Source organism: Eptesicus fuscus, chromosome 10 (genome assembly GCF_027574615.1).
Source record: "Eptesicus fuscus isolate TK198812 chromosome 10, DD_ASM_mEF_20220401, whole genome shotgun sequence".
Taxonomy (NCBI): Eukaryota; Metazoa; Chordata; class Mammalia; order Chiroptera; family Vespertilionidae; genus Eptesicus; species Eptesicus fuscus.
In genome coordinates, this window is record NC_072482.1 from 38932125 (window position 1) to 39004213 (window position 72089).

At 40.1% G+C, this 72089-nt stretch overlaps 1 protein-coding gene across 1 annotated transcript; it reads left to right on the forward strand.

Annotated features, from left to right (window-relative positions):
* Positions 1-4496: 4496 nt before the first annotated feature.
* On the forward strand, positions 4497-59369 carry SH3BGRL2 (SH3 domain binding glutamate rich protein like 2). Its single transcript, XM_008143196.3, has 4 exons — positions 4497-4738; positions 43811-43996; positions 54366-54446; positions 57623-59369. Exons 1-4 carry the CDS (start codon positions 4694-4696, stop codon positions 57632-57634), a joined length of 324 nt encoding a protein of 107 aa, XP_008141418.1. The 5' UTR covers positions 4497-4693; the 3' UTR covers positions 57635-59369.
* Positions 59370-72089: the final 12720 nt, after the last annotated feature.

The following is a 72089-nucleotide window of genomic DNA, read 5'->3' on the forward strand; positions in this document are numbered from 1 at the left end:
TAATCCTCATAACAATCTTGAGCGATAGTCATTATTTTTATTCATTTTATAGAATGAAAACTGAGGCTTAGATAGGTGACAAAATTTGCCCAAGGTAGTCAATGGAAAAGCTGGAATGTGACCTCAGGCTGCCTAAGTAACAAACTCAAAGCCACCATTTTCATTATCATCTTTCTTAACTTCCAGGCTGAGTAACATTTTTGCTATTCTCTACTTCCTGACTCTTGATTTTGTACTTTTCCGATTGCTCCTCCACTCGTTTAAATTCCTTGTTCTCCCAATTCTTAAATGCAGGAGTTTTCCAAGGGAATGCATAAATAACCGGAACAAATCTTCATGGCTCCTTCTTGTCTCTTTCCGTACTTTCTTCTTAGGCAAATTCATGGGCTGTTACAGATTTGGATACAGTCAGACACCACCATTTCTTAACCTGGGGTTCTTTAACACACACAAAGTCCCCATCCCACAAGGAACTTGTGGACAGAATTTAGGGAGTTAATAAACTTAAATAAGACAAAAATAACATCTTAATATTTTCACTAAACTCTAACTGAAATTTACCAATCCTTCAATTATGAATGTAGGCAACAAACCACTGTAATAGCAGCAAATATCTGTGACTTTGTTACCAATAAAAATCACAGTTATTTTAAGATTTTTATGGTGGTTATTTGATCCACTACTAAATCGTGATACTTAAATATTTATACTTAATAAATAGATATGTATATTACCATATCAAAAATTGTTCAATAGTTTGATAACTATTTTGCAATACAAGTAGTTTCCTTTGTAATCTTGTCTCTTTTATTTTCTGTATTTATTTTTATTGATAGATTGATTTTTTTTGGAGAGAGAGTGAAATATCAATTTGTTGTTCCACTTATTTATGCATTCCTTGGTTGCTTCTTGTATGTGCCCTGACCAGGGATGGAACCCACAACCTTGGCGGACCCAGACGATGCTCTAACAAACTGAGTTACCCTGCCAGAGCTATTGTCCATATTTAGAAACTATTTTTATTTTTATTTTTTGAGAAAGGGACCACAGACTTTACCAGACTGCTAAAGGTTGAGAACCCCTGCTTTAAAACACTTTTCTCACTAGCTAACCTTATTATGATGATTATTTCACAATATATATGTATATCAAATCATCATGCTGCACACCTCAAATTGATACAATGTTGTATATCCATTATATCTCAATAAAGCTAAGGGGAAAAGCCACTCTAGCTGGATGGTCTATCATGACTTGTAAAGGAGATTAAGTCTTAGGCAATGAAGGAGCAACTTCCCTAAAACCTAATGACCTACTCAATTTTCTGTATTCTGTCTTTAAGTTTCAGCTGCCTGCTTTATCTGCAGCCTCTACTTGTCAGATGGGCATCTAATCCTCTCTGTACTATGATACCCTGGTGTTAATCTTGGACCTCTAGCTTGTATCCCAGATTGCTTTCTCCTCTTGGTCACTATTCCACTTTACTGAGTCTCAACTCCATACTGGCCTTTGAGGTTTCCTGGACTGGTAACACTCTGTCCTGCACACAAGTTCTAGTCAACCCAGGGTGGAGAAAACATAGCCAATTATTACCAGAGCAATTCTTAAAGGATAGCTCTGATCATATTTTTCTCTTTGTCAAAATGCTTACAAATTAAGTACAGACTTCTCAGTTAGGGCAATTTTGGTTGCAGAAACCAAAAGTTGAAGTGGCTTAAGTACCAGTAAGATGAGGAATTCATGATATAGATACAGGGATATTACACAGGCCTCCATGGCAGGGATAAAGAAATAGGTTGAACCATAAACAGAGAGCGGCAAACTTTTTTGGTAAAGGGCTAGATAGTAAATGTTTCAGGCTTTTCAGGCCATATAGTGTCTATCATTCTGCCACAGACAATACGAAAAAGAATGTGTTCCAATAAAACTTTATTTACAAAACAGACAACCAGCTGGATCTGACACACAGGCTTTAGGACCCCTGGACTAAAGGATTGTCAGGACACTCTGAAACTCATCTCTGCCATGCACCACATGTCTGCTTTGCTGTCCTCTTCCTACTGACTACCTTCTGTAGCTTTTCTGGTTCTAGGTTGGAACATAGCTTCTGAAAGCTCTGATCTTCCATGCTACACATTCAAGGTCAAATTCTCTTTCTGTGTCTGTCTTAATTCCAAATCCTTAGGGTAGGAATGTTGCCTGGCCTTGCTTGGGTTAGGTGCTCACTCCTAGACCAATCTATAGTGGCTAAGGGTCTGGGTCTTGCTGTATGGACAGGGTTTTGGGGCACCATCATTATTATAAACTCTTGGATCAGAATGGAGAAACAGATTCTAGAAAAGGGCAAGGTACTAGGCAGACAACCCAGGCTAGTCCCTTGCTGTATTTATTCAAACCTTTTTTTTTCAGCCCTATTCTCTATAAGTCCCCTCACTTCCTTTTCTGAAGCAAAATTGACTCTTTGCAATTCTCACATACTCTGCAAATTCTCACCCTGCATTCTCCCCTGCCAGCAGAAATTCTACTCATCTTTAATCTATATATAAAATATGTACGATATTTTATATATCTATATCTATATCTATATCTATATCTATATCTATATCTATATCTATATCTATATCTATATCTATATCTATATATATATATATTTATTGATTTCAGAGACGATGGAAGAGGGAGAGAGAGAAACATCAATGATGAGAGAATCACTGATTGGCTGCCTACTGCCTACTCCCCACTGGGGATGGGGCCCACAACTTGGGCATGTGCCCTAACCAGGAATCAAACCATGACCTCCTGGTTCATAGGTTGATGCTCACTGAGCCACACCAGCCAGGCAATTCTACTCACTCTTAAAGTCTCTTCTAAAGTTTCCCTCTCTTTCTTTTATATCCATACAACACTCCATTGGTATGGCATTTCTTGTTCTGTCGCTATTTCTGTACCTTTTTCTTTTGCAGACAATAGGTGCTCTGCTGACTGAGAAAATGACTTTTACATCTTTTCATCCATTCTTGTACCTTTCAAAGAATAGACTCTGAGTTCCTATTGTTGAGTTTAACCATATCTTCAGAGCTATATAACTTTAAACTGAAGAAAATGCTGACTGTTATAAAGTTGCATTTATACAGGAAATTAGTATCTACCTTTAAGATACATTCCCAATGTTGAATGTTTTAAATTTTTATAAACATTTATTTCCACATTTATGGTAGCCAAATTAAAGTATATTTGAACAGAGCTAGTAATTACAGCAAAACTTATATTTAAAATTGTTTAATACTAAGAAGAAATAAAGTCCCATTAAGATTGTATCTATTTATTATACTAAATTAAAAAGGAATCGTACAGAAATGATATAAGATAAGTAATAGGAAAGGTTATAAACTTAAAATGTTCAAAATCGCTCTAAAAAAACAATGGCCCAAACCGATTAGTATTTGTGTAAGAAATTTTCCAAGAGACCTCATTTTCTTTGTTTCTAGAATTATTAATTAACATCGTTCCCAGAACTCTGCCAGGCTCCCTTGTGAAAGGAAGAAAGTAAGCACAGTACTGCAGGGGAAACTGGTTCCTTTCCACTAAACCGAGAGAGGCTTGCGCTTTTGTTAACCAGGAGCACTTGCTAACGAACTATTCCTAAACCATTCGCAACTACATAAAGGCTTTTTATTTAAGGGCATCCTCCAGGGAGCCTGCGCTGGAATGTGCAGGTCTGGAAAAGGCACAGATTTGGCTCAACTGTAAATATTAGGTGAACAGAGGCAAAGCCATTGTGTAGGGTAGGGGGTGGGGCGGGTGGGGTCCAGATTCCCAATGTTGATAGAAGGATTCTAATTTCGCTTGGTATTTATTTTTTTCTACTACAATTACAGTTTTGCTAAGAAAAATAAAATATCGGTTGTGCTCGCCTCTGGGTTTCTCATTTTCAGTGTCTGCATAAAAAGAAAACCTCCCATTTATCCAAAGGAATCATCTTTCCGCAATCTCCAGAGTCACTGGGAAAACAGAGGCGCGCCCACCCCGCGTCCCCCCCCCCCCCCAGCACACACACACACACACACACACACACACACACACACACACACACACACACACACACACCGCCGCTGCCTCCGGACAGCCCGGCCCACCCCACCCCACCCCACCCCGACCGGCGTAGGTCCCTGGGGCTTGCCCCACGCACATGAACCTGGGTGGGTTTGCTCCAAACCAGTAAACCACATACACAGAACCTAAGCTTGGACTTTGAGCCAAGCCCTTTTGCCTAGTTTTATTTTTCCTCGTGTCCCTGGCATCCTCGCCACCCCTTGTCATAGTCTTTTCCCAGCCACGGGCTCTCTTCCAGCCACCGACCGGCACGCCTAAGGGATTGACGCGCAAAAAGGAGGCCACCTGAAGGAACCCAGCCCACCAGTCAGCCAGGGAAAGACCGAAACTACAACTCCCATCATGCCCCGCACCGGCCTCCCTCTCTCCCCTCCTCCCGCTCCCAGCCCGGGCAGGAGGCGGAGAGGCGCTGAGCTTTTTTATCTGCAGACCAGGAGGGAGGGATCCAGATCCCTGCGGTCTTACCCGAAGGAAGCCTTCTGACCGGTGGTAGCCGCGGTTCTCCGCAGAGTTTTGCCTCCGCGTCCGCACCAGCCCAGAGTCCCAGGGGGCAGGCGGTGCGTCCCGGCGCGGCGAGAGGATGGTCATCCGTGTCTTCATCGCCTCCTCCTCTGGCTTCGTGGCGGTGAGCGCGGCGGGGACCCGGAGCGGGCCGGGGTCCGGTTAGCCGGGGTCGGGGCACCGGGTGCGCGTCCTGCGGGAGGAACGCGGCGCTTGCCTTTGCGGGTCTCGGCGCGCAGCACGTCCGGACGCGCCAGGCGCCCCCCCCCCCCGCCAGGTGATCCACTCGCACTTGGACAATGAAAAGGGCGGGAGCAAAGGTAGGGTGGGGGACCCCGGGGTCCTACCTCCTTTGGTGCCAGTTACTCCCGATTTGGGACTTTCAGCCTGGTTAAGTTTTGTACGGGAGCTTTCTGGGCTGTTTAGTTTGCTAACCTAGCTCATGAATGAAACAAGTTGAAGAGGGAATTGCTCTCTACCCACCCTTCCCTACCAAGTACTGTACATTTCTTTAGTTTTATACCTGCGCAGAGAGAATGGTAAACCAGGTTTTTCCTGTTGTGCCAGGGATTTTTGTATTGTAAGTATTTTTACAGCTTTATGTAAATGTGTGTTTGGATTCTTCCCCCTGTAAATGCCGACGTCAGTTTCACCTTGGGGATGTATAAGTGGTGGTCTCTTTAGTTACTGTAAGCTATTTTGTTTGGTCGATATTCTTGAATAAGGAAAAAATTTTTTAGGAAGAGAAGTTAAATAGCCAGATGTCAGATTTTAAGGAAAATTCAGTAGTATACTTGATAGCCCCCTGAGTAAGACATGTGGCGATATGTTTTACATGATTAAGACTTGGTTTTCTTAGCTAAGATTAAACTACAGGTTTAAGAGGCTTTTTGGTGAGATATGTAATACATCTATAAATACATGAAAAAGTGTAGTATTGATTGCTTAAACTTTGATCTGGCCAGTTGACTTCCCAGCAACTCAGCTCAACTGTCCCAAAATTTGTTTCTGAAACAGGTGGGATGGAGGACGGAATAGAATATTGTTTGCAAATCCTTATAAGCAACTGAGGCTTTTTATTAAGAGGAAATCAACACTGTAGTATAAAAAGAACTCCCTTTTGCTGTAGGAACAATAGATGGGAAATGCCAACTTATCTTTATATGCAGGCATGCTCTGGTCCCCAGACTCCTGATAGGTTTGGGGTTTCTAATTATTTGTGGCTGCTTAGTCATACTTGCCTTTTTATAGACTTCTCCACTGAAGCTACACTTCATGTGTTTGGAAACCCATACTGGTTTGTGGATAGATTTTTTTTTCAAATGCACTCCTTCGTAAGAACGCAACAAAGCCTTTGGTTTCGCCACCAACTTGCATGCTTCGATAATTGTTCCAATACCATTTTTTTTTTTATTGCACCAGGGATGCTTTTAGTATTAAGAGGTCTAGGCTATATCGAACAAGTCAAAGGCAAAACTTGAGGCAATTACTTGGCTTATCCTGTCAGTAGACAGTTTGCCAAGATAGTTCTGGAACCCCATATCAATTCCATTAACAAATAATTATTTCCTGCCTGCTATGTGCCTTTTTAATTTTTAAATTTAATGTTCTGTGCTTTGCTCATGACGCTAGACTTGAGAGACCCAAGTGTTTTATTTTTGTTTTTAAATTCTCACTCGAAGACATGCTTATTGATTTTAGAGAGAGGGGATGGGGGGCAGGAGGGAGAGAGAAACATGGATGGGTTGCCTCCCATACAATCACAACCTAGGTATGTGCTCTGATCTGGAATCGAACCCGCAACCTTTTTGGTGTACGGGACAGTGGTCCAACCAACTCAGCTAAACTGGCCACAGCAAGAGACCTACGTTTTAATGCCGTCTCTGACTAGTAGTATAAGCTTGGATAAGGCGTTCCATCTCTGCCTGAGTTGGCCTTCTGTAGAATGAAGAATTGTGTGATGGATAGCTCAGAATTACACTCTAGCTTTAAAATGCTTTGACTTCACAGTTGGGTAAATGTGGATAAACCCTAGTAACAGCTTCTTTTACTTTAGCAATATACATATTAGCCTCAAAGTGAATTTATTTTTCCTTTGGTGTTGTGCTGTGATGTCTCAGGTCCTCTCACCACCCACCTGGTAGTATGTGTCTTGACACGGTTTGATTTGAACTGGAAGACATGCTCTGTTATCACATATGTACAGCCCATAAACATTAATTACCCACTTGATGGACCCCATCTTTTCAAGTCCCAGTTAATCCTCAGTCATCAAGTCTCTCCAATTGTAATATCTCCTATATCAATACACAATTTTTCTGTAATTATATGATATTGATGCTTTTGGCAATGATAACTTTATGTACAAGAATGATGATGTCCAAGAGATAATGGAGTTGTTTAAGTCAACTTAAGCAACTTTATGCAGGAAATATATTAGTAAGAATTTCTAATTTAAAAGTATTGAAATCAGTTAGTTGGGCTGGGGAGGCGAGTGGGGCTTGTAGCATTGAGCTATATTAAGCTTTGAAGGGATCGCTGCAGTGTTTTCCCTCCAGCAGTGGTGTGTTCACCCATGGCGCTGTTTTATTTGATGACCATTGGTGAGCAGCAAGTGCATGGAAGAACAGATAATTTGATTCCCAAGTCAGTTTGAATTTAGCTGAAGTTTATTAAACCTCGAGGGAAGAATGTGACCAGAATTAGACTTAGCTAAGTAAGTCCCAGGAATTTCTAAAAAGATGCTCTGCCCCAATCAACAGTAGATTCAAACTTTCTATTTAGAGTAAATGCTCATCTTATTCTGATTTCCCTGAACTCTCTGGCTTTCAACACTTAACAGTGGTAGTTGGAATAATTAATGCAAAAGAGTGATATAGCCCTTTTAACCCTCCCCAGCTCCTGGTAAGATCTGCTTTTACTAGGAATTAAAAATGATGACACATTATTATGGTATGGATACCTGAAAAACCAGATTTCTTGTGTAGCTGATAAGGTTGCTGTCATTCATATTGTAGTGAAGGACATTTTATTTCAGTCTTAGGAAAATACTCTATTTTCCTAGGCTTATCCTGGTTGTATACTTAAAAGGGGAGGTCTTAGTAACTTCATGCAGGAAATACATTAATATGAATTTCTAATGTAAAAGCATTGAAATCGGTTAATTATTTCTTTCATTAATTCATTAATTCATTTCATTCATTCAGTAAGTATTTTCTAAGTGTTTGCTGCTTTGGTCTTGTGGGGAACTAGAGGAGAATAGAGGGTGTGGTCTCTGTCCTCTAGGAATTCGTGTGGGGCCCAGGTGGGGAGATAAGATAGGAAAGGTAAAACTGTCCATAGTAAAGTACAGCCCAAGGACACATGCCTCTTTCAGGAACATTCTTACCAGAGATAGAAATAATATAGGCAGCAGAGGGATGCATTGCAGGATGTCAGATAAGGAGGAAATGTGCCAGAAATCATGAAATATGCATGTGGGAGCCTTAGGCAGATGGCAGGGAGAGGGATTGAGTTAGATTTGGAGCCTGGGAGACAGCGCATTAGCCCACCTTGTTCAGACTGGAAGGGGAGGTGCTTGGGGTGAGAGACAGCGGTCAGCAGAGGTCCCCTAGGGCCCCTTTTGAGGAGAACAATAGACTCTTAAGTTTTTGAAAGAAGCCCATAATAGCACACAAACTCCATAGACTCAGTGTCTCAGAGATGTCTTCAGTATCTGCAGCTTGCATGCTCTCTGGAGCCTTTGGTCACCAGGGAATGAGGTACTCTCTGACAGGGAGAGACCCCTGGTATGTGATTTCAGAAAAACACCCCTGCCCCCCTTGCACTGACTAACATTTCTCAAAAAAGAAATAAAGTCTTGTAATCCTCGGTAAAGTTCATGGGCTCGCCCTGGTCAGTGTGGCTCAATTGAGTGAGCATCCTGTCCCCCGTACCAAAAGATTGTAGGTTTGATTCCCTATCAGGGTCATGGCACATGCCTGAGTTTCGGGTTCATTCCCGGTAGGGGGCATACAGAAGGCAGCCTCTTATTTTGATGTTTCTCTTCCTCTCCCTCTCCCTTTCTCTCTAAGGAAAAATTAAAAAAAAAAGGGGGAGGGGGTTGGTTCATGGGCTCAGTTAGAGTTGGAAGAAAACATAAAGAGATTTTTAGTGAAGTCCACCCACCTAATTTCACAAGGATGGACATTGGGGCATAGAGATGTAGTGGCTTGCCCTGAGGTCATTTTTGCCAGTTAATGCAGAGCTGAACGGTAAATGGAAGCCAGGTCTCCTGACTCCTGAATATATTCATACGTATGTCCATTCAGCGGTGCATTCATGCATGCATGGATTGAGTCTTGCATTCATCGACCACTGAAAACCTACTAAATACCAGGCTCTGTGCTAGGCGCTAGGTGTGTATGTGATGGTCAGGAGAACAGGTTTAAACTGTGCCCTGGTGGCACAAATCGATGCTGACTTGGGATGCAAACCATTTCATCAAGGAGAAAGAGGGATTCACTGCCTTGGGGGATGTTCCCATGGGCAGGGTGAAATGAGCTAGACTACAGTGTGTCCCTGGATGTTGGAGAGGATGCTTCACTGAGAGCAAACGTTACAGAGAAATTGAAAGCAATGTCAGAGAACATGGAGCTTTTGCCCAGGGCTGCATCTATGTTTTCAAGGAGAGGTGAGAGTGGTGGGAGAACACATAGAAACTATACTCACAGTTGTCTTGCTCGTTGCAACTGTGGAAGGCATACCCAACTGCTTCGCATGACTTGTAACTATTTTAAACATCAGTGATCAGTAAAGCATCTCCACAGAAGATATTCAGTGAAGGCTCCTTCTTGTGAGGAAGCCATTGAAAGGAGTTCCAAGGCAGTGAAAGCCAGGATGTGACTGTGTAGCACAGATTGGGCATGGATTCCTAAGTGATTCTAATGCCAGAAGGAGTTCCTAAGGGTAAGCCTGGGCTCATTCGCATCTTGAACTCATTGATCTTCAGAGTCATACGGCAAGGTAGTGATTTATTCCCATTATACAGCTGAAGAATCTGAAAATTAACTGACCTGATAAGATCGTACACAGTAGAAGGTGGGACCCTGAGTCGAACTCTGGTGGGCAGGTGGCTCCAAAGCTTCTAGAGCAGAAGTTCTCTGCTGTGGACACTGTGGTGCCCAGGGCGAATGATAGTACCAGGGATACTCGATATCCCGCAGTATGACGGACAGTCCCCCATAAGAACTGCCCCATACAAAATGTCAGTGGTACCCGAGGAGAAACAGTGCCGAAGGGCATTGGCAGGGGAAGGTGTGGAGTCAAGTTCAAGACGAGGTGGGCACAAACACGAAATGATCAGAAGCAGACATACGTTGAGACTCAAGGAAAAGGATGGGATTGTAAGAGAAGGTCAGGCTGGGGAAGCATGTGTATTAGTTTCTTAGGGCTACGTTAGTTTCCTGTGGTAAGTTAACAAAATAGATGGGGGGCTTAAACAACAGAAACCTGTCTCACAGTTCTGGAAGCTAGAGGTCAAGGTCACAGTGTCCGCAGGGTTGCCTCTTCCTGAGAGCTGTACGCGAGACTCTTGTTCCTATCTTTTGATGGTTTGCTGGCCATCTTTGGGTTTCCTCAGCATGTAGATATATCACCATGCTATCTGCTTTCATGTTCACATGGGGTACTTGTGTGCCTGCCTGTCTCTGTCCAAATTCCCCTTTTTACTATAGGGACACAGTCATATAAGTAGAGCCCACTCTAATGACCTCATCTTAACTTGGTATCTGCAAAGACCCCGTTTCCAATAAAGCCACATTCATCATGGCTAGGACCTCAACATTGTTTGGGGACACAATCAGACCCATAACAGCATGTAATATGAGGGTTGAAATAGACGAATTGGTGGAATTTCCCCCCTTTAATTGGAAAGGTTTTTGAGCAGATTTCTTGAATCTTAAAGGCAGCGAGCGGTTGGATATATAATTATATGGCATTGTGGTCAATGTATAAGGTCTGTTGCTGGGAAGGGATATTTCTCAATATTCCAAGTGAACACCTCACCTCAGTCATTCTAGTTCATTTTAATATTCCCCCAATTTGATATTTTTCATTCCATAATATTTCAAACTTGTAAATATAAATGTAATCAAGGTCATGGACTCCTTTATGAAATTAGGGGCTTTTTACCCATTTGTTTTAGGATACTTGCAATGAACATTTCTATTTGAGGAAATGAAATTTTGGCAAATATTTATAATATGAAGTATAAGGTGGTTTCCACATTTCAGAAATGTAAGACCACTTGAGTCTTGTGGGGTTTTTTTTTCAAAAATTTTTAATCAAAAATAGAAAAGGAAAACAACTATAGCCAGTTAACTGCCACAGTATTTTTAATTTAATTATAAAAGGTCTGCCACTTGCATCTATAGATGTACAAATGGTGTACAAGTGGGCAGTGGGAGGGGGGGCGGGGGGGGCGCGAACCTCAACAGTGCAGTAGAAAGCAGTGTAAGATACTAACTCCAAAAAATATTTCTTTAGATTTTTTCATGTTTAATTTGTAAAAAATTCAGAAATAAATTGTGTGGTTGTTTTTTTTTTCCCCCCAGCAAAGTTAGAATTGTGTGATGGATTAGAAAAAGTCTAGTCTTAGTGAATATTCAGTTTTAAAAATAAAAAATAGCATGATATACTGTTCATTATATATAAAAGTTTAAAATACTTTATTTTGGAATGCAAGTTTTAAAAATAGAATAAAAAATTATTAGTTAAGCTGTTAAATGCCCATTTATTAAATAGTTACTCTCTGAACTCTAAACTCAAAGACCCTTTCAGATTTCAGCAATTTTTCATCAGGAATCGCTCTAATCTGTGTGATTGTAGATGTAGAGTTAATAGAAGTTAAGTTGTTCTGAATTACATACCATTCCTGTATTCATTATTTTTCTGAATAATTTTTGTTATACTACTTATCCATTATGCAAAAAAGGACCTTAGCTTTCCAAATTAGAAATTTAGTGCATATTTTTCTGTGAAATGGCAAGTGCTTATTAATATTTGAGGGAAATTTTTCACTTCTGATTATGTACAATTATCTTTTGGGGTCCTCTTTATAGATGTGGCTTAGAAACATGTCCTTGAACCTTGCTGTTGAGTGGTTTTTTAGCCCAGTAGTGATAAGTATGTACTATTGCCTAGTTTTGGGGGGTGGTTGGGGTGGCTGGGAGAAGTGGGGTTGGGAAGAAGAGTAGGAGATTGGTAGCCTATACCAGCCACATACACCTTGCCAGTCTAATTTAAGGCAGTGCAGTTTCCCTTCTGTCTTCTTCTTGGGCTTATCTGCGTTTATCTGCTAATTACTGGCTAATTACTCCGGAACTGGACTGTGGTAATTTAAAGTTAGTGTTGTTATTTCTTTTATGTTTGATTGTTTCTTCCCTAAACTCTAGAAAAGAAATCAACCTAGGAAAGGCACTTAATTAGATGTTTCCCTTTTGGACTCATGACAGCTTTGCTGTAAGATCGAAAGCTGAACTAGATGCTGGCCGACTGGGTCCCCCTCTACCTACAAACCCAGGTACTTAGGCTGGGGCAGCCCTTGGCAAACTCCAGAACAATATGGTCGGTCCCCTGGATCTGCCCCTCGGTTGCCGTTGGCAGCTTATTTATTCCCGAGGGGACCTGAGTCCTTTGGGCTGGCTCAATATCTGGCAGAACCCCAAAGGGGGTTTCCTGGAACTGACCCCAGGAAGTGGAAAAGTAGGGTGTTTGCACATCGGGGAGTGTCTCCCTTGCTGTGGGACCTCTGTGGGCTCTCTGCCAACATTGCTTCAGAGCTCCAGAAGCCGGAAATGGAACGCTGGCTGGGACTGAGGGCAGAGGGTTCTAAGTATTTCAGGATGCGTTTTCCATTTCATACCGGTAATGGCCCAGGTCAGGAAATGGCTTTTTGACATCTTCAGTCTAGTGGCTTTGGGAGTGGAGGGTTGAGTGTAAGAGAGACCCAATTAGGTGACTTGCTTGACAAGTCAGTTGAGATATTTCATAAATGCAAATAGAAGTAAAGTAAGCAGGTATTGATGTACACCAATCCACTATTATAATCAAAAGAAAGCAAAGCAAAAACCCCAAAGTAACAACAAACACTAAGTAACTCAATTACTTTTGAGTAATTGGTTTTCCTTCTGTGAGTTGCATAAGGAGTGGGAGTGTAGTGTTCTTCATTCATGACATTCCTGTGTGGATTGAAGTTGACTGGTTTTCTGCTTTGGTAATTATAGTCACTGGGACAGTTCCTTTGAATGGGAATGGGCCATTTCTCTAAGCCTGGATCCCCCATTGATAAGAGTTTTGGGTTGCACTGTCTTTTTATTTTTTTTCTTTTAATCCTCATCTGAGGATATTTTTTCCATTGCTTTTTAGAGAGAGTGGAAGGGAGAGGGAAGGGGGGAGAGAAAAACATCGATGTGTGAGTGACACATCAATTGGTTGCCTCTTGCATGAGCCCTAACCAGGGTGGGGATCTAACCTGCAACCTAAGTACATGCCCTAGACCAGAACCGAACCTGTGACCCTTCCTTGTAGAGTCCGACATTCGAACTGCTAAGCCACATTGGCCAGGGCTGCACTGTCCTTGTATAATAAACTACTTCCTAGCCACAGTAGGTGTTTGGATTGAATATCTGCTGTTATTTAATCTGGAGTCAGTTTATATTCAACCCAAGTGCCTACTTCTGCCCCATCTATGGACGTTTTATCATTGGAGGGCAGGGTTCCCTCATGGGTAAGGCAGGGACTGAACTCACATCTTAGCTCTGCCATTGATGAGGGACACGGCATTAGGCAAGTAATCTCAGCCTCTTCATTTCTAAAAGTGGGATAGGTGTGGTACCTTCTGTGTAGGATAGCCATGAGCTTTGAATGAATGAAGTATTCCACATAAGGTATTTAGCATAGTGCTAAAGTACTTAGTGTATGTTATCTATTATTTCTATTATATCATCAGCAATAGTAGTAATAGCAGGAATAAAAATAAAAATTATAACCTTGGATCATGTAAGATCTTTAATTTATCAAAATATTGTGTACAGTACATAGTACTTACTTACTAAGCTGAGAATGCATGCTGGTGTAATCTTTGGAGAGTTTTTAGTAAATTTAAATATAAAAAGTTTTCAACTGAAATTTGAATAAACAAACATTACAATTTGAGGTCATTCCCCACACAAACCAGTTAATTAGAGTTCTGTAATTTTTGAACATTTTATAGGTATATAGCATGTTGTGCACGAGTCACTAAACCATATGTATTCACTGCCTACAAAGTCCTTACTTGCTTACTACTATGCAAATGGACACCATTCTTTGCTGTACATAGGACATGACTTTAGACTTCTGGCTTGATTTAAAGCTTCCTAAACTTGGCAAGTCGATTTCAATCCAGATGACAGCTCTGACTGATGGATGGTGGCTGCCTGGAGAGCTGGGAGAGGGGTTTTGGAGCCTTGTCTGGGAAACAAGTGATGTGATTGACTATTGCTGTCTTCTCCGGCACCAGGGGAGTGAGGACCGGGGCTTAGGCCAGCCCTGTCTTAGACCGTGTAGTTGAACTCTATCTTTCAGGTTTGTGTAACTGGATGTAGACTGTTCGGAGTCTGAGAAAAATATGAGACACCAAATTGAATTGATGGGTAATATCCTCCCCAAACACCTCACCCCAAATTTTGGGGTAAGGATGGTGGAGAAGGGCCAGGATTTCTGTGTTTAATGAAGATGAGTGAAACTTTGCAGAAAGGACAGTGGTTATCTTGACTGTGAAACTGAATCTTGATGCTTGTGACATGTAGGTGGGGTGCTTTCAAAGCTGGCAGATGCACAGGTGGATGGTGATAAGTGAGGTAAAGGAGGCTTCATGGGAAAAGGTGGTGGAGACAGGAGAGGGAGAAAGACACTGCAATAGGTGGACTCTAGAATGTGACTCTCTACCATGCTGAGCCTTGGGGCACTGAAAGGTGAGGTTCAGGTGAACAATGAGTGTTTACCTGTGCCCAGCAATGGGATAGGACTTTTCCTGCAGGTTAATTAAACTTATAATGAGCCGAAACCGGTTTGGCTCAGTGGATAGAGCGTCGGCCTGCGGACTCAAGGGTCCCAGGTTCGATTCCGGTCAAGGGCATGTACCTTAGTTGCGGGCACATCCCCAGTAGGGGGTGTGCAAGAGGCAGCTGATCGATGTTTCTCTCTCATCGATGTTTCTAACTCTCTATCCCTATCTCTTCCTCTCTGTAAAAAATCAATAAAATATATTAAAAAACAAAAAACAAAAAACTTAAAATGACCCTGTAAACTGTAGTTTATTATACCTGTTTTACAGATGAGAATATTGAGGTACAGAGTGATTAACTAACGTGCCTAGGATCATTCAGCTCAGTGAATCCATATTCGAACCCCTGTCTTCTGTGTTCCTCACCTTGCCCACCAGAAGAGCCTACAATCAGAGACCAATGAGAACCTGGGTTGTGCTGACCCAGAAAGCTGGCTAGGATAACAGTGTGTGAGCTCAAGCTAAAGAAAGGGGAGGGACAGGACCCCTCTGGAATAGTCCCAGGGGTTCCCACTCAGCTGTTGAACAAGTAATTCTAGGCACACTGTCCCCAGGGCATGTGAAAGCAATGGCTCCACTCTGCAGAGACTGGTAAAAGCTATAAAGAATATGGGTTGAAATGGAAAGCAGATGTGTCGTCATCATCATCAGAACAACTACCATTCACACCATGCGCAGGAAATACTCAGGGCTTTTTTGTTTGTTATTTTTATTTCTCAAAAGTAATTTGGCATGGTAGCCATTCATATTCATCATTCATATTCATATCCTCCCTTTCTCTCTCTCTCTCTCTCTCTCTCTCTCTCTCTCTCTCTCATAAGAAATTGCTGAAGTTCAAAAACTTTAAATAGCCGAAACCGGTTTGGCTCAGTGGATAGAGTGTCGGTCTGCGGACTGGAAGGTCCCAGGTTCGATTCCGGTCAAGGGCATGTACATTGGCTGCGGGCACAATCCCCCATGGGGGATGTGCAGGAGGCAGCTGGTCGATGTTTCTCTCTCATCGATGTTTCTAGCTCTCTATCCCTCTCCCTTCCTCTCTGTGAAAAATAAAAAAATAAAAAAAACAAACTTTAAATAAGCTGCCTTGTCATAGATTCCAGAAGGTCCAGACACTCAGACCCATGCCATCCTATTTCCAAATGGCCATGTCCCAGAGGACGGAATAGGAGATTAAAGAGAAATTAGAATAAGCAGTGCTCTGAAGTGACTGTGGAATATTTTGTTGGGTGTCCTGATCCAGATTTGCTTCAAATACGATTCTCTTGCTTTGTGTGATAAAGTTGAGTAGAACTAACTTGATGTGTTGAACTGGAGGGAATAGAGGAAGGAATGGGAGTGTAATAGGGTGATATGGGAAAAGGAAAGGTTAGCCCTGTGGCTGGAACCCGGGGATGGGGTCAAGGGCAGAGATATTTAATCTCTTGGGACAGACTGTAGTGGTGGGAGTGTGTGCCCTCATTCTGTTCATCTTGGATCCTGTGCTCCTGGGTGACATGTTCTCCATGGGCTGATGAGTTCGTTTTCTAGCCTGCAGATAAAGTTTATCAGTATATTGCAGCCTCCTGTGGGAGTTCAGTACAAGAACGGGTAGAAAGTGGGAGGCCAGAGTCAGGGCTATCCGTGGTTGATGGTTGGGGAAGGAGGGCCTGTGGGAGTGCGGGCGGCTGCTGTGTGTAAAAGGAATAATGTAATCAACACCCACAGGAAGGCAGGAGTGGGTATGCAACGCCACTCTTCATACACATCACAAAGATCAGCTTCTTTACATGTAATTTACAGAGAGAGCCTCATAAACTTAGTAAACAGAATAAATTTTTATGATACAAGCAAGGTAGTAAGTGGAAAGAATGCGGATTTTAGGAGCACAGAGACCTGGGTACAAATTGTAACTGGTACCCTAACCAGCAGGGTAGCTTAGTAAGTCTTTTAACTTCCCTGGATCTCAGCATCCTCATTTGTAAAGCTGTTAGAGTTTAATGAAACGCCAGCCATTAGTAATACCATGAGTTTCATTTAAATTTAAGCCAGCAATAATTCTCTTGTCTTTTGTGAATTCTCCATTTTAAATGAGCTATTAAGATTTAATTAGCCCTGCTGGTGTGGCTCACTGGTTGAGTGTGGATTCATGCACCAAGAGGTTGCTGGTTCGATTCCTGGTCATGGCAAATGCCTGGGTTGTGGGCTCGATCCCTGGTGGGGAGTGTGCAGGAGACAGCCAACTGATGTTTCTATCTCTCTCTCTCCCTCTCCCTTTCTAAGAATCAATAAAAACATTTAAAAATATATTTAATTAAAGAGCCCTGGTAGGTGGTGCTTAGTGGTTAGAGCATCGGCTCTCATAACAACTCCTATTCACACCATGTGCAGGAAGTACTCAGGGCTTTTTTGTTTGTTATTTTTATTTCTCAAAGTAATTTGGCACGGTAGCCATTCATATTCATATCCTCCCTTTCTCTCTCTCTCTGTCTGTCTCTCTGTCTCTCTCTCTCTTGCTCTCTCATAGGAAACTGCTGAAGTTCAGAAACTTTAAATAAGCTGCCTTGTCATAGATTCCAGAAGGTCCAGACACTCAGACCCATGCCATCCTGTTTCCGAATGGCCATGTCCCTGAAGGATTACAGGTTCAATCCCCGGCCCTGGGGGCTTGCGGGAGGCAACCAATCCATGTGTCTCTCTCACATTGATGTTTCTCTCTCTCTCTCTCTCTCTCTCTCTCTCTCTCTCTCTCTCTCTCTCTCTCTCTCTCACACACACACACACCACAGTATTTTCTATTCTTTTTAATCATCCAAAGATCTCCTAACCCCACTGCCTCCCTCCATCAGGGAAGGGATCTGTTGGAGCTAATTAGTGGTGACCCCTTCATCCAGGCATGTACCCCCGAGGTGTCCACAGTTCTCCGCCATTCCCACCATCTTCCCTAGTTTGAGCCATTTGTTACAGGGCTTGTGAAATTTTTTCTTATTATAAAAACTATTTCTTGGCATTTATGTCTTATCAAAAGTGAGAAACCCAAGATTATATTGAGAGGGTTATGTATATTTCATGAAAAATGGGAGCTAGAGAAAGTTTTTTGTTGTTGTTGTTGTTGTTTTTGGAAGGAAGGAAGGAAATAATCGTCCTAAATGATAATTAGGTGTTTGTTGGCTTCATTCCTTCAATGTTAACTGCCTGACTGCTTTGGGCATTTGAATATTCCACTCTCTGTGGAAGTTTATTATCATGGGGGGTACAACGTGTCTCTATTTCCTATGTGTGCTTGGTGCTAGCCTCCCAGCCACTCTGTCATCTCAGAATTGCTGTTTGAGGTCCTTATACTCTAGGGCAGAACTTCCTTGAAAAGTTTGGAGGGGAAGTTGATCACACCCTACACCACAGTGTATCACCGCGGTCACTATTGACAATTCTTTGTCGTGGAGTTTGTCCTGTGCATTCTAGTCATAGAGCAGCATGCTGGTCTCTGCCTGCTGGGTGCTAGTAGTACCCCTGCCTCCCAAAACAACCCAGAACTTCTCCAGATATTCTCAAATGTCCCCTGGGGAGCAAAGTCACCCCTGGTTGAGAACCCCTGCTCTGATCTGTAGTAGCAGAGAGAAAGTACGCACAATATGATGAGACTTGGATGGCTTCAAAACTGGAAGAGACTGAAGATATTATTTAATTCTTCTTTTTATGATGAGGTGTGAGCCATTAAATGACCAGTTCAAGTTCACACTCCTTGTCCCGATACGTCTAGAGCAGCACACTGTGAGCCTGAAGTGCTGCAATGGGAGTTGGGAGACTTGGAGTCTGGTTCTGGTGATGCCATTTAATTCGCTTTATGTCTTTGGACAAGAAACGTAGCTTCTCTGGGCTTCAGGTGTTTCTTCATGTTGTTTTTGTTGTTGTCTGCTTGACATATGTCATAAACCATGAAACTCACCCTTTTCAGTTGTATATTTCAGTGGCTTTTAGATTCACTGTGTTGTGCATCCATCACCACAATCTAATTCCAGAATCTTTCGTCACCCCAAAAGGAAACCCCAAGCCCAAGCCCATTAGCTGTCACTCTCCATTCCTTCCTGTCTCTAGCCCCTGGCAACTACTTTCTGTCTCTGTAGATTTGCATATTCTGGACATTTCATTTCAATGGAATCATACAATATGTGCCCTTTGGGTCCAGCTTTTTTCACTTAGCATAATGTGTCTAAGTTCATGCATGTAGAATGCATCAGCACTTTATTTCCTTATATGGCTGAATAGTATTCCGTTGTATGAATATACCATATTCATTCATAAGTTGATGGATATTTGGGTTGTTTCCACTTTGGGGCCATTATAAATAATGCTTCTGTGAATAGCTGTGTACAAGTTTTTGTGTGACCATATGTTTTCAGTTTGCTTGGGTAGAATTGGTGGTTCATATGGTAACTCTATATTTAACTATGTGAGGAACTGCCAAATGGTTTTCCAAAGCAATTTTAATTTATATTTTCACTAGTAATTATGAAGGTTCCAGATTATCTACAGCCTTACCAATACTTGTTATTGTCTGTCTTTTAGATTATAGCCATTTTAGTGGTTTAGTTTTTGTTGTTTTTTTAAGAGCTCTTCTAGCTCTGAGGTTTTTTTTCTCTCTTTTATTCCATACATAAGCCAATGTAAGTAACACAGAATCCAGTCTTTAAGGATATATATTTTGGAAATTAATAGAGTTAATCAGTTCTCATATTTTTATGAGGCCCTTCTATTGTCCAGTGTTCAGTCATGTAGAATGAATAAATAGCTTTACCTCCGCCCCTCTCCCCCCAACTAACTCATAATCTGACTGTGGGGGGTTGGGGGGAGATGAACACGAACACAGAAAGCAGAGGACAACACAGAGTCAGGTGGAATACAGTGCTAAAATATCTCAAGGGCAGGTGTGTTTATCTGGATAAGGGCAAAGAAAGTCGTATTCAGAGCTAGACAGAAAAGAGCATCTCTTGATTTGGGAAGGTGGCTGATTTTAAGATTTTAGAACATGTCCCTTAAGTAATAGGCTCCCCTGGAAAGTTAAAAGACTTATTTTGTGCCAAAATATTTTGTATTAGCTTGTGAACTGGAGCAGATGTCATTCTCCCCCTCCTTTTTTGGCAGACATGGATTTGATTTGTATATCCATGCTGCCCTTTGTTCTAGAGGAGATGACTCCCTGTCCATGGCTGTTTCCTATAGTGTGAGAGGAAGACAAATGGATGCTCTATAGTTCGTTCCACAGTGATATTTTAGTGAGCTGGGTTCAAGAGATACTTAACAGGAACAAGGTGATTAGTAATTCACCTTTTGAATTCCTTTTCCGTTAAAGGAGGGAGGGAATCCTTATCCTTTTAAAAGAGTAAATTTGTGTGTTAGGTTCAGAAAGCTCAGAAAAACCTCCTTGGTCCCTGAGAGCTGATAGCTTCAAGGCCAAATATTTAGTCTAACATTTGGGGCCCTCTGTGATCCGATTCTGACCTCCCTTTGCAGCATTTTCTCTCACTGTTCTTCGGACTGCTCTGCAAACACACCAGGCTTTTTTCTCCCTGCCTTCTGTGCCTCTTCTCATGCCATTTTCTTTGCCTGGACGTTGCTCACCCTCCATTGGGACGAGTCAGAGTCCCCTCTTTTATTAGAAGCTGATGCCAGTAACATTCCCCAATGAAGTGTACCCACACCGCCCCCTTCCTCCCTTGCCCTCCAGACTGGGAGGACCCTGCTTCCTAGATCTTCATAGCTCAGCCTGTGAACTTGTCTATGTGGCCTCAATACAGTCCGCCCTTGGTTATAATCATTTTGTACCCAGATTGTTGGAACTATAAGCCCTAAGCTCTTTGAGGTCAGGGACTACTCCACTCATCTTTTTATTCCTCCAGGTTTCCTATTAGAAAACGTGGCACATATAGTATTTATTGAACTAAAGTGAAAAAAACAAACAAACATTGTTTCTGTAGCTTCTACTATATCAAGAATATAAAGCTATATCAAGAGTACATGACCACAGCAGTAGGGCTGGAGTAGGGCATGCAGATAGACGTGTGCTTTGGCAAATGTAAAGGCTATGAGGGACACGATTTGTTTTACTGCTTTTTAAATAAGTGGCATGAAGAATCTATGTTATCAGAGATCACTTTGTTTGAGTATTACTTCTCTTACCCAGATATTAGAATTCTAGAACCCCCGGGGTGAAAAGAGGCTGGAGACCCAGAAGGAAGCAGACAGGCCACTAAGAGGCGATGGGCTGTTCTGCATTCTGCAGGTTCGCGGGCTGCCCTTCCCAGCCTCACCCAGAAAACGGAAAATAAAAGAGGCCACAGTGGCCGTGGGCCCCACTGAGAGGAAGCTGTGACAACTGCCTTCGGAAGGCAGGAGTGGAGACTTCCAAAAGCACAGTTTGGTGTAAAGTGACAGCAGGCTTTTACACAGGAGTGGACTCGGAGAATGTCGGTGCACCACGTCAAAGTACAAAAATGGATCATAATGTGATTCTTCATCCAGAACAGATGAAATCGGGTCTGGCATAGTTTGGTTTGATGTACTCTGCTGAACAATGCAGGAATAAGGGGTGCATTTTAGAAGGATGCCTAAACTAAAAGTAGTTTAAAATAAAATAATAGGTTTGTGCCTAAAGGGGTGAGCTTCAGTTATGCAGAAAACCTCAATCTCCACTTCCAGGAGAACGTAACTTACTTGCTCCTAATTGTCTCCATGTTGCCACTCCTCTTTTGCCTGCCATTTTCCTTTCTCTCTACCTTCCCTTATAGACTCTTTTTCCTCCTCACCATATGAGCTGTGTATTTATATTCCTTCTTTTATTATTTCTGATGCTGTACTCATGTTCTTTTTTTACACATCGCTGTAGCTTTGCAGCCCTCTCTGTGCGCCTTCCCCACAGAGTACCGCCTTTTGACAGCCCGGGTCCATGTTACTGGTAGTGTCATATGGAAGTTACTTGTTGGCAAGCCCTCTCCCCATCCCCCCTCCACACACACACACCACACACACACACACACACACACACACACACATCCACGCCCCTCCATTACACTATGCCTTGCATCAGTGTAAAGGCCTTGTTTGTCACCTGTGTTACCCTAGTTCTTAGGGCAATGTCTAGCACATGGAAAGGTCTTCACAAGGTCTTGTAAAAACTTGTTGAGTGAACAAAGCCTCCTTGACCTTTAAGAGTCTGATTTTTCTTTCTTCTTTTTTCAAATTCTCACCGGAGGATATTTTTCCATTGATTTTTAGAGAGAGAGGGAAAGACAGAGAGAAATATCGATGTAAGAGAAACACATCGATTGGTTGCCTCCTGCACGCACCCCAACCAGGGCCTGGGCTGGGGAGGAGCCTGCAACCGAGGTACGTGCCCTTGACCGGAATTGAACCCCCGTGTCCCTTTGGTCCATAGGCTGATGCTCTATCCACTGAGCCAAACTGGCTAGGGCTGATTTTTCTTTCTGTTGACCCTCTGTGTATGTTCTCTCTCTCTCTCTCTCTCTCTCTCTCTCTCTCTCTCTCTCATTCTCCTTTCTTAATTTCTCTGCTTACCCTTTTGAGTCAATATGGAATGCAGAATCATATGACTGAAGATATAGAGAAATTTGAGGTGCAGGCACCAGAATTTGGAGGCACTCTTCAACACACGTTATCTTATCAGGAATGCAGGAATTAGGCTCATCTGTGGAAAGGGTGAGTTCCTATGGAGATTTGAGGAAGCTATAAAAGCTCCTAGTGGTGTTTGTGCAGGAGTGAAACAGAATTGTGTCCCCCTGAAGTTAGATGGTTGAATTTCAGCAGACAAGGCCTACTAAGTAGCCCAAGGAGGGCAGAGAAAGCTGATGATCCAACCCGAGAGGGGGCAGACCCATAGAATGCAGATAAGAGCATCCAGCCTTTCTCTTAGAGGTATCATTTGTGCCTGCTATGGAAATATGAACTAATTATACGGTCCCCTGTAAAATGTAATTGTGAAAATGACCTGTCGTCGCCCCAGTTATTTTTCAAAGGTAAGTAGAAGTGTTTCTAGATCATCTTAAAGGATCATTTTCACACATTCGAGGATGGACTGATGTAGAAATGGGAATAACATATTCCCGAACCTGCTGTGTGACAGAGCAGCATCTCTGGCTGTGGATAAAGGCACAGCTTTTGGCTGAAGTCCTGTATTCTTGCCTGTGGAAAATACTATGCTCAGCAGGATTTCCTCTTTACTGTAGAGGATTTGACTATGATAGCAAGTTTTGCCAGAGCAGCTTTTCTGCAGAGAACCCTCTAATTAACAGGAAGCATGTGTGTGAACAGTCGTATATAATTTTTATGGTGGCATTCTAAACATATTTTGCACTTGGCTGACTTTTTTCGTTAAGGAAGTAAACATGTAATCTTGACAGGGAATGTAAAAACTATAAAATCAAACCACCCACATCTTGCTAATGTTTTATTACGGCTTCACATTGCTAAGTAATACAAGTTTGTGTGTGTGTGTGTGTTTGTGTGTGTGTGTGTGTGTGTGTGTGTGTGTGTGTGTGTGTGTGTTTAATGGTGACCAAGAGTAGTTTCATACACGTGTTGATGGAGAAATTGGTTCTAGGCATTTATATTCCACTAAGCACGCAGGAAAGGAGCTAGATCAGCCGACATGGATGTATGTGATGAGCAGCTCCTCTGAAGCTATCCTCCTGGGTCCTTGTGGGATGCAGGTGGGATGCACTCTTGGTCTTCATCCTCCAGAGGAATTTACAGTTGAGTTGGGGAACGAGGTCCAGGTGAGTTTGGTGAAGGAGGTGATCTGGGAGGGAAGTGGTTGGTGTAAGCTGGGGTTTTTCCACATTGGCACTATTAACTTTTGGGGCTAGGTCATTCTTTTTTGTGGGTCATTTTCCTGAATATCATGGGATAGTTAACAGCATCCTTGGCCCCAGCCAACTAGATGCTAGTAGTATCCCCAAGTTGTGACAACCAGAAATGTCTCCAGACATTGACAAATGTCCCCTCATGGTGTGGGGGTTGGGAGGAGACAAAATCACTCCCAATTGAGAACCACTGTACAGACATAATTGAGCACAGTGTGGGCTTGGGTCTGAGCTGTGAAGAATAAATAGAACTTAGATAGGAAGTGTGAGCAATATTGGGGTGGTTTAGTGGAAATAAAGCATTCTGTAAAGACCCAGTCAGTTTCTACATCAGAAACTGGAGCAGAGCTATTCAAAGTGTGATCAGTGCACCAAACTTTGTTACTGATATAAGTGCTGTAATTGAGGGTAAACATTTTTTAAAAATTCTTTATTGTTTAAAGTATTACATATGTCTCTTTTTTCCCTCATTGACCTCTCTCCAGGCACTCACCCCTCCTCCCCCCGCCGCAAACATTTTTATAGCAAGTTTACAGAGCAATTTAATGTGGTTTTTTTTTAATTATAAATGAAAACTTCAGGCTTCTATTTTGTGTATCTTTGGTATATCATTTATATGGGCATTCAGTTTCTGGAAGTATAAGTTTGTGACAAGTTGGAACATTAAAACAACAAGAATTAGAGCAATCTGGTTCATTACCACTGATACTTTGAGAAACATAGAGGCTGTGACCAGATTGGATTTAGGGTGCATAGAAGGGGTCAAGGGATACGATTGACTAGGTCTGGCCCAGATAGACCATGAACTCAGACTGGTTCCTGAGATCTCAGAGTGCCTGACACATCTTAGGCTTGGTGCTCAAATATTTTTAAGATGAATGAATGAATGAATGAATGAATGAATGCTTCGAAAGCCTCCAAGAAGAGTAGGTGCACGTAGAGGGAATCCAGTGGATATTTTAGAGATGGGAGTGACTTTTACAAGGGTATGTTAATGTCATTTGGTCTACAGAGTATCCCCAAAAAATGTTCACACACTTATAAAGGCAGTGTTTATTAAAATTTTTCTTTTAAAAAATATGTTTTTATTTATTTGTTTGTTTATTTTTTTAAGAGAGAGAGGAAGGGAGAGGGAGAGAGAGAGAAATATCGATGAGAGAGAAACATCGATGGGCTGCCTCCTGCACACCCTCTACTGGGGAATTGAGACTGCAAACCAGGCATGTGCCCTGACTGGGAATTGAACTGGTGACCTCTTGGTGCATGGGACGACACTCAATCCAGTGAGCCACACCAGCCAGGCAAAATACATTTCATTTTCAAAATGTAATAGAATCAGTTGTTAAAGTGTGTATTCATTTTTGGGGGGACACGCTGTATTTCTGTGGCTTTAGTCTTTCCATTATCTGCGTATCCCTAGTTACAAACCTTTTCTCATTGCTTGCCCTTGGACTATAATTTTGGACTGAAATTGCCAAGTTAAAACTTTAATTTGTATATTTTAGAACTTGTTCAAATTATGTGTGAGTTCTTTGGGATTTGTAAACATGCCAATGTCTTTGGCATAAAGTAACTTGTTATTTGGTGATGCTTATAGCTGTCCCTTAAGAAATAACGGAGAGTGCATTTTGTTTCATTTGTATTTTCTGTGAGTGGAAAAAGATCTGTGCCCTAGGCACTGTCTATAGTGATGTTGGTAACCTGTGCCTGTCTACTCATAATTGGGATTCCTGTTTGGAGAGCGTTGGTGTGAGGATGTGGAGGTTAACTGCTTAGCCGACAGCCATGGACTTGTGCTCATGTCTTATCTGAAAGCTTTGAAAAACTGTAGTTTGCTGAAATTCCACCTGCTACTTACTTTTTAGTCACCCCTCTTTCCTTTGAACATAGCAAACAAATCTATGTTAAATTTCATAACTTTTTCATTTTTTTTTTAATCCTCACCCGAGGATATTTTCCCATTGATTTTTAGAGAGAGGAAAGGACAGAGAGAAATATTGATGTGAGAGAAACACATTGATTGGTTGCCTCCTGCACGAGCCCCGACCAGGGCCTGGGCTGGGGAGGAGCCTGCCCTTGACTAGAATCGAACCCAGGACCCTTTGGTCCACAGACTGATACTCTATCCACTAAGCCAGACCGGCTAGGGCCATATCTGGGTGTGGCTTTATTTTCCACCTTTCTGTTTTTAGAGCTCCGGGTCATAATGCATTGTGTGTTTCCTGAAATGTTTAATTTTTGAATCTTAACTGCTTCCTTGCTAATACCTTGAAACAAGTTGCTTGAAATAATATATGGAGCTTAAGGCATTGTGTTTTTCATTTGGAATGATATTATGGTACAAGAGTTCCTCATCTCCTAAATGTAAAGTATGTGGATGGTGGGCTGCTTGATAGGAGATGTGAATTCCAGTCCCAACTCCTGCTACTTACATAGTGAATTATTTGCGGTAAGTTACTTAACTAACCTCCATACCTCAGTTTTATCATTTTGTCAAACAAATATGTTGACTCATCTACGACAGGAGGGCACACCAAACCACACAAAGGACACACCTGGACTACCTGGCTCAGGTGACCATGACCAGGAAGCCTGCACTACTGGGTCCCACAGGACACCTACTACGTAATGGCACTCTACCAAGACTGGGAGACATAGAAACTACTTAATGCAGAGAAACAAACCCAGGGAGGCAGTCACCACAAGGAGACAAAGATAGTCCCAAATGAAAGAAAAGAAAACATAAATTCCATTTAAATAAACTGGAGACAAGCAGTCTACCAGATAGAGTTCAAAACACTGGTTATAAGGATGCTTGGTAAGAACTTCAACTAAGAGATAGGAAACATAAAAATGGAGAAAGAAGCATAAAAAAGAACCAGCCAGAAATGAAAAAATACAGTAACTGAAATGAAGACTACATTAGCGGGAATCAGCAGTAGGTTAGATGAAGTAGAGGACTGAATCAGTGATGTGGAAGATAAGATAGTAGAAAACACCTAATCAGAACAGCAAAAACAAAAAAGAATCCCCCAAAAATGAGGATAGTTTATGGGCTTCTGGAACAATATCAGATATACCAATGTGTATATCATAGAAGTACCGGAAGGAGAAGAGAGAGAGCAAGGAATTGAAAACCCATTAGAAGAAGTAACATCAGAAAACTTCTTACCCCGGTAAAGGAAACAGACATACAAGCCCAGGAAGCACAGAATTCTAAACAAGATAAACCCAAAAAGGCCTACAATAAGACTCATCATAATTAAAATGCCAAAAGTTAAGGCAAAAAGAAAATCTTAAAAGCAACAAGAGAAAAGCAGTTAGTGGCCTACAAGGGAACTTCCATAAGACTGTCAGCTGACACCATACAGAGTTACTATATTATTGACTACTAGAGGCCCGGTGCACAAAATTCTTGCTCTGGGGGGTTTGGGGGGTCCTTCAGCCCGGCCTGCGCCCTCTCACAGTCTGGGACCCCTCGGGGGATGTCCGCCTGTCGGTTTTCTTCTGACTACTTTTAAGATGTTCTCTGCCTTTGTTTTTTTTGTAGTTTCCCTCTAATGCACCCAGGTATTAATTTTCTTTCTCCTCACAGTCTGGGACCCCTCGGGGGATGTAACAGTGTGCCAACCAGCTGCTCATGTTCATCCTGGCCCACTGTGCCTGCTGCCGCCGCTCAGTAGTGCTGCCGCAGAGTCGGGAGAGGCTCCTGCCGCCGCAGCTACACTTGCCAGCCATGAACCCAGCTTCTGGCTGAGCAGCACTCTCCTGTGGGAATGCACTGACCACCAGGGGGCAGCTCCTGTGTTGAGCGTCTGCCCCCTGGTGGTCAGTGTGCATCATAGTGACCACTCGTTCCGGTTGTTCCGCTGTAACGGTCGCTTAGGCTTTTATATATAGAGAGATATTCCCTATTCTATACTGTACATCCCCATGACTTGTAACTACCAATTTGTACTTGTTAAAACCTTCCTTTTTCACCCATCCCCCCCAACTCTCTCCATCAAAACGTTCTCTGTATATAAGAGTTTGCTTCTGATTTGTTTGTTCACTTATTTTGTTTTGCAGATTCTACCTGTAAGTGAAATCATACGATATTTGACTTTGTCTGACTTATTTCACTTAGCATAATACCCTCTAGGCTAATTCATACTGCTGCACATGGCAAGATTTTTTTTATGGCTGAGTAATATTCCATTGTGTATATGTACCACTTGTTCTTTATCCATTCATCTGTTGAAGGACACTTAGGTTGCTTCTTTATCTTGGCTACTGTAGGTAATGCTGCAATGAACAAAGGGATGCATATGCCTTTTTCAAATTAGTGTTTTGGGTTTCTTTGGATAAATTCCCAGGAGTGGAAATTGCTGGGTCCTTCTTTGTTTCTTGTTACAGCCTTCTTTTTAAAGTCTATTTTGTCTGATACAAGTATTGCTACCCTGTTTTTTTGTTTGTTTTCATTTTCATGAAATATATTTTTCCAACCCTTTACTTTCAGTCTGCTGAAGTAAGTCTCTTGTAGGCCACATATGTAAGGGTTTGTTTTCTTATCCATTCAGCCATCTTATGTCTTTTGATTGGAGCATTTAATTCATTTATATTTAAAGTAACTATTGATAAAGATGTAGTTACTGCTATTTTATTATTCATATTTTGTATCTTTTTTTCTTCCTTCTTCTTCTTAAAAAGCCCCTGTAACATCTATATATATATATGAAAGGCTAATATGCAAAGTGTCCCCTCAGGAGTTTGACTGCTTGCTATGACGTGCGCTGATCACCAGGGGGCGGCGTGGAACAAAGGAAGGTCCTGGCCGGCAGCTGGAAGGCCCCAGTTGGCCCAGAACACCGGCCAGGCCTAAGGACCCTACCCCATGCATGAATTTCATGCACTGGGCCTCTAGTTTCTTATAATGGTTTTGGTGGTGATGAACTCCTTTAGCTTTTTTTTTTTTTTTTTTGTCTGGAAAGTTCTTTATCTGTCATTCAATTCTAAATGATTGCTTTGCTGGGTAGAGTAATCTTGACTGTAGGTCCTTCCTTGCTTTTCACCACTTTGAATATTTTGTGCCAATCCCTTCTGGCCTGACAACTGTATGTGTGCACTGACCCAGAAGTTCTCCAAATCCTCTGATTTTCCTAATATTATTTTCTTTTCTCTAGCTTACTTTATTGTAAGAATACAGTTTACAATACATATAACAGAAAACATGTTAATTGACTGTCTATGTTATTTGTAAAGCTTCCAGTCAACAGTAGGTTATTAGTAGTTAAGTTTTGGGGGAGTCAAAATTATAAGTGGATTTATTTTACTTAGTGGGGGGTTGGCACCCCTAACCCCTGCATTGTTCAAGGATCAACTGTATATGGACTTAAACATTTAAGTGTAGCTTTGAAAACTAATATTATATTTGAGGTAGCAGATTATACAAACTCCTTTATCTTTTTTGATTCAGTTCTAATATTGTCTTACTTAGCTATCTATTAACATTCTATCACAAATTAGAAGTAAATATTGTTTCAGTTACCTGTGATCTGGAATGTGAAGGGAGTAGCCTAAACTCTTCTGAAAGTATTGGTTCCCAATCAGAAAATACATACAGGTATCGTTTCATTAACATTTTCATTCATTTCATTCTGCCAGCGGCAGGGCAGTAGTAAGCTCTCTTTGATCTGCTCTGAAATATTTTTTGAACTCAAGAATAGTAGACCATAAACTCTGAAACTGCCCCAGTTTCAGTTTGGAAACTAAGTGAAGTGATTGGTTTTAATTACATGTTAACTTCTTGATCTTAATCTGTAATTCTAAAAGCGAGATAAGTGAGTCTACTCAAAATAAACAGGTATTAAATTGATGTTGTGTATCAGTTTAAAGATACACCAGGACAGACTCTTAAATCCTTGGGGATTGCCATGGGGACATTTGTTAATTACTCTTGTTTTTTTCTTTGTTGATTACGGTATTACATATGTGTCCTTATCCCCCCTTGGCCCCCCCCCCACCCCCCCACTCATGCCTGCACCCCCCTGTAATTACTCTTTATGTGGCTGAAATTTCTGGTTCTCCTTGTTCCACGTTCTGGTTTTATCTTTAGCATTCCTTCCTAGCCCTGTATGCAGCAGAACTGGGAAAGTCAAAAGGTCACTCTTGTGCACACTCAACAGTAAACAGTGCCTGTTTGTTCCTGGGTTTGGCTAGTCTGCATGGAGCAGTTGGACTTCCTTCTGCTGATGACAAGTCTTCAGGGTGTGTGCAGGGAGACCCTTTCTTTCCTCATCACTCTGCTTTCGTCTGGCTGGGATGGGGGTATGGCTGGGTTAGCAGGAACCTGGGTGGGAAATAAATCCTTACAGAACATGTTCTACTGGTGTGACAGCATTATACTCATATCTATAGGGAAACTCATTCTCACCAAAGGATATGTTCCCAGAGAGTGAATTATCTCTGTTTAAGTCACCTTTCTTAGTTTGGACACTGTCAGCGCTTGAACTATTGATGCCTGTCATTCACAGCTTTCTTGGGGGTGAGCTGAAGTAAGGCAGAGGCAGGTGTGTACCCCCTATGCCTAGCACAGTGCCTGGCATTTGCTAGATCCTCAGAATGTGCTTGTGGAATGAATAAGAGTGAACCAGTGAAGGAATGGAGAAAGGGAAGCCAAATTCCCGTGGAGTTGTAGGACGAGGTCTCCGAGGGACTAGCAGTATGCCTGCTAAAGAACAATAGCTGACGAGGTTTATGGCCTTAGAATAAAAATTACTATAGTAATAACAGTAACTCGTGTGTGTGGAGCTCTTTCGGTGTGCCAGGCACTAAGAGCTCTGTATTACATCATTTAAATTTCATCACCACGCGCTGAGCTGAATTATGGTGTGCATTTCACCTCTGAGGAAATTGAAACTTTGATAGGATAAGTAACTTGCACTAGATGATCCCTTTCTGACTGTCAGGACTAGAACATAAATCAAAACTAAGTGGCCCAGGTGAGGCTCAGTCCACTGCCCTTGGCATCATTATCAACATGCTCTAACCATCATGAGCAAGTTGCAGAGACCAGGCCCCCCACAGACGTGTGTCAAGCTCGCAAAGCTTGCAGTGGCCAGGCGTGCCTCCTCACCTACTTTCACATCATCCCTGTGTTAGTACTACCAAACCAAGTACAATAACATGAGTGTGTGCATTGTGTATGTGTACGTGTGTGTGTGTGGGGGGGGGGGGAGGTTTTCATTTAGGTAGGTTATTTGTGTAACAATTAAGCTTTGGATTTATAGGCAGTTCTGTTGTCAAGCTGAGTCACCAACAAAGTGGTGTATTGTTAATAGAAGCATGAAAGTTAGGAGAAGGAGGTGAATTGTGAATTGATGGGTTGACCTTTAGAAAACAAGGTTTTTGTTATTTCTGTTGTTTTGCTTTACCAAGTCAAGTTTGAGGTGATGGTGACACATTTAAGCATAAATTTTCAGAAAGGCTTTGGAACTATGGGATTGGCTCTTGTGAAAGAGATCAATTTTCAAATGCAAATTGTGGTTCTATTTTATAAAGGTTAACTTTTTGCACTCGGATGTCGAGTGTGACTCGACACGGTTAGCATCGGTAGCAGCTCGTTTTATACTCTTTGAATGTATCAATAATTTGAAATATAAAAATATCCAAATAAATAAGTTTGTATGAAAAGAAACTCCAGTTTTTTATTCTACTGCCGCGCTTTGTAAAATCTGGGGTATTTAAAAAATTAAATCCCGAGTAGAATAAAGGAATCAAGAAAAAAGCAAGCGAGTGCAAAGGGTTAATAGTTGAAGTTCTGGAAGTATGTGATATTGTCAAGGGCAAAAGTACTAATATGAAGAGAAAACATATTAGAAAGTATATCGCAAGATGTTATGATGTCTTCAGTTTGCCTGATTCAAGCACAACATTAGTATGTGCTAATATTCTTATCTTTTCTGCCTCTAGATTTATTACCCTGTCTCATTTATGTTAATAAATAGAAAATATATTAGCTGTATAGTATACTTCTTTGTTTACAGCAAAACCCAGGTTAGTTTTCAAGGATTTCTTTATGAACCGAGTAATTTTCCCAGTCAGAGGTATACTAGAATGCTTTCAGGTAAAAAATATCAAAATATCAGCCATACAGAGCCAAAGCCTAACATTGTTATGAAAAACACCACTACACATATTATTTTTTTAAAATATGGTGGTTTGTGTTTTTTTTTGCAAAGTAAGAATTTATAAATTGACTTTTAAAACTTGATACAAGAAAAAAACAACACTGAAAAGTGAGAATAATAGACTTCAAGATTTCTCAAATGTTTAGAACAGAGATTTTTGCCTTCTGGCTTGAAAGTTACTTAGACAAACATTATAAAGGAAAAAAATATATAATCTTGTTGTTTGCACACCCACATTTCTCCTGGCCCCTACACTTCTCTCATGCAATGGTCTACAATGTTTTTTGATCACGTACCCCAATAATAAAAAAAATTATTTGTGGATATATTTCCAATATCTATATATTGTAAATAAATTATACACATATATTATTGTACTAATAAAATATGTGCATAATAAAGTGTCCACAAAATAGCAATTAAAATGATGGGATACTGTTGAAACAATATTCTTAATTTTGTTTTTTAATGATAAAAAGTTCTTTTTTCTGTCTTCCAAAAATTTCTCTTAGTGAGAACAATGTAAGCTAATGAGCAATACTACAGTTTGAATGTCTGCTTTTAACAGTTTTTAAATTGTTTAAAAGGTACCTTTCTAAAATACATAGATGCATATGGAGAATGAGCATCATTATAATTGAAGAACAGTGGTACTACTCAATTTTCAATCCCATTTATCAATCATGTAACAGTGGTAAACATTTTCATAGTTAAAATCATACTGTCTTCCCTGATGTCAATTAATTGTTCCTGATAACCAATTGAAAGATGTTATATTTTTACATTACAAAAAACCTCACTAATGAATGCCTGGGGAAAGGGACGGGGGCGGGGAAGAGGGTGGGTTTAGGACGGGGGGGGGGGGGGGGGGGGGGGGGGGAGGGCAGGGGGGGGCGGGAGGGGGAAGAAGGGCGAGGTAGAAGGAGTCAATGGGGGAAAAAGGAGGACATATGTAATACTTTCAACAATAAATCTTTAAAAATTTAAAAAATAACTCACTAAAGATTTTTATGTGAAAGACTTTTAGGAGATTAGAAAATTACCTTACTAGGTTTTCACGGTGACAATTTTTATAGACAAGTATTGTTTTCATTAACAAAATAATAATACCAAACATTCCCTAAAATTCATTTTGTAAAAGTTGAACAAGAAAGTTACTTGATTCTTATAAAAAAATAAAAAAGAAAAAAGAAGAAGGAAAGAAAGAATATTACTTGATAAAGTATCATCTTTGCCTTGAAGGGACAAATCAAGAAGGAAGAAGGTGTGTGTATCTGTGTGAGAGTCTGTGTGTTTTAGTATCTGCTGGGAGGCATACAACTGATATCATTTGTCATCATGAAAAGCACACTCAGAGCAGTTATCCTTTTCATAAAAGAAAAAAGTCGTAGAAGGCACTCAAATTAGAATAAATACTAGAATTTGCACATTCAATAAGATAACTCTGAAGATTATAAAATATTTATAATAACACCACAACATTCTACCCTAAAACATGTATGTTTTATAGCAATTATATACTAGTAAAGGTACGTTTCTAAACGATGAATTCTTGGAAGATAATATGAAAATTAATTACTTCAGCATGATGAGATTATGTGTTTTTTAATAAAAAGCAATTTTAAATTAAAAAGATGACTTAACATTATAAACATGGAAAAAAGAAATCAGTGTAAGGTGATTAAGAAAACAGGACCAAAAATGTTGCCTGGTTAAAATGAAAATATGTTTAAAGTATTTATTAAAGCTCAATAATGTTTATTTGTTTAATACAAACATATTGAGTGTCTAATAAGTACCAGGGACGATCTTTTCCATCATTAAAACTGTATTGCCTATTGATTTTTTGATGATAGCCATTCTGACAGGTGTGAGGTGATATCTCATTATGGTTTTAATTTGAATTTCTGTAATGATTAGTAACTTTGAGCATTTTTTCATTTGCCATTGTCCTCTTTGGACAAATGTCTATTCAGGTCTTCTGCCCATTTTTTAATTGGATTGTTTGTATTTCTTTTATTGAGTTGTATGAGTACTTTATATATTTTGGATACATTTGCTTATCAGATGTATCATTGGCAAATATGTTCTCCCATACAGTGTGTTCCCTTTTCATTTTGATGGTGGTTTCTTTTGCTGTGCAGAAGCTTTTTATTTTGATGTAGTACATTTTTTAGTTTCCTTTGCCCTAAGACAGTGATGGCGAACCTATGACACGCGTGTCAGCACTGACACACGTAGCCATTTCTGATGACACGTGGCTGCTGAGGCGGCCGCATGCCGAGGATGAAACATTTGCTGCTCCTGAGGATGAAACATTTGCAAAATAATGTTTTTTCCTCAAAGTGACACACTACCCGAATTATGCTCAGTTTTTTGGCAAAGTTTGACACACCAAGCTCAAAAGGTTGCCCATCACTGCCCTAAGAGATGTAGCTGTAAACATATTGCTACATGAGATGTCTGAGATTTTACTGCCTATGTTCTCCTCTAAGATTTTTATGGTTTCTGCAAAATATGTTAAGTAAAATAAGCCAATCTGAGAAAGACAAATATAACATGATCTCACTTATTCGTGGAATCTAATGAACAGAATGAATTGACCATCAAAATAAGACCCCAAAACAACAAGAAAGCCCACTGCATGGGAAAACATATTTGCAAATGCTATCACTGATAAAGGTTTAATCTCCAACATCTACAGGCAGCTTATGCAACTCAATAAGAGGAAGATAAATGATCCAATAAAAAAATGGGCAACAGACCTAAACAGAATATTTTCAAAAGAAGACAGAAGGAAGGCCAAGAGACACATGAAAACATGTTCAAAGTCACTTATTATCCGAGAGATGCAAATCAAAACAACAATGAGGTACCATCTCACACCTGTCAGAATGGCTATCATCAACAAATCAACAAACAACAAGTGTTGGCGAGGATGCGGAGAAAAAGGAACCCTCGTGCACTGCTGGTGGGAATGCAGACTGGTGCAGCCACTGTGGAGAACAGTATGGAGTTTCCTCAAAAAACTGAAAATGGAACTCCCATTTGACCCAGTAATCCCACTCCTGGGAATATATCCAAAGAAACTAGAAACACCAATCAGAAAGGATATATGCACCACTATGTTCATAGCAGCACAATTTACAATAGCTAAGATTTGGAAACAGCCTAGGTGCCCATCAGCAGATGACTGGATCGAAAAACTGTGGTACATCTACACAATGGAATACTATGCTGCCATAAAAAAGAAGGAATTCTCATCATTTGCAGCAACCTGGATGGAATTGGAGAACATTATGCTAAGTGAAATAAGCCAGTCAATGAAAGAAAAATACCACATGATCTCACTCATTTAGGGATAGTAAAGAACATTATAAAGTGGTGAACAAAAAGATAGATACAGAGACAGTAAAGCATCAAACAGACTTTCAAAGTACAGGGGGAAAGTTTGGGAAAGGTGGGGGAGTTATGAAATCAAACGAAGGACTTGTATGCATGCATATAAGCATAAACAATGGACGCAAAACTCTGGGGGGGGGAGGGCATGTGTGGGTGTGGGGTGGGGGGGTAATGGTAAGATATGTACACATATAATACCTTAATAAAAATATTAAAAAAAAAAATAAGACCCAAAGCCTGGAGGCATGGAACTGATTGACATACCTCGGTTGGGGTTTGGGGAACGAGAAGAGATAAACCAAAGAACTTACATACTTATAGGCATAGCCCATGGACGTGGGCAATAGGATAGTGAAGACATGGTGGGAGGGATAGGGCCTGGGAGTAGAGGGGTAAGGGAGGGGGAATTGGGAGATATCTGTAATACTATCAACAATAAAAAGTGTATTTAAAAAACTGTATTGCTTAATTTACAAAATATCATAATGGTTCTTTCAAAATTGCTCTGTATTTCATAATCCATCTTTCTGACATTCTGATTCCCTAAAACTTGTTTCAATCTCTTTCATGACAGCATCTCTCATTGTTATCTTTGGCTTGGTAACCTGGTATTTGCTGTCAAGTAAGATAAACTGAAATGGACACTAGAGATACAGTACTTTCTGTGTAATCTCATGCTTAGTTAAACAGCATTAGAATGTTGACAGTTAGCAGATGGCTTGTTGGTTCTTATTCTACACCACTGCCTTACCCCCCAACAGTGAGACACATCAGAAAGTGTTTTAGTTAAGAATGTGTTCAGCTGCAAGTAAGAGAGAACCTGACTGATGCAGAACCTGGTCTCTGGCCGATTTGTTCAGGGCTTATGTTTCTAGGCTTCTCTTGGGTGGCCTTTTCCTGATGCTCATTGCCTTAAGATGGCTGCCTCTGCACCTTATACTTGGGTTTCTAGCAGGAAGGGGGAGGAAAGGCAGAGACAAGGGCCCTAGCATCGTAACCCATCTGCTGCAACAGGAGAGCAAAGCCTTGTCCAGAAGCTCCACCCAGCAGACTTGGGCTCACACCTCAAAGGCCCGATCTGGGTCACATGGCTGCCCTAGCTGCAAGGGTGGATGGGAAAACTGGGGCTTGAGTTTCCCAGCCTTCACAGGAGAGGTAGTAAATAGCCACAATACTTTTTGCCGTCTGCGTCTTCTTTATTACAATAGAATGCCTAATGAGCCCGACAGTGAAGACTTGAAGAATTTGCCACGAAATTATATATTTTTGAGGTACCCTATTCAATCACTGGAAAGTTTCTGGAGTCTTTGACCAGGGAAAGGTTATCAGTCCTTTCCTCTCTTTTTAGTTGAAAGAAGGAATTATTTTGGGGCCCTCTACCTCTCTTGGTCTAGTTCAACCCTTCTGTAAGTTTTGTCAAGTTATAAGAAAATCTATTTTTTCTCTTTCTTCTGCCTGTCTTTGACTTTCATGAAATACATGAAAGACCTTAGTCAGCCTTACCTCAAGTCAGAAAAAAGAAAACTGTATATTTAAAGTGTGCAAGTAGGTGAAATAAAGAGCTGTCGCGTAGAATACCCAAAGCCTTTGAAAGTACCCAGAAGTCACTATATTTTTTTAAGAAGGCTACATCTAGGGCAAGAAAGTAAAGCTAATATGTTTGGATGAAACAGTTGAGCAAGTGCCTCTTATTGCTTAGGTCTTTTCTTATTTAATCCTCCCAATGAACCAGTGAAAAAAGATATTGGGTCCATTTAACAGATTTGGAACCTGAAAATGAGAGAGAAGCTGAGCAATTTCTCCAAGGCTACTCAAGCAACAAGGCCAGAATTAAAGGTGTAGGACACTCTAACTCTAAAACCCGTTTTGTTTTTAATTTTTCTCACTGCCCTCCACCTGTGCCTTGTTTTGCCTTTAAACTTGCTTTCCCACAACTGCTCACACATGAAATGTCAATTTTTAAAACTCTGTCTTAATTCAAATTGATTATGTCTCTTTATTTACTGGTGACTCCCGAGGTCCCAGGGTGCTGCAGCATCTGTGTACACCCCGGAATTCAAACATGACTAGACATACTGGGAAGCCTATGGACGGAACCTGTCAGGGGCTGCTTAATTACATGTTAACTGGCAGCCTTCCGGAAAGAACTAATCCTACAAGAAGAGAATGGAGGAGGAGTGCAAATGTACTTAGAAGTCAGTGTGACAGAGTAGGGGGTAAGTCTAAGTCAAGTGCAATGTGATGTATTTAGCCCGCCTGCTGATCTAATCCCTGGGGACGCGTGGAGCCAGGAGAGTGCCAGATTCAAGCATCTTCACAGGTTTCCACGGGTCGTTGAAGGTTCCTGCCACATCAGCAGATTCTGCAACAGCAGCCCAGGCAGCTCACCACCCAGGCGCCGGTGCGGGTGGGTCACCAGGGCGTGGTGCAGGCATCGGGGTCTTCAGCAGATGGGGGTCTTGCGGGGGTTTGAAGTTGAAAGGGTGAAGATTTATTGCCTTGGTCCAGTCAGGCAGCTCTAACAAACTGGGTGGCTTATAAACAACAGAAATTCCCTTCTCACAGTTCTGGAGGCCGGAAGTCCAAAACCGTGGTACCAGCATGGTTGGATTCTGGCGAAGGCCCTCTTCCGGGTTGCAGACTGCTGACTTCTTGCCGTGGTGGAAGGGGCAAGGGAGTTCTTGGGACTGTTTTATAGGGGCACTAACCCCGTTCATGATGGCTCCACCCTCATAACCTAAGCACTGCCTTTTCACCCCACCTTCTAACACCATCGGGGAGATATTCAGACCATAGCACCTAATTGATGCAGTGGCTAAGAAGGCCGCTTCAAAGCACATCAAAGGCGCTTGCTTCAGAGCTCCCAGAGATAATTGGGGGAAGTGGTTACGGGTGATAGAATTCTGTGGTAGCAATCGAAAGCAGAGTCAGGGAAATATTTGCTTAATTCCCATTTGCCATCAATGTGCAGATATACCAACAATTTAATACTAGTAAAAATACATTTGGACAGAACAAAATACTATAGTATGCACTTGCAATTCTTAAAATTAACTGACAATCGCATTTTTATTTTAACATACAATCACATACAATCTTCTTCAATATCAGTGTCAATGTTAGAAGTGAAGCCTTTTTTTTGCATTCAGAGCCTAGAGATTCTTCTGATTATTTAGGCTACTGGTATTTCCAGTTAAATGTAACATGCTAGACACACTGATTTTAAACTCATAAAGTTTTAGCATCAGTTGAGAAATATTAGCATTTGATCTACATTTCTGTTTGACTAAACTTCAGTTACATTTGTTCCTAACTCAAATTAGCAATGAGTGTGATCTCTTGAACATCACCTGGGAATCTTTGATGTTCAGCACCGGAGTGATAATTCTTTAATCATCCATTCAGTTAATATTTACTGAGGGCCTCCTTCTTGACAGTCCCTTGCTTACAGAACAGACATTGTGTGGAGAGAGAGATGATCATAAAAATGAGTAAACCGATAAATAAAATTTTAATGAATTTAGACAAAACTTCAGCTAAGGTGGCTAGAGAGGGCTCTCCAAGGAGGTGATACTGAAGGTATCATTTAAAATCATAAGAAAGTCAGCACCGCTGTGACATTCATCCTTCTCCTTGTGAGAATCCTGTCTACTCATTAACAAATGTTTATTGAGTGTCTGCTATGTGTCAGTCACCCATTCTAGGCTCGGGATCCAGCAGTGAACAAACCAGCAGACACAATCCCTAGCCCTTTGGAATTTATGCTGTAGTAGGGGGAGGTGGACAAGCAAATAGTGAACATAAAACACACAGTATGTCAGATGCTAAGTGCTAAGGTGAAGAATGAAGCATTGCAGGCAAGTGGGAAGTTCTAGGGTGGCTGGTAAAAAAAAAAAAAGCAAAATCAGGTGATTAGGGAAGTACTTCCTCACTGAGAACGTGAACTTTGAGCTGGAACTGAAGATCTGGGATCGAGCCCAAGGTTGGCAAACTTTTTCTGTAAAGGGCAGCTGGTAAATACTTTAGGCTTTGGAAATGATACTGCCTCTGTTGCAACTGTACTCAACTCTGCCATTGTGCGGCAAAAGCTGCCTTAGACATTATGCAAATGAATGGGTGTGGCTGTCTACCAATGCAACTTTATTTATGGACACTGAAATTTGTATTTCATATAATACATGAAATGTCGTTTTGTCATGAAATATTGTTTTGACTTTTTTCAATAATTTAAAAAAATATAAAGACTAGATTTGGCCTGTGGGCCATAGCTTGCCTACCTGTGAACTAGCCTGAGGATGGAGCAGTGTCTGTTCCCTTTAACAGCTTTGGGTGATGTGTAAGGGCACATGTTTGAATGATAAGATGGAATGCACCTTCTGTGCTTTTGTAGGTATCTCCCTGTTGTGGGCTCAACAACTCTGTTGTTGTTTTTCGAAGAAAATGAAAATTCATCTGTTTATCCAGTGACAGATATTCAGTTCACTTACGTTAAACTCATATTTTACAGCTTTTATTTCTAGGCTCTGCTGTGCAGTAAGAGCTTTTATTTTCAGTCCATCACACTACAATATTTCCGAAGACATTATAAGTAGCAACTAAGAATTTAAGTAGCATTGCATTTACATTCAAATTATAGAAAACTTGATATAGAGTGGCTTAACTGATTGGGGGTTTGTTTGTCTAGTGCACAGGGGTTTAGAGTAGGCTGCAGAAGACTGGTGTGACACCTGCAAAATGTCATCCAGGACGCAGGCTCCTGTCCTTCTCTTTGACCATCCTTAGCATACGGTGTTTGTTTTCACATTTTCAAAATGGTTTCTACACCTCCCAGGAAAAGGATAAGGGCAGAATGGACTTTGTCTTGCCATTCATAAGTGGAGCCATACCCAGGAACATCTGCCTTACATCAGATTGGCCAGAACTGTGTCATGTGATCACCCCAAGCTGCAGAGGAGTGTGGATAAACACATTCTGTAGCTGAGCACATTACTTTTCCGAACAAAACCAGACTTCTGTATTAAGAAAGAAAGAGAGCCGGAACCGGTTTGGCTCAGTGGATAGAGCGTCGGTCTGTGGACTGAAGGGTCCCAGGTTCCGGTCAAGAGCATGTACATTGGTTGTAGGCACATCCCCGGTAGGGGGTATGCAGGAGGCAGCTGGTCGATGTTTCTCTCTCATCGATGTTTCTAGCTCTCTATCCCTCTCCCTTCCTCTCTGTAAAAAAATCAATAAAATATATATTTTTTTAAAAAAAGAAGAAGAAAGAAAGAATGAGAGATGGCTACTGGGTAAATTGCACTATGTGCCATGGCTTCTAAATGTGTTTAATAGAAACAAACCAACCAGGAGTTGTAAGTACCTTCCTTCTACTCCTGGCTAAATTGACATGGGTGAAGGCAGTGACTATTACCCAACAATTCTTCTCTTCCATTTGCTTCTCAAATTTATTTTGATACTGGCTGTAAGGTACACTCAGTTTCAGAACAATCACATATGAGAAGGGAGCTCTTTGTGTTAAGGAAATGACTCTATAAGTTACTGTTATTGGAATTCTGGATTTGTGCCCAGCACATGAAGTGCCCTTGATGGCTTCCTGTTGCCACACGGGAAGCCTCTCCATTACCCAGGGCCTGGCGTCTCCCAAGTGCCTGCCTCCTGAGGCGGGCGGTCCCCTGCCACTCAGGCCCGGGCTCCCCCAGTTCCAGGCCACAGTCACCTTAAGGCAAATCTTAAAAACAGTGCTTGGCGGCGTGACTCATCTTCCTTCCTGATGTTAATGTCACAAACATCCACTTGAAAACCTCCTTCTCTGGGTTGAATGTCTCCTTTTTGTTTATTTGAGTGACCTGCTGAAGTATTAGTTAATTTTCTGGCCTTAACCCTTTTCTAAAATTTTATTTTAATCATCTGGCCTTTCTTTTAAGTGTAAAGAAACATGGAAGACGATGAAGAGCAAAATGCTGTGAGTCCTGCTTCATGCCCTGTTGGGAACCCTGACTTACGTAAAACACCGCATCTCTCTGGCCTGTACCACTGCTCCCCTCTGTGAGGCCCACATGCAGTTCTCTCTCAAGATGGGTTTCTTCTGCTTAACCTTCTGACCCTTGACACATTCACACTCTTCAAAAAAGTTTGAAGTTTATACAGGTAGAGAGTGCAAAGTCTTGGTCCCACTTTGTCCCCATTACCCTGACCCCCTAAGCAACCACTTTTGTTCATTTCTTTGATAACCTTCAAGAGTTTTTAAAAATGTAAATACAAGCAAATACAAATATGTTCCTATTCTCCCTTTTTCTTTTCAGAAGAATGTGCTTAGTCTACTTACAATTCTGCTCTTGTTTTTTCACTTCATATATCTTAGAAATCTTTTCATAACAGTGTTGATGGCAAAACAATTTCTCCTTTTTTCTTTTTAAGTTGCATTGTATTAAAGCAATCTCCTTGAAACACAAGCCTGGCCATGCCTCCCCTTGCTTCCCCCTTTAAAAATACATTTTACTCCTTACATGACTGTCAGTCATTATCAGTGTCAGTGGGGAACTGCCTTTTGCTTCTTGAGCATTGTCAGTGTGTCATGATGCGTTTGAAATTTTTTTAGAACAAAAACCATTTCTCTTTTTTCTTTAGTTTTATGGAGATACTAGAGGCCCGATGCATGAAAATTGTGCAAGAGTAGCCTTCCTCCCCCCGGCTGCCGGCACTGGCTTCCCGCTGGCACCCGGGACCCAGGCTTCCCTCATAGCCCCGGCTTCATCTGGAAGAACGTCCAGTCTAATTAGCATATTATGCTTTTATTATTATAGATAATCGACATAATGTTGTATAAGTTTAAGATATACAATGTAATGATTTGAGGTATGTATATATTGTGATACGATGAGTATAATAAGTTAACATCCAGTTCCTCACATTGTTTGAACTTTAATCTTTTACAGTACAACTTTCAAATATTGCCTATAAGGAGAGAGAGGTGCTGAGACATGGATACTTTCAAATATTGCTAGTGGGAATGTAAATAGATGTGGCCTTGTATTTTTATTGAGGTATAATTGACATACAACATTATATTAGTTTCAGGTGTACATCATAAGTATTCTATATATGTGTATATTGCAAAATATCACCATGAGTCTAGTTAACATCCATCACCACATCTGTTACTATTTTTTTTCTTAATGATGAAAACTGAAGATCTACTCTTTTAGCAAATTCCAAATATAATACAGTATTTTTAACTATAGTTACCATGCTGTTTATATCCTTAGTACTCACTTATTTTATAACTGGAAGGTTGTACTTCTTGACTGATGTAGCCTTGTTGCAAAGAAATTTACCCTCGGTCTGCCCTTTCATTCATAGGACTTTGTCCTAAAGTAAAGTGGTATTGTGAGAAACAGTAAGAGATTTGTAAATAAAGATGTTCACTATGATACTATTCCTAGTGGTGAAAGTTACAAGTATGCTAAATATCCAACAACAGATAACTGTACATCTACATGATGGAATTGCCAGGGAGACATTAAAATTCATGCTCTTGAAAACCCTTTTTTTAAATTCATTTTAGAGAGGAAAGGAGAAGGAGGGATAGAAATATCAATGATGAGAGCGAATCATTGATTGGCTGCCTCCTGCACGCCCCACGCTGGGGATTGAGCCCAAAACCCAGGCATGTGCCCTGACTGGGAATCGAATCCTGATCTCCTGGTTTATGGGTCGATGCTCAACCACTGAGCCACATCGGCCAGGCAACGTCCAGCTATTTTGCCTAGTGTGACCCTGTGAAAGAAAAGACCAATTAAGCTGTAGAGGATTATAATCCAGCAATAAATGCTGTGTGTGTGTGTGTGTGTGTGTGTGTGTGTGTGTGTGTGGTATCTATATGTGCAGGGCAGGGAGGTACGGATGGAAAGAAGCTGTATGAGTGTCTTTGATGTATCCCTAGTATTGAGAATGTATGAGTGTTTAGGTACTCACATATTAACCTAAAATAGTTAATATAGATCCTTAAACTGAGGATAACATTTCAAGGACTACAAATGTGTTTGCAGCTCTTCAAGAACACACCTGACCCCTAGTGACTGAGGAAGGAAACATGAAAGATCAGAAGAATGAAAAGGGTTAAGAAATAGAGTTCATAATAAAATGGTGCTTGCTGTTTACTCTTACTTCAGAGTGGAGAACACTTTTCTCTCGTGAACTGATGAAAGGATGCTTTCATGCCCCTGGCTGCAGCTGAGGAATATCTGAAGGAGGCTTCTGAGGGGAATGAAAATGTTGCTGCTCCCGGGAATCAGTGAAATGTCGACATCTCAGATGGGCTATATCTGGTTTTCAACAGAGAGCGCTCCTGACTATAAATGTCAACTCCTGTGGGTGGGAAGGGGGAGTGGTGTTGGCCCCCTAAGAACTGTGTGAATCTCACCTCATACCTAGTCTCTTCCAGGCAATCTGAGTTGTGCCCAGAGTTCGGGGGAGTCTAGGTGAAGAAATCACTGTGTCAGGACCTGCTTAGACCTCTGCTGGATATCCACAGAGTGGACAGTGCATGGCGCCTATGTCAATCGCCTTTTTTTTTTTTTTTTTGTATCAGTGACCTCTGACAATGGGAAGTGAAATCTAGTTCAATTTGAAAATGTATACATATTGTTTCAGTTGAGCATTTCTCCTTATTTGTCTTCTCTTTTTAGATAAAGAAGAAGCAGCAAGATGTGGTTAGATTTCTGGAAGCCAACAAGATAGAGTTTGAGGAGGTGGATATCACAATGTCAGAAGAACAGAGGCAGTGGATGTACAAAAACGTGCCCCCAGAAAAGAAGCCCGCTCAGGGCAACCCTCTGCCGCCTCAGATATTTAATGGTGACCGATACTGTGGAGTAAGTAGCTAGATTGTCATTACACGATTTCTTTGCAATACTCAAATCACAGAGTCACCTAGAGTACAGTGGGCTTTTTTCTGTTAGGACTGTCACCTCTTCATTCGGTGCCTATTCAGGTCCACAAGTCTAATGGAGGGGCTGTGAGTCCAAGGTCACAGACAGTGTGTGTGAGTCTGAGTGCCTGTGTGTCTGGGAATTTTCTTGTCCCTGTTTGCTTTAGAAAAGGGGATGGAAGGGAAGCTGTGTGCATGGTTTATTGGGGATGGAAGGGAAGCTGTGTGCATGGAAGGGAAGCTGTGTGCATAAAGGGGATGAAAGGGAAGCTGTGTGCATGTGTGCATGGTTTATTGTGTTCTAAATTTTAAAGCATATTTTTTATTAATAGATTTTGGGGGGCAGACTAGGAGGAGTAATTATTCTTGAGCCTTTTCCCCTTTACAGTATATATTTTTTAAAAAGCCAGATGGATCGTTATGAACATGTAAAATACATTAGGTGCCTTCCTGCTGTATGTAGCATATGAAGTCCCTTTTGTCTAATTATCTGTTTTCCTTCTTACGCTTAGGTTAAGAAAAAAAATGAAGAAGTTTCTTTTTTTTTTTTTTTTTGATTTTAGAAAGAGAGGAAGAGAGAGAGATAGAGATGGAGAAAGAGATAGAAACATCAAACCCAGGCATGTGCCCTGACCAGGGAATCCAACTGTTGATCTCTTGGTGCATAGGTTGATGCTCAACCACTGAGCCACACAGGCTGGGCTCAACAAGTTTCTTTCTCATGCGTAATTAGAATTTGCCTTTTGCCAGAGCTCTAAGTATATAAGTCAGTGTTTATTTTGGAACCTATATTCCAGTGCTTTAGGATTGCCTGGAGAAGAGCAAGGGGCTAAGCTACAGTGCTCAGGTGCTTGAGGTGAAATGAATAGCTAGGTTGTCATTAGGGTGGAGAAAAGGGATAACAGAGTGCTTTTGATGGTTTGAAAGGAAACAGTTTCCTGTGTGCATAAGGAAGAATGAGATATTAAAACATTAAGCCATAAATATTGTGCACAGAGTTCTTACATACATGTCAAGAGGAGACTCCTGAACATAGCACTAGGGATAGATTTGAGTTCTACTACTACTTTATGTTGGCTGTGACACCTTCGGAAAGTCACCTCTTTAAGCCTAAATTTCCTCATCTTTAAGCAAGGGATGATATTATATACCTTCATAGGATATTTATGACTGTTTCTAAAATACTTAATAAGAATGAAGGTTATTGTTTTGTGGGATTTTTTTATATCATGATCTCATATTTTACTAGGGGAAGAATGTGGTAACCAAGGGTACATCCCATTCACAATTTCTGAGTCTAGAAAATGTACTCTTATGCCTGCAGACCAAAATAAGGTAACAGTTGAAAATGTGTACGAACTATAGTTTCAAAATAAAGTAAAGCTATTAGTCAAATAGTGCTAGAAGTCTTAAAACAAAGATCTAGTGATTTTCTGTTTCTCAGACTTTGCAGGTATGAAAACGCCATTATTCTGGGCTTGTAGTTGAGTGGTAGTTTGGCTGGGTATAGAATTCTAGGTTGGAAAGAATTTTGATGGTTTTGCTTCAATATCATTGTTTCCAGTTCTGCAATTGAGAAGTCTAATGCCATTTTCCTTGAACTATTGTATGTTTTTGTCAATTTCTTCTATGCAAGTTTTTAAGATCTCTTTCTTATATATATGAGATCCTAAATTTTTTTTTGGTGAATTATTATAATACTAGCGGCCCAGTGCATGAAATTCGTGCACAGGTAGGGTCCCTAGGCCTGGCTGGCGATCAGGGCCAATTGGGGCCTTCCTTTCCCCTGCTGCTGGCCGGGGCCTTCCTTCATTCTGCACCACCCCCTGGTGGTCAGTGGACGTCATAGCGAGCGGTCAAACTCTGGGTCGGTTGAACTCCCGAGGGGGCAATTTGCATATTAGCCTTATATAGGATAAGCTAGTATTCATTCATTGGGGTAAGTGCTCAGTAAATCCTTATATCTAAGAATTATATAATTGAGTCCTTAAAGATGTCATTGCTCTTTCTCTAATTAACTAGGACTCTGCTTATTACGCCCCTCCCCATTCCCAGCAAACCTGTGCCTCATTATTGCTATTATGACATTTATCTCATAGAATTTTTTTTCTTTTCACGTCTTTGTCTTCAATTGGTTCCTGAGTTCCTTGTGCTCACTCTCTGTAGGCTCCATGGCTTGTTCATCTTAGTATCTGGTACCTATCAGAACACTAGGAACATATATCACATTTAAAAAAATTGTTTCTGTGAATGGGTGAATAGTTCCACAGATGTTTTCAGCTTAGCAGGGAGCTACCCCATTCTGTTGGGTCTTAACTTGTCAAGGTTCTGAGCATTTGTATACTCATTTTATTAATAAAAGTCAAAGCCAAATGTCTCAAAAACAAGCTTATTAAAACTTCTAAATTTTGCCGTGAAATCTATTTCAGAAATCATCTCTATTAGAAGCTCACATATCCCACAGGTAGAATTTCCTTAGGAAACTTTTTATCTGAATTTGAAAATCTATATTCTAAGGCCTCCTGTCTAAAAAATCACTTATCAAGGAGAATCTTCTCCTTTAGCTATTTTACTGTAAAAAATCGTATCCGGCATCCTCCCAGCTACTAGGAAATGAAACGTTGGGTGTTGGGGAAAGGGTGATATAAAAGTCTTCTTTATCACTGATTGCTGATCAGGTGTATGCCCCAAAGCATAACATTTTAATTAGATAATTCTCTGCAGTTTTATCTCTTCTATATAACCCCAGTTTTTATTCTTCTGTTTAATCTCCCATTTTCACCTTATTGAGATGTTTGCTTCAATATTCTACAGTGATGAGTCAGTCCCTGGGACATATCTTTCATAAAAACGACTTGTGCTGTGAATATTGAAAACCTTCAACCAGACAGTTTCAGGCCACCCCAATTGCATGTTTAGCACTCTATTTTAACTTATATCCAAACTGGCAGTTCTCTTTCTCTCTCTTTCTTCTCTCTTTCTCTCTTTCTTTCTTTCTTTCTCTTTCTCTCTTTCTTTCTCTCTCTCTCCTCTCTCTCCTCTCTCTCTCTCTCTCTCCTCCCTCCCTTCCCTTCCTTTCTCCCTTCTTTCCTTCCTTCCTTCCTTTCTTTCTTTCTTTCTTATTGATTTCAGAGAGAGGAAGGGAGAGGGAGAGAGAGATAAAAACATCATTGATCGGCTGCCTCCTACATGCCACCTACTGGGGATCAAGCCCCAAACCCCAGCATGTGCCCTGACCAAGAATTGAACCATGATCTCCTGGTTCATGGGTCGAAGCTCAACACTGGCCGGACAGACTGGCAGTTTTATTTTTGTTAAATTTTTTTCTCTTTCTGAGCCTATGTAAATAAAATTAATGAAAAGAAAACAAAACCATTAAGGCCAAGTTAATATCAATGTTAAGACAATAAAGCCTGTTGACAGGAGGCTCAAAGCGAGGAGTCAGTTTTCCTCTGTCCTTCTTTATACTTGCCCTCCCCCGATTCCCAAGATGTAGCCTCTTTTACAAGGTTCTTAAGTTATTACCACTTTGTTTCATGTACTAATATATATATTCCTTGACTTTAACTGTAGACAGTGTTTACTTTTTTTTTTTTTGAAAGATGAAGGGAGATTTGCATTCTTATAACTTCTCTTATTTCTCCTCTGTTTTGATTTAAACACACACACGTGCACACACGCTTTAGCATTGCTAAAATTTATAACAAATTCTCTTCTGTAACTATAGTAACTATTATAATATGTAAACATATATTTTATTTATATTGTTTTAAACATAGAAATACTATTCTCTACAGAACTGTTCAGTTCTGTGGGCAGTCACAGAGAGCAGTATATAATCCTGTTTTACTAACCCCTGTGGTGTAAAAGGGAATGACAAATGTCAATATCCAAGGGAGTCTCTTAACTAAGTTTAGCCTTTTCACTTACTCCTCGGGATAGTTATTAAAATGTTATTGCTGGTTCCTTTTCCTATGTTTAGCACAAAAATATTTTCCATCCAATTTCAATTGGTGCTTGGGTACATGTTTTTGCTTGCCTTGCCATCTTGTACTAGTATGGTTGGAAACGTTTAACATGAATTAGGAATTTAAAATCCTCAGTTTGGGGCTTACTCATATTTTTAGTATTTGGCATAAAAATTGCTGAATGAAGCTGTTTTAGACAACTGCATCTTCTATATCCTACCAGGATGAGAACTGCCAACTATTTTTTCCTTCTCTACCAAGATTTCATAAAATAGAATATAGTACTGTCTTCAACCACTAAGTCAAGAATTCTGCTCAGAGGATACCCTTAGGCTTGAAACTTAAAGGAGTAGGAGCTTGGCCTGATTTAAACAGCAGCAGTAACTCTTATCATCTTAAAATGAATATTTTAAAAAGATTTTCTTCTTTTGGAGAAACTAAATTTGCTCGGGCTCATTAGAATCGATTGCTGCCACCATTTCCTTGTAGGCCACGTGTTGTTTTGTTCCCTGCAGCCTCCGCCTTGGATATGGCCTCGGCATGTAGAAATAATGTGGGTCTGTCAATTAATTGTCATTGACTTAGCGTGGGAAGCGGCGCCACTTTTCAGAGTGGCTGTTGTGGGTTTTCCCCACTGCTCTCTTAGGGAACACTAAAAGGGCAAAGAACTTTAAGGTCTTTGTCTCAAATGCTTGTCTAGCACACAATAGTCCAATCGTCGTGTGCGGCTTATATCCTTAAGGAAGCTCTTTGGAAGAATGAGACCATTGTGAACCCTACCTGTTTAGATGTTATCATGCACTTATAAATGTCTCTTATGTTGGTTTTCACTCGAACACAAACAGAAGTATAGGTGATGGAAGTTCATTTTTTTTTCTTTTTAACAGCTGTTTAGCTTGTTTTATTCTTTTTAAAATTGCAACATTCAGATAAATATTCCATTAATAATTGTGCTCAGTTAGGCTGATATCCATATAGTCCAGAAATATTTCTTTTCATAAGCAGCCGACACTGCAGACAAAGGGAATTTCTCACCCTTTTTCTTTAATGTAATAAAAATGTACCAGCTTCTGAAACTAGGCAGTTTTATCCTGAATATGCTCTATGTGTTTGTACCCTTTGCCAAAGGTTCTGTTAACTGATCATTAACAGAAGGTTGATTGTCCTGAAATGTGTCGTTTGCGGATGTGTATTTACAAACACTTCTGAGTGTCTGACTATAAGGAACTCAGCAAGCCTATTTAGCAACTTGAGAGTGAGTTTTTACAAATGGTTTTAACGTTTGCAGTATAAACCGTAATATATTTTTAAAAATATAAACCTGATAAGTGAAATGAATTTGATAAGGAAGCAGATCTTTCTCTTTTATTGGGGAATGCCTAAGGCCATAATAACTTATACTAATTATCAGTAAGATGTGATTTAAATTTTTCTAATGCTATTTAACTCTGAAATTATTTCACATCATGCTGTTTGTTATATCTGGAAGGAGGTATTAACTATTCAGAAATCCTAGATTTTAAATTATCAATCACATACTCTTTGCCTAAACATGACAAGGAAAGTAATTTAACCTTTTACACTTTGAGATTCCTCAGACCACTCAAAAGCTTTTGAGTGTCAGAAAGTAAATTGTGTACATCATTCTTTAAAACCTGTAATTAATAGAGTAGAAATAGTATTTATTCAAATTATGTTACTAGCATGAGATTATCTAAACTTGGCACATCAGCCATTAATTAGCAGACAGCTAATTCATCCACTTGACAAGTATTATTGGTAACCTGGTGTGTTAGGTACTTTTCTAACATTGACTTTTAAAAATTATTTCATTAAACTATTCTGCTTTTAAAGTTAATTACCAAATTTTACATTTGTCACTTGGAAGGAGTTAATTACCTTAAGTGACAATTTCTAAACTCTTGGGAGGATCCAATTCAGTATTTGGGTAAGAAGCCCAAAGCTATAGTTATGTGGTAGTGAGTTAAAGGTTCTTAAAATAAAAATAATGCTTATAATATTTATGACAGATATATAGTTAAAGAGGATTTTTTAAAAATCTAAATGATAAATGTTGCCCTTCTGAGATTTCTAAATATCTGAAATTTCTAAATACTTTTGTTGGTAACTAAAATTTATAGTTTTGTAGAGAATAGTTTTGATTGAACGTTAAATGGATTCTTTATAAAGTTACATATTTTCTCTACATGTATAGATTCTACATGTCCTGTTTTATGTATGAAGTGTGTTTGTGAGAGTTGGCCTTATTTCCAGTTTTATGATTTGAAGAACTGTAACTATTTTTAAGTTAAGATTTTTAACATAAACAATGAAACCTGAATTATACACATTTTCATGGTAAATTGCCTTTTGATCTGTTGCTTGCAAGATATTTTCATGTTAGCATTTCAGTCTTTTAAAGTAAAATTCACGCTACATTTGTAGAGATTGAGTCAGGCATTCTCTCTCATTTTTCATTTCTTACCTTATTAGTTTTTTCATTCCTGCATTTCATACTGACCATCAGAGATTATTAATCAAGTAGAAAGGTAAAAAGGCCTTTCAAAATTCAAAACAGGGATAGCATTTTGACGACTGAGCCACTAATCCTAATGTTTTCTCTCCCACTATTGTCTCTTCCTTTTCCTATTAAGTTAAATCAGAGAGAGGTAAAATTTTCAAATAGATACCTTTAGTAACCAGAATATTTGGGTGACTTTACACCTAGACACAACTAACAGCCCATTTAAAAGCAACTCCGCTGAAGGCTCCATCATTTCATAGAATTATGAGGGTTCAAGGGACTTTGCTAGTAACTGATGCAGAAAGGAAGTAATAATGTGAGGATGTTAAATGAGTTGATCAAGATCATATAACTCAGGAGACCGCAGGACACCACATATACAGTTCACTGAGCATATACACCATACAAAATCTGTGAACTAGATAGTTGTTGGTACGTGGAAATATACAAGACCTCTCTTCTCCTTAGTCTTGACTAAGTCAGAGCCGGGCCACATAGTGCCTTTTAAGCCATGTTAAGAATTTTAATCTGTATTGTAAGAGCAATGAGAAGCTTTGAAGGAAAGAATTTAAGAAGAGGGCAATGATGATCATCGTCTCATTTTTAAAAGAGCAGTCTATCTTCACCTGAGAATGATGGGGTAGAAATAGGTTATATTGGAGAAGGGTTGATAAATTGAGGTGCTACTGCAGAAATCTAGCTTAGATTAGGGCGATGAGATGGATGTCCAAATGGAGAGGTTGAAGGAATATGTAAGATTGTTAGCTGAGGGAAGGGAGGAGTCCTGTGGTACCTTGATTTCTGGTGTGGTAGAGCCCATTAGATGGTGGTGCCATTTTCTTAGAGGCCCATCTTGTGGTGTGGCAGGAAGATCATGAATTGTGATGTAAATCCCTTAGGTTTAAGAGTCTGTGAAGAATTAGTGATTATATAGAACCAGAATTGAGAGGAGAAATCAGAGCTAAAGATGTGACTTTAATTAGGGTCATGACTAAATGATTTTCTCTAGGGAAAGAATTTAGACTGAATAGTGGCCGAATATGGTAGGGGGAGGAACAAATACACCAGTTTTCATATGGTGGATATCTTAAAAGGATGAGATAAATCTGGCTGTAGTTTAGCCGTCTCCCTCTTGTTACCACATTAAATATAAGCAACAAATGATCAGCTAGAGAATATACAAGGTGTCCCCAAAACATGTATACACACTTTAACAACTGATAGCTCAATTTATGTTTCTTTCTTTTCAGCCAGACTAGGCTTTGAACAAAGGAAACTCATCCTAAAATGCTACTGGAAGTTTGAAAATGCAGTTCAAACACCAACACTGCCTATATAATTATTCAAAGGGTGTCTACCCAAAAAAGTATACTCACTTCAACAGCTGGTAACTCACTTAATTTTCACGTTTAACTGATTTGAAATAATGGGTGAAGCCAGGCTAAGCTTTGAACAAAGAAAATTTATCCACTAGATGTTTTTATGGGGATACATAATAGATAAAGTTTATGGTACAAAACCAGCAACAGTTGACAGATTGAGGGCACACAAACACTGAATGAAATGATTCTTGATGTTTGTGATTCCATTGCTTCGAATTATCAGCAGTGCCTGGACCAGAAGGTCATCAGTTTGAAAACAAGCATTGATAAAAAAAAGTTATTCATTTCTGTAAAAGTGTGTATATATATTTTTGGGGACACATTATATATATATATATATATATATAGATAGATAGATAGATAGATAGATAGATAGATAGATATAGATATAGATATAGATATATAGATATATATATATAGATATCGAACAGGATTATTTCTTGAACCCAGTGAAGTGTCACTCAACTGTTTGGAAATATCTTCGTTATAAAGAATATTTGTAACATTTTCAGTTCATGTTATTTTGCCTAAATTCCACATCAAAGGTAGACCTGCATTATTTGTGACATAGTTTTCTTATAAAAATTGTAAAATTTTTCATAAAATTCTACAAAATCTGTAATACTGTAGAGTCACTGCTTCGTTAATAATCTTCACTTGGGTATCTCGTATACTTTCTCAAACTTAACATTTTGAAACTCACCTCCAACCTCACCCTGCTGAAACATTTGTACAAGAGAGTCTCTACATGGAGTCAAATTCAGATTTTTCATCAAGTGAGGCATGCTTTGCAAGAAGCAGACCTCCACAAGTCATCGACTCTCGTTTAGATTCCTGGATAGGTTTCAAAAGTATCTGTGATGCCACTGGTTCAGCTTAGCAGTGGGTCATTAGGGTTCAGTGACTCATACAGAGTGCCCCACACTTGGTTCCTTCTTGGGTAAGAAGCTTCATAGAGTACAAAAAACATCAGTTACAACATCAATGGACCTGGGCCCCAATCTCAGCTCTCTCATGTATTAGGTGTCAAACTTGAGCAACATTTTTTTTTTTTTCCTTCTCTGAGCCAGTCTCCTACCTGGTGGGCCGTGGTAGAGATTAAATGATGGACTGATTGTAAGGCACCTCCCACAAAGGGAATGCCTAAAAATGAATCTGATCCTTGTCTGCTTACAATATTTACTCTCAGGATATAGTTATCAAAAAGGACTTCTACCAAATTTTAAAACTGCTTTACATCAACTTAGAAACTGTAGTATTACAACTTTTGAAAAGAAACAATTGAAGAATTTATTGACCAGAATTCCTTAATGGTTTCTTTTGTGAAAGTAGGAAGAGAAAAATGATTCTGCTTTTGAGGCAAAGGTAAATGTCATAGAGAATCTAGTTCTCTCTAGTTTTCACTTGATCTTTTTATTCTCTCTGAAGACACATTCCTTAAGAATGTGGACAACTTCAAAGGCAGAATAGAAGCACTCATATTGACACATGGAGACCTTTACGGGTTTCTGTTCAGCCAGTGATATGTTTTTTAAAAGCCCTAGATAACAGCCTATCAAGAGCAGAATTGGGAGGCAGCCTTCCATATTGAGGTGCTAAAATAAAGTCTTAGGTCACAGTGGTTTCACACAAATAAATGTTAGTTTGGCCCACAAAGGAAAGGGAGTGTGTTCCGATTTCATTTCTGTTGTCATTGTTTTATGTTTTAATCCTGTCACAGGCTTTGGATTAAAAACTTGTTACATTTAGCATCATATTCAAAGAAATTTTTAGGCTAAAGCAGGGCAAATTAGTAGATTTATATAGCTCTTCCCTGACCTGGATGGAGCAATGGTACATTTTTTATTTTCATGAAGAATTTGTGTGCCTGGCTGGGCTGGTGTGGCTCAGCAGTTGAGCATCGATCCAGGAACCAAGAGGTCACTGATTAGATTCCGGATTCCCAGTCAGGGCACATGCCCGGGTTGCAGACTTGATCCCCAGCAGAGGGAGTGCAGGAGATCTTTGTGGAGCCGATTAATGATGTTTTTCTCTCATCTTATGTTTTTATCTCTATGTCCCTTTCCATTCCTCTCTCTCTAAAAATCAATAAAGGAAAAAATTTTTTTTTTAATTACAAAGAATTTGTCAAGCCCTGGCCAGTGTGGCTTAGTTGGTCAATTGAGCATTTCCCTGTGCACTGAAAGGTCACCAGTTCAATGCCAGTCGGGGCACATGTCCAGGTTGTGGGCTCAATCCCTAGTCAGCAGCTAATTGATGTTTTTCTATCTCTCCCTTCCTTTCTCTCTAAAATCAATAAAACATTTTTTTTAAAAAAAAAAAAAAAAGAAGAAAGCAGTCTCTCTAAAAAAAAAAAAAAATTGCCCAAAGCACCAAATACAAAGATAATTGTTTGCTTTTGTTTATTTTTTCTTCCCCCCACCCCCTTTTTTTCCCTAGGATTATGACAGTTTCTTTGAATCAAAGGAAAGCAACACAGTCTTTTCATTCTTAGGCCTGAAATCACGGTTGGCATCAAAGGTAGGTAAATATTTGCATTTTAAAATTCATTTTTCTTCAATTGTTCTTAATTGTTCTCAATTGAAATTGAAAGTGTTAGAGGAATACATATATACCCTAAATAATTAGCTTTCGCTTGAAAAAACCCTACAATTCTTAAACTAATCAAAATGTTTTTAAAGCTGCTTTATTGTGTCATATATCTTTTAGAGAACAAAAGACTCAAGTTTTTAAATATTTAGGTGTAGAAATGATGTATATTATCACAACTTTGTGGAGCACATGGGTTCACTTTCAAAATAAAAAATAGCATTTCCTTATTAAATAAGGTAATATTTTGATTGTTATTTCCCCTTTTAATGACAGTGTTTTTTTAATTTTTTTTTTATTGGTATTTAGAGAGAGGGAGAGAGAGAAGAGAGGGAAACACTGATATAAGAGAGAAACATCAATCCGTTGCCTCCCGTACAAGCCCTGACCAGGGATTGAACCTGCAACCTGGATATGTGCCCTGACAGAGAATTGAACCCACAACCTCTTTGGTGTATGGGATGATGTTCCAACGAACTGAGCCACACTGCCAAGGTGACACTGGTTTTATTCTGATAATGAAAGTAGCTTAGGCTCATTTAGAAAAATTGGGAACGTACAAAAATGTGATGGATAGAAAATAAAAACTGACTATTATCCCAACATCTAGAGATAAACACATTAACATTTTTGGTGTATTTCCTTGAAATCTTTCTATAACTAGCAATTGAGGTTTTTACTGTATTTCAATGAGACTGAGTTCTAAAGTGTCATTTTTAACACTGGATTGAAATAAAAGTGCATTATTGGCGACTTTGATGTCTGTAAGTAATAGGTCTTTTGAGGCTGCGTAGGATTTGCACCATTTCTGGAACACCTGTGGGAGGAAGGCAGCGACTATCAATAATATAAATTATACACCAGCACTTGTAGTTTATAGCTGATGGGAAATCTTCCTTTGTTTTTGCATCAGTAAGTCCACAGATGGTTGTGGGTGGTTTCCATGCACATATTTTAAACAGAGGCAAAACCCACACATATAATATTAAGAGGTTCTTAAGACTATTTTTATAAAGGTGGAACATTGGAATACTTCTTAGAAAAACTAGTATTTTATAACCTGTTTCATCCAATGATATTTAACAATCCAGATGTATCTTCAAAGAACTGGAAAAAACTAGGGTAGAAATAATCTAATGGATGCATAAATCCAATGGACATCACTTGTCTATGCAAAAGTCTTTTTTTAAAAAAATACTGGCCCTAACCAGTTTGGCTCAGTGGATAGAGCACCGGCCTGCAGACTCAAGGGTCCCAGGTTTGATTCCGGTCAAGGGCATGTACCTTGGTTGCGGGCACATACCCAGTAGGGAGTGTGCAGGAGGCAGCTGATCTATGTTTCTCTCTCATCAATGTTTCTAGCTCTCTATCCCTCTCCCTTACTCTCTGTAAAAAAATCAATAAAGTGTATTTTAAAAATGGTATATTTATTTTTTAAAAAAATACTGTGTGCTTCCTTCCTTGCTCTTATTTTCCCCAAAGATTTGGATTCCTTAGGCACTCTTTAGGCTGACTGTTCTACTCTTCAAAATTATTTATTCTCTCAGAAATTGCTCAAGAAACCTGTGATAAAAGAAGCATTCTCACATGACTTGTGGTCATAGTATTAAAGTTAGTCTTGATGCCATTGACGTTTACTTGATATTAGCAGACCATTCCAAAGGAGTGAGGGCTCGGGGCATCCCCACCCATTCAGCCCACCATTTACAGGTGCCTGAGCAGGAGCACATGGGACCAGAGTGGAAGCCCATGGTGCAGAGTTTGATAGTTAGAGAGAGGGAGAGAGAGAAGAGAGGGAAACACTGATATAAGAGAGAAACATCAATCCGTTGCCTCCCGTACAAGCCCTGACCAGGATTGAACCTGCAACCTGGATATGTGCCCTGACAGAGAATTGAACCCACATCCTTTTTGTGGTATGGGATGATGCTCCAACAAACTGAGCCACACTGGCAAGGGTGACATGGACCATTTGGGGCCAGAAGGGTTATTAACAATTCATACTCCATTCATCTTCATTGGAGAGAAATAGGAGTATCTTTAAGAGCAGTTCAGCATTTCCCTCCTTTCTAGTTACTTATATTTTACCTTGGTGGTAATTCATTATACAGTCTATACTCTAAGGCCTGAGAGCATTCACAGGTGTAATGCAGTAAAAGATGGTAGCCCCCTTTTCTCATCTCCTTCCCTACCCTCTCTACAGGCCTAGAAAGCCCGCCAGGGAGTATAGAAAGGCACCATTAGCATCTGTAATTGCTCTTACACAGGAGACAGAAGAGAGATGGTAGGAAAGGAACATTTATGGCTCAAAAGGCACAGGTGCAGTGTGGACTCCAGCAGTTCTCAAAAGTAGGCAAGGTGGGAGGCAGAGGAAGGTGGAGGTCCCACAGTGGTGGCCTATAGGATGTGTTTGTCTGCCTAAGACTTTTAAAAGAATTTAAATGAGTTGTTAATATTTAAAACAACAGATTCCCACTCTTCTGGAGAAGTTGAAAGGCATGGAAACCCTGGGAAAACTCACTTTCTTCTCTGATTTGGCCCATCAAGTTTGTTATTTTATAGACTCACAGCAGGGACTGAAGAAGTTTCTGCTTTCAGAGATCGCTGCCCTTCCAGGGTGATAACAACTGGGAGACCCTGGGCAGTGACCAACCCAGGTGGAGCAGGGCGGAGGCCCTCCGTGCTGGGTATCTGGTGGTGGAAGCATGGAGCCCTCCGGGGGATTGGGGCAGCAGCTATTTACCAAGAGGCATGGCCATACAGTGCTGTTCTTCACCGTGGGCCACTCTCCACACCCCCCGAGGGGGGTGAGCCACACACACCCTGCTCACCCAGGTGTGACTGGAACAGTACCTCTGGGAGGGGTCTTGGCAGTTGTTGAAACATGGCTTTCTTTTCGCTTTTATATTTGGCAGGTCAGGTGTGTGAGATTTAAATCTGGCCTCTTATCCTGAAACTCAGGATTTGTTCTTATCCATCATGTGGGGGTGATTTATTGTGATTCCCAACATCTCTGTTCCTGGTATTTAAAATATTACTGTCTGGATGAATTTTGTTGTCAACACAGTGTAATAACTGGCTGTTTTTTAATTATTATTAATAAATAGGCAGAACCTTAGAGAAGACGAGTGGAAGATGATGGAGATGCATTTTGGAGCGCCCCCTGGTACTCAGCGCACACCTGCTTACCTAATGCATCACTGTGACAAAAGCCACATGCATCATCAGTAACTTTGCTTGCATTTGGAAAAGGTGTTCTTGGAAGACATGGGGATAATGGGATTGCATGATCGCTTTAAACCAAATCAGAACTGTGGTGGGTTTTTTCTTATTTTCAGAATTGCCTGCAGTTGCCTCACTCACCTGGAGGCACTATAACCTGTTACAGGTGTGCTTCCTTAAAGACTGAAAGATAAGTGAGTGGCGCCATCAGAGAGAAAATGTTGGATCTGTCCTAGGTTGTAGTTGATGCCACTATTGCTCAGACCTTCTTCTCTTTTAAGCTGCCTGGGTTGTATCCTTAAATTAGTCTGCCAGGATATTAGAGTCTTCTGATCAGAAAGAAAAAGAAAAAAGAAATGTTGGTTGACAAAGGAATTAAGATTTTCGCTGCAAAATCACAAATGTCACTTCCAGTGCTTTGTAATAACACCTACGGGAAAAGTTGGATGTTCTAGGCTCCTTTTGGTAATGTAAATTCTTACCCCCATAAATCCTCTAAGCACCCACAGATGTTTCCAAAAATCACTGTTGCAACTATGTGTGATCAGAATCAAATTACATGGATGAAAATAATTGCTATTTTGGAAAATAGATGCTTCTTTATCTCTTGCAAGAGGAAATTTTCACCTAAATGCATAAAACTGTTTAAAAGTATATTTTAAGAGGTGCACTAATTAGATAGTAAATTTATAGGAAAAGTACTTGACTCATATCTGAAGGCATTTTCAGCTCTAGCAACTTATACATGAGTGCACATATATTTTTAAATGGAGCTACCCTGACTAACAGCTGCTTATTCTATTTTGTGAAGGGATTATATTTTTTTGAGACAGGAAGATCCTGGTTAGATATATTTTGTGAACCCTTGATAAGGCATATTAAGAGATACTAATCTTGCTGCACAATTTAGTTATTTTCTGCCTTACTTTCCTTTGGTTCTTTAACTTTGCTAGTTCATATTTCTGGCCAATGCACAGTCTCAGATTTTTCAGAGTAATGTAAATACATGTTCTCATTCCATATACGAGCTCAGTGAGTTTCCATAGCAGCATATATGAGAAAGGGGCTGTTGGGGATAAATCTGAATTGTACTTGGCATGCAAAGTCTTTACTCCCTCTGGAGTGGATGCTGATAAACACTAAGCATATCTATTTTATTAGGGCAGAGCCTACTTTCTTACTTCCTTGTCCCTGCTTACATTTTTTTAGAGTTTTTAGTTGCCAAACACGGGAAGAGTCTTGAATAGGACATACTACCAGCAGGCTACCTAAAATATTCCGCTATTCTCAGCATCCTGATGCTAGACCTTCCGTTTAGATTCTGAGCAGGGTATTTATAAGAAACTAAAAGAACAGAAGAATTAAAGCCCTATCACATATGTTCTCTCACCCTCCAACTTGCTAAATGTGGACTCGTTGAATGCAAAAGCTAAAATCCTAGACAGATTTGTAACCCAGGACTGCAATCAGAAGAAAAGCATGCCACAGATTTCTGCTAGACTGGAACACAAACACGACCCACAGTTTTCTCTCCAAGGAAAGCTGTTGTGAAATCATGGGTATTACTGCTTAGTTGGCATTAAAGAAGATCCAGGTCAAATCCATTTGATAAATCCCAGAGACTATCCAGGATTTTTTAAAAAAAAAAACCTGGATATTGTGTTTGAGTGTGCGAGTCTTCTGATAAGACTTAGAATTTCTTTTTAAGCTACAGCAATTAAAAATTGTTTTAATGTTGCAATGATCTAATTTATATTGTCTACTCTTGCCAGTGGGCACCAAAAACCAACTTGTTAAGATTGAGACTTTGTAAGTTAAATTCTGGGGTTATAGGGTCAATACAATACTTGCTAGGCCGGGAAAGCTACTCAGATTTGTCTTAAAATTTTTGAATTATTATGGCTATTGTAGGCCCAGTGCAATTCTTCGAAACAGACTAGATGAATAGTAGTGCTAAATTACGGTCACAGTTACACATCATCTACTCCTCACCCTGCTTTTTTTTTTTTTTTCCTGCTTTTTTTGGTCAGCAAAGAAATAAGAGAGACCAGCCTCGGCTGTACTTGTTCTGTGTGAGCTAGAGCACACTGTGTGGCGTTAACGCAGTACCTCAGTACCCAGGCTCTGCAGAGGACTGAGGGATTGCCCCGTGGAACCACACTGTCTTCAGAGAATATTGGGTCCTTCCTTGTACTATTTTACCAGCTGAGTTTCAAACATGGAATGGTTTTCATGTTCCCTTCTTTAACTAGCTGCCTTTCGATTTAGATAATCATAGTCTTAAAAGCCTAGGAAAGAAGTGGGTGGGACTGCAGGCATAGAGGTAATATCAAGGGCATTTCAAGACAGAATTTTTATTTCCTGTAGGAGGCTTGTTGGGACAAAGGAAATGTGCTGCCAGAAATCCAAGTATGCCATTTTAAAATTAGATAAAATACACAGTGCCATCCTGCTAGGTATATGCGGTATATGCAGACCACAAGGAAATTTTGTTGGGGGAAAATTTGTGTTTTTTTCCTCCAAATTCTGGTGTTCTCTTAAAAATCAAAGAGCAGAAAAGGAAGATTTTTTTTCTCAGACTTTAATATATTTTAGATTTGTTTCTGTTTTATAGATTTATTCAACATTCCCACATAGATGTTTTTGTATTACATGGATTTATATAACTAAATCTATTTTTTCCTGTTATTGAAAGGTACCAAAGTCTCTTTTTTGTTTGTTTGTTTGTTAAAATTTGATTTTGCTACAGAGGGATTTGTTTTTCCTAGAAATGCTTTTCATTTAGCAGCTTTTCTTAAGTGTCAGGGCTACTTTGATCTGCATAATTGTTATTTTTAGATTTCAGCTTGTATGCATTTGTCCCTAAAGGCATTGGTGAAATCTCAGATTTTATATTCAACATTAAAAAGAAATAAATTCCAGAAGACACATATTCTGAAAATGGAGTGTTTGTTCCCTTTCTTACACCTTTTCTAACGTTAGTTCAGTGTTTGGTTGAAACCTTCCTGTTTAGTTAGGATGCTGGGTTTCCACTCTCATCCATGAGCCCCATATCTGCAGATTAGTTATAAAAATGTAGACATATGATTTGACCATTTGAGGAGATGCACATGCTGTTGGGTGTGTGTGTGTGTGTGTGTGTGTGTGTGTGTGTACGTGCAAGAGAGAGAGAGAGAGAGATGGGAGTTGACCACAGAATCATCTCAGACAGCAGCTGGGACCAAGGATGGCATTAAATCACTTGGTCCCTTGGTTGGTTTGACAGAGGATTGGTTTCCTCAGTACACTGAAGCCCCTGGCTGGTGGATTGGTTCCTGTAATTGGAGGTAGAAAACAAGTACAGTGTGGCTGCCACCTTTAATAGAGGGGCCCCCTTTGATGCAGCCACCTCTGAAAGCAGAAGAAAGCATTTCTGAAGGCAGTGTCTAAAGCTGACCTCATCACCAAACTATTTCAAACCTTAAACACCAAGACAGCGGGAGGGGGAGGAGGAGATAAAAGAGAACAGCCTGTACGTTTGCAGAATGTGCTAAATCGTGAAGCCACATAAGCCACCCGCTTGTAACCCTGACTTTCAAAGTTTTCCTAGTTCTTCTAGAAATGCAGGTCAGGTTAGGTTAGTCATCCTTTCGATCAGCAGCAGGCGTGGAGGCCTCAGAATGTTATGGTACTGTCTAAGCAGGGCAGTCTCCACCCTCAAGGATGAGAGAAACAGGAACAAAAGCTGCAGCTGCAGCCCAGAGGTGAATGACAGAGTTGAGGTGAGGGAGTTGCACTCCAGGCGATGGGCATCATCTGAAACATGATGTGTAATCTTTGCCTATGTTTGTTACAGCCACTCCGATTTAAAATTATTTCATACATGCAGTGGAACATAAATGCCTGCACACACATAGAAAATATGTATGCACTCACTAAAATGTAAAGAGTAACAAAGAAACCCCCCCTATATGCCTGCCAGCGGCTATTGCCTTTCCTTTCAAGCACCGTGAGCTCTTCTCTGCCCCTATCCCGTCCCAATTTGATGGTGGAGCCCTTCTGAACTCTGTGTTATCATAGTCTTTCTGTCCTTTATCATTTTACCTCCACGTATGTATCCTTAAGTAATAATAAAAGAAATGAAATTCCTCTTTTCTCACTTCCTTTTTTGCTCATCTGGGCATTATCATTTTGAAACAAGTACCCTAGTTTGCTACTTTTCACTGTTACATTTCATTTCATTGTATGACTCTATCACAGTTTTTCTCTTCTGTTGCTGGATTTGAACTGCATCTTTCTTTTAAGCAGAAAAAGGAAATGTTGTTATGAACATTTTTGTGTGATTTCTGATACACATACACAAGAGTGGATTGCTGTGTCATATAATACAGCACATCATCAACTTTAATAGATAAGGCCAAATAGTTTTTCAAAGCAGTGGTATGAACTTACATCCCCACTGGTATACTAGAATTTCCGGTTATCTAGATCCTCACCAACTTTTGGGATCATCAGACTCAAATTTTTGCCAAGCTGAGGACAACATGATATCTCATTGTGATTTTATTTTGCATATATTTGATTACTAGTAAGTTGGACATTTTTATTATGGGAATTCTTATTTCATCTTGGAAATCCCTCTTCCAAGTCTTTCAACTTTTTCCTATTATCTTATGTTGTTAAGTATTAATTTTTAAAAACGCTTTACACTTAAATCTCTTATCAGTTAATACTTATTTAACTATTAAAGAGATCCTGTATTCAGAGTAGAAAAATTTTCTGAAGCCATTTCCAGAAGTATGAAAAGCATATGAAACTTTATTCTATTCGGGGAAAATAAAGTTAAATGCATATATTGTGTGTTTATTGTGTGCTAATTTTCAGCTTGTCAGCATTATCAGCCAGGAGATGTACTTTGGAGACCTCTCTACACTCCAGAAGTTTTTCTTCTTTGAAGCTATTTTAAGGCTCATCAATTCCAGTTATTCAGAAGGAAATGAATGTCATAATTTGGTTTTCTGCTACAGAATTTCACCAGAAGGAAATCTTTATATAGACTGCCTGTTTACATATGCACATTTTCTTAGTATGTCAACACTTAACAGGCTTACATCAGTAGGCCAAAATGATATTATAGGTAAAAGAACATTTTAAAAACCACTTATTTAAGTCATAGGAAATTGTACTGGACCTATACTCATCATTAAATAATCGTTAAGCAGAATAAGAAGGACCAGCATCATGTGAATATAAGCCACTGAGTTGTGGCAGTAGCAGGTTTTCCAGCACATAAATGGATTGGTTAGTAAAAGAACAAGAAAATACAATGCAGTCTTATCTTCTGAGGCTCCTTGCTAAACAGAGGGCAGCATTTTTAATAGACCGAAGACCCTGGCATTTTGAAAGTATATCAACTAAAAATCTGGCACTGCTTATAATGAATTCCACAAAGATGTAGACCTTTTTATAAAACAGCACTCCACACTCAAAATATACATCATTTTTGGTCCTATAATGAGATTCACTGTAATCAAACTTCCCACTGAAAAAAACTCTAGTGCAAATATTTACGATTAATGTTATGGAAATGAAAGCTATAGTATAGCACAGTGCTACGCAGCATGGTCCCAACAAGCCACGTAGAACTATTAAGCCCTTGAAATTGCCTAGTTGAATCTGGGATGTGCTGTGAGTGTAAAAATATAGTCCAGATTTTGAAGAGTTCGTATGAAAAAAAGAATGTAAAATAGCTCACTAAAAATTTTTATATTGATTACATTTTTAATGATAGTTTTAGGGATATATTGGGTTAAGTTATATATTAAACTTTTAATGTGGCCACTAGAAAAATGTTTTAATTACATCTATGGCTTGCATTATAGTATACTACTGGACAGTACTGGTCTGGACCAGCCTCTTTACCTAAAGTTACAGCGGAGTAATTAATACCTTCAAAAGGTTTGTAGGATTTGGGCAAAATATCCTTCCTTCATTTGTAATTGCCAAAGGAAACGTGAACATCTTTCAGAATATAATTTTCTAGTACTGTTTGCCAAGTTAAGTGCTTTTCTCATTTTGCTTTTTCATCCCTCTAGATGAAAGCATTTTTGTAGTGGGGGAGGGTTCCCTGGGATAAAGAGTAATGTTTGTGTATTGTATGTAATATGGGACATCTCTCTATGCATCCAGCCTCTTATTCCTTTATTGTCTTATGAAGTCGATGTCCCCTGTTGAATTGACCCACATCTGTGAACTAAGTCATGGTGGCATTTTTGTGTTTTTCCTTTCGTTTAAGAGGGAATTTAATGAACCACACAGATACCATCTATAATCTGCAGAACAGTGATGAATATTAATGGGATTTTGTCCTAGATTTTCTAAGATGCTAATTCTCTGTGCCTGTAAAACCCATTTGAGCTCATAAGAATATATGGATAATCTGCTTTTTAAAAGTTTCTTTTTGATCTCACCGCCACAGATGGAAACAGAATGTTAGTATTAAGGGAAAATGCCTTCCTTTCCCTGCCAGGGTGTTTAACCATTTTCTTTTCGCGACTCTTCTTAGCAAAACAGTTTTTGGGGAAAACCTGTGTTTGCTTTGTCATTAAAATAATTGATGGTAACTACTGGGTTAAGTGGAAGAATATTTGGGGGGATTGTTTTGTTGAGACCCTTCCCTGAAATAAGAGAGTGATTGTGCTACAGCCCTTGCAAGCCCAGAGAAGCCAGCCATCTGTTCCTGTAGCTGCTTTGCATGTTGCTTTGGGGCTCATTATTTGTCATTCTAATGAGCTACCACACCTATGTAGGATTTTGCCTTTGGGGATGGGTGGAACAACTTGTCTGAGATAAATTATAGACAGACATTTTCCACATTAATTTGATTTAGTTTAGTGATGTTATTATCCCATCTGTTAAGTTGGGATAATATTTGTGTCTTATTTTTCTCCCTGTCAATCCACTTCATGTCATGTACTAATAACATCACTAGGTTGAAATACAGATTCTGGGTTCTCAGACAGCCCATGGGTAGGCTCAAAGATGACTTTGAAATCAATAGCTGGTGGGGGGGTGGGGTGTGGAGGGGTAGGGGGACGGACAACACACAGCAATTTGGCACTGATTGTGTTATCCTAGACCAGATTTAAGCCTTTTCTTTCTCTCTTCCTGTCTTTAGTGGTAAACCACTCTTAAGCAATCTGCTGCTAGCCACATCCTAACCAACTAGTACAGCGGGTAGCAAAAGTGTTGACAATAGCGATATTTTTCCTCCCCAGACTGGCAACCAGAAGGAATCACTCTGAGTGCAGCTCACCTTACTGTACTGTTTTCCACGCCTAAAAGATACTTATTATTTTACTGTATCCCTGTCATATATGAGAAACTGGGTGCTGACAGATTTTCCGTCCTAGTCACAAGGTGACCGGGCAAGCAGAATGTTAGCAGTTATTTCCGCAGGTAAAATGACCACAGCTTTCTGGGTTGTGGACAGTTTCTGAGCAACAGCAGGAAACCACTTCCTTGCCATAGACTCATTTAGGGACCAGGGGGCCTCGAAGTGAGACCATTCCGGGGTGACCCAGTTCTCTAGGGACAGCTTTACAGGAACCCCAAAACTAAACAGTTGCATCCACAGTGAGAATGGGCAGAAATTACACAGATTATCTGGAATCACACAGATAAGCAGGCAAAATGATAGGGGAATTTGGGTGGCAGTAGTTTCTACCGAAAGAGAGCATTTCCTGAAAACGGGCCATTTTAGTAGAGAATAGATTTGAAGTGTTGGAGATTTGTTTTCATCATTACCGAACCTGTTTATTAGTCATTCTTGTTGAAGATGGCCTTTTATTGGATAGTATTTTCAATATACATATTGTGTTTACATTCTGATTTTTTGCTGATCAGAACAGCATCCTTTGTGTGGCTTGTGGTAGACACAGAAGTCACCAGATAAGCTGTCCAACCAAAGCCCAAGAATTCTGAGCTATTAAGTCATTTTTCTTGTACCCCGGCTTATATCTTTTACCTGGTGAACAATAAGCCCTGTCTTACCTGGGCTGGTATTCAGACAATTCTGTTTGTTGATACCAGGTGCTGATATTTACATTTGCATGATGTTGATGAAAGAATAGTGCTCTTTGTGAGCCTAAATGTTTACTATTCAGTATCTCAGAAGCTGCTTTTTTTTTTTTTTTTTTTTTGGTGCTTTTTATTTTATACTATTGGTCTAGGTCAGCTTTGTATTAAGAAAGAGGAATTACTTATATGTTCTCTTTTTACTTCAACAACAGATTTGTTATATAAAAGCAGACCCTAACTAAGCTGGTGAAGTGTCTTATCACAAACATAGATGTCATAGACAAATGATATACATGGTCTATTAGTAGGTGTTCAATAGTCTATTGGATAATTAACTACATGGCCATGTGCTGAAAAGTTTATTTTTTTATTGTATCCCTAGTAACTTGGAATCTTTCTGTCTTTTCTGCTGGCAGTTACCAGTTGCTAAGTGTGAAGTGTGTTCTATTAGTCTGTGACCAACGGGGAGAGGGACACACAAACAGGAAGTTAAATAGAAAGACTTATTAAGCTCTGGTAAAAGACTGTGAGGTAGACGAAAACTGTATTTTCCCCTGGGATGGAGGAAGAATTCCCGAGGAAGGACAACCCTGGAAGGGAGGCCAGGCTCCGTGGAGAAGGGGTAGTTGCAGTCCACTGCATGGCAGAGACGTTCGCTGGGGTCCTGGGCGGGGCTGGTTTAGTCACTGGTGACAAGAAGCAACCCTAGAACCCGGGCAGTGGCAGACCAGCATTGGCTGTGTGTGTGCTTAGAGAGGGAGTCAGGTGCCAGTGCAGACAGGGCACCTAGAACCAAGAGGCTATCCCCAGGGCAGGCCACAGCTGCAGGGGCCCTGAGGAGCCGCAGGATCTGGGACCCCTGAGTTGAGGCAGCACCATCAGACCCACCAGGAAGCCCAGTGTGCAGCAGCCCCACAGCAGACCCCCTTCCTCCTACCCTGTTCCTCCAGCACCCTCTGCTGTCAAGGACTTAGTGACTTCTCATCTGGAATTAGCCGTGCTCATTAAGAGCAAAAGGATTATCAGTGTTTTGTGGAGTATAGGTAATTTAAATGAAAATTTGCTTTGCAAACAATGCAGATTGCCTTGCTTTCAAGTATCCAAAACTTCATTATGGGAGCTGGCAACTCCGTGGTTAACTAAGCTGGTGAAGTGTCCTGTCACAGATGTAAATGTCACAGGAAGATGCAAAGCTCGTTCTAGTCTTCTTTGTGGTTCTCAGTTTTAGGAAGCTGTTGAGATGTTATTTAAAGGAAAAAGCATGATGTTCAAATATATAGTTAAAGCTTCCAGAAATGACTCCATGTAATCAGTTATTCAGAGGCTATGCACCAAGCTATTTTCAGAGCATCGGTCTTATCCTAGCAGTAGAATTTCTGTTTAATTCCAAAACAATAAATACCAAGGACCCAATATTTTTGTAAAGGACTTAACTATTGGTTCTTTATCTTTTTTTTTTTAACAAATAGAAACTTGAAAAGACAGTCTCTGTAAAGTCTGATCTATTCACTCACCCTAAACGATCTTACCTGTAATGGCAGACAAGGCAGAAGGTTATTAGGAGATGGTAGGTGCCAGATCCAATTAGATTCAACGATTCTCTGCATCCCAGACTCTTGGTCCGAGGCGGCTAGTGATTAAGCAGGGGGGGTAGATGGAGAGATAGATGGTCCTGCCGGATATCCTTCCTTTACTATTTAGTGAGCCTGAAGTGAAAGAAAAATTAATTTTACTGAGAAAGTAATTAGCTTCGAAAGACGGCTAGTCCGGGACACGGCAGTGCCCTCTCGGCTTGTTGCTGCTGGGTTTGCCCGTTTTCTTTTTCCATGTTCTCATCCGTATTTGAGGGTTTTGTGTGCCATTAAGACATGTTTACAAAATCAAGAGGCACACATGGAGACTCAGAGCATGCGCATCATTCTGAACTGCGTTGGGTGTATAAGAGGAACTTCCAGCGTGGCTCTGTCGTGGGAGTTTGCAGTGTTGGTGGCACCACAGCGACGTGCAGAGAAGATTTCTGTGGTGGAGAGGACCTAGGCTAGGCCGCCTCTGCACGCTTTTCACTTTTAGGTCCCCTGGCACGGATCTCACAGATGTCTATAAATCAGTAGTCACCTTGGTGTTAGTTCCTGGAATTAATTACCCTTACCCCACAAGCCCAGGCTTTTTCACCTGTGAGTAGATATGCCAGGGAGGTTTGGGTCTTATTTATTATTTTACAAAAGTATTAGTTCACTAAACATTCTAATTTCTTCAAGAGCCCAAGTGGAAGCGTCACTGTTGGCGTATAACGAAAGCAGACCAAAATGTGATACTCACTTTTATTATGTAACCACTCACTTTTCCCATTTGATTCTTATTCTCTTATGTACACAATTTAAAAAACAAACAAAAAATGCCTTAACTAGCACATCCAATTGAGTCACTACTATAACCCTGGGATTGCTTCTCTGTTCAAGGGAAAATCCTGGCCTTCCTAGTCCCCTAGTTAATTTTAGCTCCAAAGTCAGAACTCAATACAAATTGCTTTTAGAAGCTTGACAGAATTCTGCCAGTTTAGCAGTAAGTAGATAGAACCTTTAACATGAGCTAACTGCTGTTCGGTATTTTTCTTGGGTAGAGCAAGTGGGTGGATATAAACACAGCATGTTCTCATGTCTCACAATAACCTTGATTGTAGTCAAAGTTCTCTGCCTAACAATAGCTTTGGTTCTATTCAGAGCTGTCAGAGAATGACTATACATATTAAATGTAAGATTCAGAAAGCTTTTGTTTTTGTTTGTGTGTGTACACATATATACATATATCTTTTTTAAAAATATATTTTTATTGATTTTTTACAGAGAAGAAGAGAGAGGGATAGAGAGTTAGAAACATTGATGAGAGAGAAACATCGATCAGCTGCCTCTTGCACACCCCCTACTGGGGATGTGCCCGCAACCAAGGCACATGCCCTTGACCGGAATCGAACCTGGGACCCTTGAGTCCGCAGGCCGACGCTCTATCCACTGAGCCAAACCGGTTTCGGCTATATACCTATATCTTAATGGAGACTTGCCTCAATTTTTAAAAATATATATTTTATTGATTTTTTTACAGAGAGGAAGGGAGAGGGATAGAGAGTTAGAAACATCAATGAAAGAGAAACATCAATCAGCTGCCTCCTGCACAACCCCTACTGGGGATGTGCCCGCAACCAAGGTACATGCCCTTGACCGGAATAGAACCTGGGACCCTTTAGTCCGCAGGCTGATGATCTATCCACTGAGCCAAACCGGTTAGGGCGACTTGCCTCAATTTTTAATTCTACTAAATTTTGGTTTTAAAAAAAGAGGCAAAGGGTGTCCTTAAAGAGAATGTTCTTTCCAGTTATGTCATTTAAGTTTTGGTCTAGCCTATGAAAGGTGACCTAATGCAGCCATCAGAAGTAAAATGTAATAATTACAAAGTCAGCAGCAAGAAGAATCTCAGGGAAGGGTGACACGTAGAACTGCAGAAGTGGTTGCCACGTATAAATAAGGACACGTGAACAAAGGAGGCGATTCTAGCATAACGAAAAAGAAGAACAACTGAACTGGTGATTTTTTAAAAATATGTTTTTATTGATTTGAGAGAGGGCGGGAGAGGGAGAGAAAGAGAGAAACATGGATTGGTTGCCTCCTGCATGCCCCCCCCCCATAAGGGATGCCCTGACTGGGAATCTAACCAGCCACCTCTCAGTGCATGGGGTGATGCCCAACCAACTGAGCCACACTGGCCAGGGCTGAACTGATGTTTTTTGTAAAAGTTTGTCATATGTTTTGATATCAAAGCAATTTAACAGTTATAGAGAACTTTATAAAATCAGAAAAGAGCAGTACTGAGAGAAGGGCTTCAACCTTTCTGAACCCTTCTAAATATTCCCATTTGGCATTCTTATTTCAGATTCAATATACCATATGTTTACATTTATCAGTTGTCAAGTTTCCGAATGGGGAAGAATCTAATGTGATTGACTGGTAAACTTCAGGATGTTTCCAGAACGCTACAGGCACTCTTCGATGTTTGCTGCCTTCCTCCTGCTTTGAAATCCAAATAAAGTCACAGTAGCCTCCAAAAAATATACAAATCTAGAGGAAGGGAAAACACTGGGACAGTGTGTACAAAGAAAACCATTTGCTTGTGTGTCAATGGCATTGGGTGCATCTTAATGAATATTCTGATAAACAAAATCCAGGATGGTCCAGTGCTTTTATGAAAATGCAACAAAAATAAAATTTTAAAGTATTTAGGTACATCATTTAGTTTGAATTTTGCACATAAAACTAGAGTTAGAATGGAGCAGAGGAAAATGTCAATGTTCTGTGATTATTATACACACACATGAATGAAAAAATATATATTGTATATATAACATGGGTGAAAATATATATTTATATATAATCTATATTATATATATAGACTTCCTAGATAATCTTAAAAAAAAAAAAATACTAAACGCTTAGCAGGTGTTTATAGAGCCAGGAACCGTTTGATATCAGGACTTGGGTGGTGGCGACACCTAGAGGCCTGAAGTTGAGTACAAATTACAGAGAGGACTTCGTGTTGCATTTTAACTGTAAAGCATCGCAGTTAGAGACCTGTAAAACTATCTGTGTAAAGGAAATCTACCTCTTAAAAAAAAAAGTCTTTTTCAGTATGTATTTACATCGGTTAAATTGGAAATGAAGGCCTACGGAAGGGGAATCTTTGAAGCATTTTTTAGAAAGTTCCTTAAGTGGGTCAGGAAACCTGAGTTCTCAATGGAGATAGGTGGTCCTGTCTTCTAGGGGTAGCCAGGAACATTGGGGAGTCCTGGTGGAGAGCAGGAGCTGATCGCAAGAGGTGTTATGTTTGAATTTATCTTATTGCAGTACTCATTCGCAAGGAGTTCTGGAGAATTTTATAGTAAACTATAGACCAAACAAAATTTCCCACAGTATCAACCACAGAGACTTGCACCAATAGGTGACAGAAAATATTTAATTAAGCATGACTTTGCATTTTGCTGGAATGATATAGTAGGTAGCCCTTCCCAGCCCTGACCCAGCTGGGCCAGCAGAACGCAGGGGGCAAAACACCTGTGGGTATAAAAGGTACCTCGACCAGGTCTTAGAGATTCACCTGCAGCTTCCCCTGCAGGTCAAGGAGAATGAAAAAAAAATACATGGACAGAGAAAATGAGCCCAGAGGCATTTTCTGTTCATGGATTCTGTAAAAGAACATTATTAATTGAGCGCTGTATCAGTTTCCTTTTGCTGCTGTAATGAATTACCTGAACTCAGCGGCTTAAAATAACATGAATATATCTTAGAATTCAGGAGGCCAGAAGTCCAAAATGCGGCCCTGGCTGGGTAGCACAGCTGGTTAGAGCATCATCCTGATATGCCAAGGCTGCAAGTTCCATCTCCTGTCAGAGCACCTACAAGAATCAACCAACGAATGCATACATAAGCAGAAAAACAAATCAATGTTTCTCTCTAACAATTTTTTTTAAAAAAAGAAGTCCAAAATGGGTCCTAGGCTAAAATCAAGTTGTTGTCAGGGATGCATTCCTTTCCGTTGATTTTAGGAGAAAATCCATTTCCTTGCCTTTTCCATCTGAGGCTGCCTGAGTGCCTTAGCTCAAGCTGCATCACTCAGCCTCTGGGGTCACCTCACATCTCCTCTGACTCTGACACCTCTACCTTCCTCTTAACAGGGTTCTTGTGGTTACATTGGGCTCACCCGAATAATGATCTCGGATAAACTCTCCATGTACACATCATCAATTCTATCTGCAAAGTCCCTTTTGCCAATGTAAAACTGCACAGTCACAGGTTCAGGGGCTTAGGACGTGGTCATCTTTGGGAGGAGGAGGGCATTCTTCTGCTGCCAGGAGCACCTTATAAGTCAACACTGTGTCAGCCAGGCACAGGAGAGAGAAAGTTCCTGCCTCTGAGTGGGTGGGGTCATGCACATAAATAAGATTTTCAAGCAATACAAATGGTGGTAATTGCAGGGAACAGTAAGGAGCCAGCTCAGCTGAGGCAATCAATTTATGCTTCCTCATCCAGGTAACATTTGACCTGAATCTGAACGATGAGGAGGCATTAGCCATGGGAGTGAGAAAAGGAGTTGTAAGCAGAGCACACAGAATATGCAAAAGTACAGAAATATGTAAAATAGCTCAGCAGTTTTCATGATTAATAAGATGTTGGATTGTCTTGCTGGAAGTGGTAGGAGATGAGCCTGAACCTAATGGCTCAACTACATTATAAGATTGTTCTTCCTATG

Coding starts and splice junctions, on each gene's coding strand:
- SH3BGRL2 (XM_008143196.3), top strand. CDS start 4,694: ATGGTCATCCGTGTCTTCATCGCCTCCTCCTCTGGCTTCGTGGCG. Junction 4,739..43,810: donor CCTCCTCTGGCTTCGTGGCG/GTGAGCGCGGCG, acceptor TTCTCTTTTTAG/ATAAAGAAGAAGCAGCAAGA. Junction 43,997..54,365: donor ATGGTGACCGATACTGTGGA/GTAAGTAGCTAG, acceptor TTTTTTCCCTAG/GATTATGACAGTTTCTTTGA.